Below are 72,089 nucleotides of genomic sequence, written 5' to 3' on the forward strand. Positions count from 1 at the left end.
GCAAACAGGTCACAGGTGAGAATATTACCTTTATTAGCCCTTCAAACCCATTTGTGTTAACTTTTGTGCATGTTATCAGGCCAAAATCAGCAGGGTACGTTAACTTTTGATCAGGGTCATTTGGATGTTTTTGGTTGTCATTATGATTTAAAAAGAGAAAACAAAATAGTTAGACAATAAATGGCTTCACCCAACCACTACCCATGAGGGGAAAAAAATATTTTGTGTTATCATTCATATTCTCTGAAAAAAAGGCCAAGAAAGCAAAAAAATCTACCAGGGTATGTAAACTTTTGAACATAACTGTATATACTAGGATATGGCCCAGCCAGGGGGACATACCAGTATAGGGCCTAGGCTGGTGGACATATATATACACCAGGCTGGGGACATATATTTATCAGGATACGGTCTAGGCTGGGGGTCATATATACACCAGGATGGGGGACATTACTACATAATAAAGGGGAAGCAACACATATGTCTTTATAGGATTTAGAAAGCTGCAAGGGCCCATGCATCTGGCATCAACATGCAGGGGTTGGAAATGGTGGGGCAGATCAAAATCTTGCACCAGGGTCCACTGGACTATAGTTATGCCACTGGTTGGGGAGGCACTTATACAGTGTGAGGGGCCTTTATACAGTGAGGGAGCTAGTGGGCAGCCTTTATACAGTATAGGAGCTAATGTAGGGGGCTGTCATATGCTGTGGGGACTACTTTGGGCGTTCTCATACAGTGAAAGGGCTACTATTGAAGCCATTATACAATGTGGGGACTACTGTGGGGATAATTAATCAGTGTGTCGGGCTACTGTGGTGGCCATTATACAGTGTGGACTATTATTTTGGGGGAGCTGTGGGTCCATCATACTGTGTATAGGGGAGGTGTACATGATGAGACTTAGGAGACACTAGTAGATGTTAATAAGGCACTTAAGAACCATTACTGTTATAAGGGCACTCAGGGTATTGTGACCGTGAAAGGAGCACATGTGGCATTATTACTTTCTAGGAGCAAATTGTTAACACTTTTCTAGGGCACTTGCACAGGGCATTAATACTTTCTACCATTAATATTTTTAACATCTAAAGGTCCCAAGGGAGGAACTTTATCATGTAAGAGGCACAGTGGTGGCATTATTATGTGGGACAGTAAGAGGACCAAAGTTTTTATGCCACACAGCAGGTACAATAATAGGGACACATATGGCAGCAGTGGCTCAGAACTGGGGTATCAGGAGGATAAGGAGTTTTTGCTGGCTGAGAATAGATGGGATGGTGTCGGAAATGTGGGAAGTCAAATGTGTCTTTTTTGTAATCTCTGCAGATGAGTCATGGCTTGAAGAAGTTGTCATGTCAGTCTGGACCAGATGGAAAAGTCGAGAAAAGTGAACGACTCCATCCGAAGGAACGTCAGCTGTAAGTCACCATCTATAACTGTACTGTAATCTCTTGTATGTCTGGATACCAGGATGGGGGACATATACTGTATACCAGGAGGGGAGTCATATGTACCAGCATTAAGGACATTACTGCATAATGAAGGGGAGGAAATTCATATGTTTCTATATGATTTAGAATGCTATAGCTGCCCACACATCTGACCAACGTCCAGAGGGGTCCAAATTTTGCACTGGGCTCATTGCTCTCTAGTTATGCCACTGTTTGAAAGCAAAAGAAAAGTGATGGTTGACCATTGGAGTCCTGCAGAATCAAAAAGGTGAAACAGTCAAAAAGGTGGAACAGCAGGTAGAGATACTAAATTTATATTTTGTATCTGTCTTCTCCCAAAAAGCTAATTCAGGCATTAACGATAATGATGATAGAAATGATGGTCAAGAGGAGTTCAAGTTGACAATAAGCAAAGGATTGATATTAGAAAACTTAGCCAACCTAAAGAAAACCAAGTCTCCAGGTCCAGATGATTTACACCCTAGAGTCTTGAAAGAGATAGCTGAGGAAATAATAGTATTGCTTGCCATAATCTTCAATAAGTCATGGGAAACAGGAGTGGTCCCTCTAGATTGGGAAAGGGCAAATGTGGTTCCGGTCTACAAAAAGTGGATCCAGGGTATTACAGGCCAGTAAGCCTGACTTCCATAGCAGGAAAAATATTTCAGAAAATTGTCAAGGAACAATTACTAAGGTATCTGGAAGGGAAGGCATTAATTAACCAGAGCCCCGAAGGCTTTATGACCAATAAATAGTGTCAGACCAACCTGATTTCCTTCTATAACAAAGTCACTGAATATTTGAACCAAGGGAATGTCATGGATATAGGATACCTTGAATTCAGTAAAGTATTCAATAAACCATCACATAACATTCTCATTGAACAAAATCGACAAAAAAATCAGTTAGATGTATTCAAAACGGCCTTAATAAGTATAATGAGTAATAACTACACATCAAACTGGAGGATAGTCAAAAGCAGGGTGCCGCAAGGCTCTGTCCTGGACCCAGTGCTGTTTAATATCTTTAGAAATGATCTGGATAACGGAATTCTTTGGGAACTCATTAAATTCACAGACGATACTAAGATAGGAGGAGTAGCCAATGCTAGAGAGGAAAAACATCGCATTCAAAAGAATCTAGACACACTCGAACAATGGGCTGAGGAGAACAGAATGGTGTTTAACAGGGACAAATGCAAAGTCCTACATCTGGGTAAAACAATTGTAAAAAGTATATATAGTATGTGAGGACTAGAACTAAGCGATAGCACTGGAGAAAAGAACTTGGGCATAATGGTATATCCCAGTTTCAACATGAGATAACAGTGAGGTGCTGCAGCTAAAAAGGCCAACAAAATTATGGGATGTGTCAAAACAAACAATGAATCTCGATCAGTGTTTCCCAAACTCCAGTCCTCATGGCCCCCAACAAGTCATTTTTTCAGGATTTCCTTACTATTGAACAGGTGATGGAATCTATGGAACAGATGATGCTATATTAAGGAAATCCTGAAAACATGACCTGTTGGGGGCCATGAGGACTGGAGTTTGGGAACCACTGACCTAGATGAAGAGAGGTCATTATTCCCCTATACTCTGCCCTGGTCAGATCCTACCTGGAATACTGTGCACAGTTCTGGGTGCCCCAATTCAAGAAAGATATATTGGAACAAGTCCAGAGAAAAGCAACCAAGATGGTAGAAGGTCTGCAGACAATGTCATATGAAGAATGGCTAAAAGAACTAGGAATGTTTTTAGTTTGCAAAAGAGAAGGATCAGAGGACACTTGATAGTGGTCTACATGACCACTGAGGAAGGATTCTCCGGTCGTGATGGTTTACCATATCCCCCCAACTTAACCTAATAAATAACACACCGACTGCATGCGACTTTGGTTAAACAAATTGGCCACAGAAGCCTTCATTACCTATTATTAACATTCTAACACCAGGGGGCGCCGTCCAACGGGCGACCCCAAACAAATAATAATAGGTAACACATAAATAATACACTGTACAAGTACCCTATGTAGGCCCGGTCCAGAAACCCTTTCCTACACCAAATCCCTGGCCGCAACACTCCGACCCAGAGATGAGGTATTAATCACCCCACGGATTAATACCCCCCAAACTTTGCAGAACCCCGTGCCTGCAATTTACCGGAACCCGGAGACACCATACCAAGACAGTGCCTCTCGGTCCAGGCACCAATCCCTTACAACCGCCTCTGGACCAGACCTACCCCCGCTGCTGCGACAGAACATATGACCCCACCAACTTAGTCTTCCTTTTGTTTTCTGTTTTTCTTTTTTTTTTTTTAACTTTCTTAAAACAGTTTATCCATTGAATTAATGTTTTATTGTTAAAACGACATAGCCGGGAAACACACACAAAACACAAGGGAGGGTGGGTGGGAATCCTTCGCCGTCCGGAATCACAAGGGAAGGTAAGACCCCTCCCCTATAGCTTATATACCCCCCCCTCCCCTATAGGGACCCTTTTCCACCAATCCCCTACGATGTCCCATAATCCCCTTATTTCACTTTATTAACCCCCTCACTCCCTCCCTTCCCTTTGGTCATGTCGCCCCTCCCCCTATGGGGTCCATGGCACGCCGATCCACTTGACCGACGCCACCGATCTGTCCAGGCCCAGCTGCCGACCATTCGGGCGAGCGTCGGCCCAACGAGCCCCCCAGAACACGAAAGAGTGCCCTAGAATCCATATCAGGCGACTTCCTACAATAAAGGAAACAATTTTAATAAACAAAATATCACCACTCCCCAATACACGCAAAGGAATAATCAACCTACGGCAAACCAACCGACTCAAACACGTCCCTCAACGAGACAACAACTGTGGGCGCACATAACCCTTAAAACGAGAGGACTCCCAACGACCAATCCGTCTCACTATGTCATCTCCCAGGCCCCAACGCGAAGCCTCCGTAGCCGCCCCGATCCTGAAGGAATGGGACCCAAAATCCTCCAGGCACTCCCCCCAGCGCAAACAACTTCGCAACACTGCCACAAACTGGTAACGAGACAACCACCTACCATCCTCGTGCCGTAACAGCGGGCCCGGAAGACCGCCCCGCAAACTGCAAAACTTGCTCACCACCTGCACCGGGCACAACTCCTCCCCCGGCACCGCATACAGCACAACCAACATGCCTCGACCAATCTGGTCCGTTTTTGACCGCCGAAGCCGACACTCCACTCTCCGTCCCACTACTGCCACTTCCTCAGACAGCAAACCACCCCCTTTTACCCTGGACAGGCTTACCAATTCCCCGATTCTAAAAGCCCCAAAAAAGGCTAACACAAAAGTAGTTCCAAAAAGCACCCTCTCATACCCTGAGACACAGATTACCCTCAAACCATCCACCAACCGCTGTAACAACTCAAATGAAATGGGCCGCCTAGTGTCCCGTTCCTTCACCCCTTTTCGAAAACCTTTCAAGGCCTGCCACACCCGAAAATCCCGCGACACGTCTCGCTCGCCCCTGACCTTCAACCAAAAGGCAACAGCCGCCACCCTAAGGGCTACCGCCAGTGCCGATCTCCCGGCCCTAAAATCCTCACTCACCAACGCCAGTAGTGCCAATAAATAATCCGCTCGCCCATTACCAAACATCTCACCTAACACTACCTGCCACTCAACACACACTTTAGCATAACGGCACCAAGTCACCTCAGTCACCGAATTCCGAATCAAACCCATAATCACTGCCTCACCAGGCTCCACAAGTCCTCTGAACACACCGCTCCGATCTCGTCCGCCCCCGGCATCAACTCCCGAAACCTGCGAAACTGAAAACGAGATAAAGCGTCAGCCACCCCGTTGTCAACCCCTGGTACATGTTTTGCCACCACATGAATGTTCCACAGTAAGCATTTGAGCACCAAATGCCGCAGATACGCCACCACAGGCCCAGACTTTGCTGACAAGCTGTTAATTGCATGCACGACCGCCTGATTGTCGCAGTGAAAACACACTTTCCGTCCAGAAAATTGTGACCCCCATAACTCCACCGCCACCACGATTGGGAACAACTCCAGCAGAGCCAGATTTTTAACCAGGCCACCCTGCAGCTATTCCTCAGGCCACCTCCCAACACACCAGTGCCCTTGAAAAAGTGCGCCGAAACCCGCCGACCCGGCCGCATCAGTATACAGTTCCAGTGCACCGTTGGGCACCACCTTCTTCAACCACAAAGCTCGGCCGTTAAAACGCCGCAAGAAGACATCCCAAACCACCAAATCTTCCTTGATCTCCCGCGTGACCCGCACAAAGTGCCCTGGGGAACGTACACCTGCTGTAGCAGTAGCCAACCTCCTGGCGAACACACGCCCCATCGGCATAATCCTGCACGCAAAATTCAGCTTCCCAAGCAACGACTGCACCACCTTAAGCCGCACTTTCTTTGCCGCCAGCATTGCTGCTACTGCGCTCTGCAAATCCGCAATTTTTTCTTCCGGCAACCTACACTCCATCGCCAAAGAGTCAATTTCAATCCCCAGGAATCGCATAACCGGCGCCGGCCCCTCAGTTTTTTCCCGCGCCAAAGGTATCCCAAAACGATCCGCCACCTTCTGCAAGGTAAACAACAAACCAGCGCAAACCATGGAACCCGCCGGCCCAACACAAAGAAAGTCATCCAAGTAATGGATAATAGAGGACAAGCCGGACTCGTCCCGCACCACCCACTCGACAAAGGAACTAAACGCCTCAAAATACGAACAAGAAATTGAACAACCCATAGGCAAACAACGATCAACATAAAACTTCCCACCCCACCAGCAACCCAGAAGATGCTGGCTCTCCGGATGCACCGGCAACAAACGAAACGCCGATTCCACATCCGCCTTTGCCATCAACGCACCACGCCCCGCCGCCCGCACCAAGTCTAGCGCCTTGTCAAACCAGACGTAATACACTGCCGACAATGCCGGCTCAATGCCGTCATTCACAGACGACCCTTCCGGAAATGAAAGATGGTGAATGAGCCGAAATTTGTTCGGCTCCTTCTTCGGCACCACCCCCAATGGAGATACCACCAGATTACTGCACGGCGGGCTCACAAATGGACCCCCCATCCTACCCAGCTCAACCTCTTTCCCCAATTTCTCACCCACCACCTCAGGGTGCTCCCTCGCCGACCGCAAATTACGACACACCGGAGGCAGTGCCTCAACCGCTGACGGAATCTGAAAACCATACAAAAAACCACCACGCAAAAGTGACACCGCTGCCCCGTCCGGATACCTATTTAAAAACGGCGCCATCGCCTCTATTTTCACTGGCGTCCTCCCTTTTACCAGATCCGTCCCCGGCCTTGCCCCTCCCTTTTTTAAAACACTTGAACAAACTATGTCCACCCCCGCAGCCGGAGCACTCATGCTTAAACCTACACGCTGCACCAAATTTGCACTGGCCTTCATTAAATTGCCAGCACAATCCCTTTTTCTGTGTACCCGAGGGCCCGGTTCCCGTTCCCCCGACAGCGCCACGAAAGGGCTGACTCGGGGCCGCCATTAGACGCATCCACAAGGAAATATCCTTGTGGTCCCACCGCATATTGGGCCGCAACGCCTTCCTCTGCCTAAACTGCTCGTCATACCGCAGCCACGCCAAACCCCCGTACGTGCGATACGCCTCCCCAATAGCATCCATATAGCTGAAAAGGACCGAGCAGTGCTCCGACTCCTTTTCCCCTATCACGCTAGCCAAAATTGCAAATGCCTGCAACCAATTAGAAAAGGAACGAGGAATGAGCCTATAACGGCGCTTTTCTTCCTCCTCCTTTTCTTTCTTGGAATCGCTCGGCCTGACCTTGTCCAGGTTAAATTTTTCCAGGAGTAGCAGGGAAAATATCTCCACATACTCCCCTTTCCAAATTTTGTCCCTCACTTCTTTTTTGAGGTGCGCCCCCAGCGGCCCCTCAAAGCACACATACACCTCGCTCTTAGCCCTGTCATCCAGCCGCACCACCTCATCCTCCTTTTCCTTCTCTACCACTTTCTCACCTACAGACTCAACTACTCCGCTAACCGCCGCTACCCCCACCGGCGCCGCCTCGCTGCCGACCGCCGACGCGCTATCCGCCGCCGACCCCGTCCAGGCCGCTGCAGCCGCCGGTGCTCGCGCTAATCCCTGCAGCAGCCCCAACAACTGACTAAGCAAAGCTGACCCCTCCGGCGCTGCCGTGCCCGCAGTCGCCTCCCCAACACCAGCGCCCCGTGCTGCAATCAATGCCGCATCCACGGCCAGCTCACCCGACCGTGACGTAGAGATGGAAAATGGTTCCGCGACGTCAGCCGCCAGCTGCTCCTCTGATTCGTCACTCGACCGGATGGCTCCCTCTTCCTCCTCACTGTAGTCGTCCCCTACCGGTCCCGCTCCAGAGGACACAGCCGATGCGTCCCCTCCACCACGGCCACCCTCCTGGGCCGCCGCGTGGGCACTGGTGGTCGACATCCGTCGCTTGCTGTGCGGCGACAGCCCACGAGACAGTCCTGTCCCCTGGACCGCCGCTGACCGAGGCCTCTTCCTGGAGGAGCCGCTCCCCGGACTCAGGGGGCTCCCCACCGTCGTTCCTCGCCCTCCAGGGCCTCCGACTGGAACCTCCCGCTGGGTCCTCCCCCGCCCAGGGGAGACCGCGGCCGCCGGGCGCAGTGCAGCTGATCTGAGGGACCTGGCAGTCACCGCCGGACTCCCGCCATCCCCCCTACTCTCCCCAGCCTCGAAGGTATCCGGGTGGCGCCTGCCCACACCGGTCCCCCTGCTGGCTGCCTGCGCCCGGCTCCCCCACGGTTCTTGGGGGGTACTGCCGGCCTCATTCCTCTGCCGGGCACGCTCCTGTGTGGTTGCTGCCACCGGGACGTGCCCCACCGCCGGGGGCCTGGTGTCCAGAGCGGGCCCCAGGCTGGACACGCCCCCTCCCCGGGCCTCCGTCCCACGCTGGGCACGCCCCCGATCCCGGGCTGCTGCCGGCCTGGAAAATTGAGCCCGAGGCCTGAGACCGGAAGTAGGCCCCAGGCCGGGCCCGCCTCCATCCAGGCCGCCGCTGGCCTCACATCGTCGCCGGGCTCGCTCCCGGCCAGGAGACGCCGCAGGGGTTCGGACTCCAGCCCGAGGCCGGAGATCGGAAGAAGGCCCCGGGCTGGCCACGCCCCCTTCTCGGCCGCCGCGGCCTCGCCGGAGATTCCTCCCGGCGGCCGGGGCAGACGCAGGGAGCTGCCGCTGCCCGCCCCGCCGCGGAGGGTCCCGAGGGGGGCTCTCGCTGTGCCTCCTTGCCCCCCCTGCACCTGGGGAATATCGGATGGGGGGCCTGGAACGCTGCCCGCGTCTAGGGGGGGAGCAAGGGGCAGGTGCCGACGGGGAAGCCCAGGCAGCCCTGACGTGGGACTGCACTGCCTGAGCCCCGTGCACCGCCATCGCCGCTCTGAGGAGCCTATCGAGCTCCTGGAGGTCCGCCATTCTGGGTGCTGGGTCTGAATCCTTCGCCGTCCGGAATCACAAGGGAAAGTAAGACCCCTCCCCTATAGCTTATATACTCCCCCCCTCCCCTATAGGGACCCTTTTCCACCAATCCCCTACGATGTCCCATAATCCCCTTATTTCACTTTATTAACCCCCTCACTCCCTCCCTTCCCTTTGGTCATGTCGCCCCTCCCCCCTATGGGGTCCATGGCTTTTTAATATCTGAAAGGTAGTCACAGTGCAGAGCTAACTACCCTATTCTCATTAGCACAAGGAAATACAAGAAGCAATGGGATGAACCTAAAAGGGAGGAGATTCAGATTAGACATTAGGTAAAACTTTCTGACAGTGAGGGCAGTAAGAGACTGGAAGAGGCGACCACGGGAGGTAGTGAGCTTTGCATCAATGGAAATCTTCAAGTGGAAGGTGGATCAACATATAGCTGGGATGATTTAGGATAACCTACACTCGTTGAGGGTTGGACCTATGATTCTATGTCTATTGATGCTGTGATTTTCATAATACTTCGACTTTTCCATCTTGGTGTTGCAATTTCAATTTTGAGGAATATACAGTATGCTAGCATGGCAGGGACATTTTGGCCTTAATATCTTTACATCTAATTAGCTCCTTGATGTAAGCATTGGCCATGGCTAAGCTCTCCTTACACCTCCTGCAGTCTGCTGGTGTTTCCAGTGGTACTTACTCTCTTTCATACTTTGTTACTCTGCTCCTTTTCAGTCTTTTTGATTCCCGCTACAGATCTGGACATCCTCTTGAACTCATTCTTCTTCACTTCAGGTTTTCGTCTCTGACTTTGACATCCTTGATGAGACATGACTTGAAGACTCTTTTTTTTTAATGCAAGACCTGTCCCGATTGTTCCATGATTTTGGAGAGTGTGTTTAGCGTTGTAAAATCTCCCAGGTTAAGCCATTATAGCATTTCCATTGACCATTCCTAAACCCAATTTGAATCAATCTGATAGTTTTTCCAGTAAGCAAAAAAAAACCCATTTTTTCATCTTTTAGGGAAAATGGTTGCCTGTACTCCGTGTTCCACCAACATTTCATCTCGTTCTGACAGCTTGTATGTGGAACTCCTAATTTCCCTGCGGCTGGGTGACCCTGAGCCTTGGGTTTAGTCCCCACTTTCTGATGTTCCAAAGCTCTCCTCAATTGACTTTTTGAGGCCATTGGACTCCTGTATGATAATTCTGACATGTAACTTTATCAAATAGCAAAATAACATGTGGCCATGAGGGACGCATTATTGAAGAGTACTATGCTGAGTTTTGACAATGGGCCATAGGCTTTCAATGGAATAATAAAGTCCTTTACCACCATTTTCATAGTATACTTTATGACCAAACCAAAAAAATGTTGGTACAGTTTCCTACTCCACTCTCTCTTGTTTCATCCATGTATTTGGCCATTATCTTGATTGGCGGCTGTGTTAACGTAGACAGTAATGCAGTGCTGACTCATGCAATAAGACTTGTGTACCTTTTAAATTTACTGAGGAGTCCATGCAGATAAGGGTTCATTCAGTCCCATCAACAGGGGGTAAAGTGACAAAAGTGGGATTTATTTGGCAACTATGAACAGCCTGGTCATCAGATACATGCCTGCTCTAAACAGGCTTAGCCAGTAAAGCTTCACCCCAAAAATAGGATATCCAGACAGGTATTTCCTTTAGATTCTGCTAAATAATTGCTCCCCATTTTGTTAACTTATCTAGAAAAATCTGTGTGGCTTATGGTCTTTATTGTATACGGTTCCACAGATAAGTTTGTTGATAAGGTTTTGGATCCCCCTTGCTAAAATTGTTTTCTTATGAAATTTACTGCTATTAATGACACACCTCTTGCCCTGGGTATGGTGGGTATATGACTTGGGTGGTGTCCGTGCATATTAGTACCTTACATTTTGAAGCTATTTAGGTTTTTGTTTTTAAAAAATCTGTTCCTGGCTCTAGGCTTGCGCATGCACCAATTACATCAGTGTGCCGCCCCTGCAGCATATTGAACCACTCAGATCCGGGGGTGATGATTGCTCGTGGCTCGAGGGTCTCCGGACTTACAGGGGATATGATATATTTTGTGACGCCACCCATGGTTTACGGTAATTGGGAGTACCGCCGCTGTCGTTGGGAGTACCCGGGGTGATGGAGTGGGACAGCTAGGTGACGTTGCCCTCCACGGGTAGGGGAAGGCTCCAGGACTCTGTGCAAGGGTCAGTGAGGTACTCACTCAGCAATGAAGCAGACTCTGACAACACGGTAAACCAAGTCTCTGAAGGCCGTTTCCTCTCGAGGGGAGCTCGTCCGGGTCCTGTTCCCTGCAGCACTGCCGATGGTCCGTAACCTGCCTCCTGGCACAAAGTTTTAGATTGTCCATTGTGGCCCGGTAGCTTGGAGCTTTCCGGGCCCCGCTCCCCACTGTGGCTACGTGAGGGAGCCTGCTCTCAGGAGCTCACGCTTGGGATTTCAGTGGGCCACTTGTTTGGAAAGCCCTATCCCCCTTGTTGCACTGGTGCCCCCGATCTCTTAGCTTCGTGGGAACAGTCCATAATGGCCCTGTCCTCAGCAGGTTAATTGCCGGGTCTTCTGAAGCCTCTCCCCGACCTAGGGTCCGGGTACCCCGTTGTGCCTTCAGACCTGGACCGGTGATAGGACCAGGTTGCTGACCATCCTCCTTGATGGGTCCAAGGCACCTAGCCTCAATCCCCTGCGACCGAGGGTCCGACTCCTCTAGGTCCAGACCACCATCTGCGACCTAGTTTACTTCTCCCCTGGGAGCTCCAACTCCCAGCTTCCTCAGAGCTCCTCACAGCTCGAAGGCTACCACTGAACTAACCTTAACATCTCCTACCTCCCTGCCTGACCCCTAGGTGGGCGGCCCTATTCCTGCTTAAGCAGCCCACTGGTGTGCCTGACCGGTGTTGTGCAAAGTGTATCTAGGATTTGTGAATGCTGGTGGAGGCAGCACTGCAGGATAGAGACCCAGAACCATGGGGGGTTGAATCCTGCACTAAGAAAAAGAGCGTGCAGAACCCTGTGACAACCTGAATAGTCCAGGGCGTCACATGAGCATAACCCTGTTATTGACTGACACCAGGGGGATATTACGCTGGAGCAACGACAGCCAAAACAATGTACAAATATGTCTTTAGCTGTGAGTTTATCAAAACCTTTACTAAGTGGTTTACCTGCAATATTTCAAAATGTTGTTTTCTGTGAATCTAAAAAATAACGCCCACACAAAATTTGTGATTGTCCTATTGGTCTGTTACCATACAACCTCCTCCCCAAGGATAAATTATATAATCTTTTGGGTCCAGAACATCAGGCTGTGAAACATATATATCACACAGTCTGCAAAATGGGTTCATGAGGCCATCCATTTCACCAATTGGGGTAGATTTTTTTTTTGTTAGGAAAAAGGTGGAAGTCTAAAACAATCTATTTATTGTCAAAGACGTAGCAAAATTACTGTAAAGAACCCAAATCCATTGCCACTCATTCCTGATGTCCATAACCAGCTGTTGGGAGCCCACTGGATGACCAAGCTTGATCTGATGAGGTATATAATGTGTCTTGAAACCCCTTTCCTGGGAGAGCTAATTTAGGATGAGATGCAAGGGGATCTCCAGATCTGCCAATGTTGGTCCAATTAATAGCAATGCATCGGAGACAAACACGAGAGCACACAGCCAATGTCCGTGTACCAGGTTTTGTCTGAATCTCAGATGTCCAAACACTAGTTTATTAAAACCAGAAAAGAAAAGGGAATGGCTTAGTACATAACCAAAAATGGAATTAAAGTTGTGAATAACAAAATCGTAAATTAGGATTCCTGTTGAATTCCTTAACCCCTTCACGACCGGCCGATTTTTCGCTTTCCTTTTTTTTATTTTTCGCCATTCTTCTTCCGAGACACGTAACTTTTGTATTTTTCAGTCAATATAGTCATGTGAGGGCTCAGTTTTTGCGTAAAGAGCTGTACTTTTAAATGAAACCATACATTTTACCATATAGTGTACTGGAAAACAGCAAAAATATTCCAAATGTGGAAAAATTGCAAAAAAGTGTGATAGCACTATTGTTTTTGAGATATTTTATTCACTGTGTTCACTATATGGTAAAACTGATGTGTGGGTGTGATGCCAAAAGTCAGTGCGAGTTCGTAGACAACAAACATGTATACGTTTTACTTTTATCTAAGGGGTTAAAAAAAATCAAAAGTTTGTCTGAAAAAAGTTTTACACCATATTCCGTGACCCATAGCGGTCTCATTTTTCAAGATCTATGGCTCAGTGATGGCTTATTTTTTGCATCTCAGGCTGCCGTTTTTAAAGGTACCATTTTTGCATAGATGCTACGTTTTAATCGCCTATTATTGCATTTTGCAAAAAATTTGTGGCGACCAAAAAAATTAAATTTTGCCATTTGGATTTTTATTGCCGCTACGCCGTTTACCGATCAGATTAATTGATTTTATAATTTTGATAGATCAGGCATTTCTGAATGCGGTGATACCAAATATGTGTATATTTTTATTTTTTTTAACCCTTTACTTTTCAATGGGGCGAAAGGGGGGTGATTTGAACTTTTAGGTTTTTTATTTTTTTTTTTAATTTTTTAAAAAAAAATAACTTTTTTTTTTTTTACTACCCTGTTTCCCCGAAAATAAGACAGCCCCTGAAAATAAGACCTAGTAGAGGCTTTGCTGAATTGCTAAATATATGGCCTCCCCCAAGACCTTGCAAAGCTTTTGTTTGGAAACATGCTCACCCAACAAAACACCAGGGCATGTTGTACATGGAAATAATAGTAGTAACAAGAAATTTTTGATAGGATTCACAGTTTGTCTGTTTATGGTGTGATGACCACTACTGTACAATATATAATAAATGTTCATTTTTTTTATTCAACAATAAATGTGAATTCTTCTTCATGGAAAAATAGCACATCCCCTGAAAATAAGACCTAGTGCATCTTTGGGAGCAAAAATTAATATAAGACACTGTCTTATATTTGGGGAAACAGGGTAGTCCCCCTAGGGGACTATATGGATCAGAAATCTGATGCTCTGATATCTGCTGATCACAGCTACAGAGCTGTGAATAGCAGATATACTCATTTCATGTCTCACCCAGCTCTCGGCCAGGTGAAACAGAAAGTGAGTCATGTGAGCTACAGGAGCCATCACATCACCCCTTGCTACCATGACAACCACTGGAAGTCACGTGATCACGTCACATGACTTCCAGTATAGGCCGGTGAGTAAACGTTTACCGCCGATGCCATTATAATGGTGCTGTCACATATTGACAGCGCCATTTAAGGTATTAAACGGCACGGGCAAATAACGATTCTGCTCGTGCCTGGCAGGCACACATCTCAGCTGTAAAAATCAGCTGAGATGTGTGCCGATCGCTGCAAGCTGCCGGCAGCAGACCTCGGGCAGTAACGCTATGACAGCTAGGATGTAATATTACTGCAGTCGTTAAGGGGTTAAAACCAGATGTCCAGTTTTCCGGACCTTCAGTAACAAAGAAACTTTAGACAAAGACCTCTTAAAGAGACTACACCCAGTGTTATTGCTTTTATGAATAACACTTTTAAAACTAATACAAAAATATCTAAATTATTTATATATTTAGATATATAAATTGCTTAAATTATAAAATAACGCAAGATATACAATTTTTACCATAAGAAACGTGATCCAGGTCAGGAAAGAAGGTGAGTAGAAGACACCATTTATTAAAACGGAGGATCTTGTGATACCTTTTGACTTAAGTGATATGCACGCTGTTTTTAACATTTTTATTAATGACTTATTCAGAGCTATGAGTGGTCAATATATGTTTGTTTATCTAAAGGACATCCTGGTTTTTTTCACCAGATTATGAGTCATCCAACATATATGCAATGGATTTTATTTCTTGAACTAGGAAAACACATTTTTCAAGTTTAGCAAATAAATAATTGAGTTCTTAAACTTCCTGGGGTACATATAGTCAACTAAAGGTTTCCAAACCGATCCCTCTAAGTTACAAGATATAAAGGATTGGGTACACGCTAAATCTCTTGAGGCTTTGCAGTGCCTTGTTGGGTTCACTAATTATTATTGTAAATTTATTGTTTCCAAGATTGCCACACCATTGACTGATTTAACTTAGAAGGATGTGCTTAACTGGAAACTTGACCGAGGTCCGTGCCTTCTTTGAGTTAAAGGAATGTTTCTCATCTAACTTTGTATTGGTCAATTCTGACTTTGGATTCGTGCCCACGATCAGGATTAGTAGAATTTTGGACGCAGCATATTTTTCCTGTGTTCAAAACTGTGTAGTAGTAAAAATAATAATATTTATTAATTTACCGTATATAGCACCATTAATTCCACAGCGCTTTACATACATTAGCAACACTGTCCCCATTGGGGCTCACAATCTAGAGTCACTATCTGTATGTCTTTGGAGTGTAGTATAGCACAAGCACAGTGGATGGGATTAATAGACATCCCATAACCACTGTGCTTCTTTTTAACACTGCATAAACTAACCTGACATGTGGGTTTCTTATTCGCAGCATGTCAATTTCTCATGCAGAGACGCTTGAGTTTCCTGTACGGTAGATTGCAGCAGACACAGCGAAAATACTTTTTTTGTGCTTTTTTTTTTGTCTAGAGGCTACTCTATAGGTTCTAAAAGAACACGAGTAAAAAAACTGTCCTTACTTTAATTGCAAAGTCAAGGCTTTTCTGGACTATAAAAAGCACATTAAAAACTCATCTGCACCAAAAATACATTAATTAAGAGGGAAAAGGCATGAAAAAAATCAGCAAAAATGCAATTGTACCACCCCGGTGTTAGTCGGGCTGCTCAGAACTGGGATCGTGGCTCGAGGGGGTCGTCCGGACCTGGCTTGGCGGACAGTTTAATCCGTAAAAGGGGGTATTTACAGGGGAGAGGTTCGTGACGCCACCTGTGGGTTGCGGTAATGGTAGTACCGCCGCTATTGTAAGGAAAACCGGTGCAGATGGAGTTAGGCAGCCTGACGTTAGTCCCTCCACAGGTAGGGAAGGCCCGGGGCTCAGGGGATGTTGGTGGTTATTTGGGAGCGCAGGATGCAGGGATCAGGGTACTCACTGTGGTAGTCATGGTGCTGGATGAGGATTATAAAGTAGATACACACACTGCAAGTAAACCAAAATCTCTGTGCACTGCTGTCACTGCGGGGAGCCCGTCCAGGTATCCGCTCCCACAGGTGTCACTTGGTAATCCGGAGCCTGCCTCCGTGCACAATTTAGTTGACTATTTGTGGCCCCGTGGCTTGAAGCTGTTAGGGCCCCGCTCACTATGTGTAGTATAGCTGTGCTCTTGAGGGCTGGCACTTGGGACTTCAGTGGGCTGCTTTTTGAATGGAAAACCCTGTCCCCCACGTTGTGCTGATGCCCTCAATCTCTGAGCTCTGTGGGAAGGTCTCTGAAGGTCCCCTTTCTCTGCAGGCTAATTGCCAGGAAGTTGAATCAGCTCCTGACATAGGGTCCTGTACCCCGTCGTGCTCGGTACCGGTTAGTTCTTTTGGGCTTGCTGGTGCTGACAGTCCTCCTAGACTATGTCCGTCGCACCCTTTTCCAATGTCACTGCCACCGGTCCCCGACTCCTGGTCCTGGACCACCATCTGCAATCCAACCTTGGTCTAGCTCCCCGGGAGCTAACACTCCAGCTCCTCACTCTTTGATGGCTCTCACTCAACTGCTCTTCCTCCCTCCCACCAGTCTGCCTGACCCCTAGGTGGGTGACCCTTTTCCAGCTACACCAACCCACTGGTGTGTCTGACAGGTCATGATGTGAGGTGTTGATTGGGATTTGTGGTACTGATGGAGGTGACACCGGTTTCTGGGAACCTGAAACCATGGGGGGTAGGCCCTGCACCCTGGGTGAGGATGCAGGTCCCTGTGGCACCCTGATATATTCAGGGGCGCCACATAATCAGACAAGATAGTTATGTAGTTTGGTAAGGACACCAACAGAAAATAAAAATACTGTAATTTCGCTACATGTGAACATGGTCTTACAAACACAAAATAAGCCAAATGTCATATAGTAAAGCTACAGTATATCACTAAAGTAAAAACACCCCTCACATTTTTGTAAATATATTCTTATAGCTTTTTATGAGACAACATTGAAGATATGACACTTGTAAAGTACTCAGTGTGCAGTTTGTATAACAGTGTAAATTTGGTGCCCTCTAAATAACTCCACACACAGGCATTAATGTCTAAACCACTGGCAACAAAAGTCACCCCTAAGTGAAAATGGTTAAATTGTACCCCATTAGACATTTTCCCTCCCCAGTGTTATGTGACTCATTAGTGCTACAAGGTGTCAGGTGTGAATGGGGAGGAGGTGGGTTAAATTTGGTGTTATCACTCACACACTCTCTGATACTGGTCACTGGAAGTGCAACATGGCTCCTCATGGAAAATAATTATCTGAGGATCTGAAAAAAATAATTGTTGCTCTACTTAAAGATCATAAAGATGGCTGAGGCTATAAGACGATTGCCAACACCCTGAAACTCAGCTACAGCATGGTGGCCAAGGCCACACAGTGGTTTAACGGGACTCTGTCAGCAGGTTTCTGCAATGTAATCTGAAGACCACATGCTGCAAAAGTTAAAACAGAGAATTCAGCCCTACGTGTCTTATCTCAGTCTTTACAATGTTAGGGGTACTTCTCACATAGCGAGATCGCTAGCGAGATCGCTGCTTAGTCACGGTTTTTGTGATGAACCAGTGACCTCATTAGCGATCTCGCTGTGTGTGACACTGAGCAGCGATCTGGCCTCTGCTGTGAAATCGCTGCTTGTTACACACAGTGCTGGTTAATTATTTGCACATTGCTCTCCCGCTGTGAAGCACACATCGCTTTGTTTGACAGCGAGAGAGCAACGATCTGAATGTGCAGGGAGCAGGGAGCCGGCGTCTGGCAGCCTGCGGTAAGCTGTAACCAAGGTAAATATCGGGTAAGCAAGGGAAGCCCTTTGCTTGGTTACCCGATATTTACCTTGGTTACTAGCGTCCGCCGCTCTCAGGCTGTCAGTGTGGGCTCCCTGCACACGTAGCCGGAGTACACATCGGGTAAATAAGCAAAGCGGTTTGCTTATTAACCCGATGTGTACTCTGGCTAGGAGTGCAGGGAGCCAGCGCTAAGCGGTGTGCGCTAGTAACCAAGATAAATATCGGGTAACCAAGTGAAGGGCTTTGCTTGGTAACCGGATATTTACCTTAGTTACCAAGCGCAGCATCGCTTCCACGCGTCGCTGCTGGCTAGGGGCTGGTCACTGGTCGCTGGTGAGATCTGCTTGATTGACAGCTCACCAGCGACCATGTAGCGATGCACCAGCGATCCTGACCAGGTCAGATCTCTGGTGGGATCCCTGGAGCGTCGATAAAGTGTGATGGTACCCTTAAGGCCACTTCACACATAACGAGATCGTAAAACGAGATCGTTACTACGTCACAGTTTCTGTGACGCAAGAACGACTTCAATTGCGATCTCGTCATGTTTGACACGTACCAACGATTCACCCCCTGCTGCGAAATCGCTGATCGATGCCGAACAGCTTTGGCCATTTTTGGCTCGTTGGAGTCCTGCTGGGCTGCATGAATCTGTATGTTTGACACCCTATTTACGATTTCGTTGACGACCTAGATGAGATGCACGAAGGCGTGTTGTTGCGTCCCCATTTCCACGCCCCTTCTGCACCCATTGGTTGGCGCTGAGAACAATAGTGTGTAGTTACATCGCCATTTCCGCGCCCCCTCTCTGCAACGATTGGTTAGCAATGAGAATACTATTGCGTTCTGATTGGGTATCGCTTCATGCTTTGTTCCCTTTTGAGTCTTCTAGGAGCAAACCTGTGACTACACCCAGATTCATTCGTGCTTTGTTCCCGCTTGCTTGGTTTTCGGATCAAAGCTGCATCTTCCCTCATTCGTTCCCGAGCATGTCACTGTATTACAGATTCATTCGTGCCCGCTTGCTTGGTTTTCGGATCAAAGCCGCATCTGCACTTGTATATCCCTCATTCGTTCCCGAGCGTGTCGCTGTGAGGATCGAAACTGCGATTATTAATAGATAGCATAGACGGCTGCATTTTCTGGACGCGGTAAGTCATTTTCGAAAAGTCTTTGTTACTTGTTCCATGTTTTTGTTATAGTATGGAAAGTATTTGTGTTTATAGATAGTAATTATTTTTGCGGATCATGAAAGTGGTTGGTTGTTATCTGTATACATATTGCCTTTTGTGCGTCCATCGTCCTTTTATGTGTCCCTATCTAGTATTGCTGGTTATTTTGTCTCTCTGCTACAGCCGCCATTTTGTTTCTCTGACACAGTTACAGCCGCCATTTTGTTTCTCTGACACAGTTACAGCCGCCATTTTGTTTCTCTGACACAGTTACAGCCGCCATTTTGTTTCTCTGACACAGTTACAGCCGCCATTTTGTTTCTCTGACACAGTTACAGCCGCCATTTTGTTTCTCTGACACAGTTACAGCCGCCATTTTGTTTCTCTGACACAGTTAGAACTGGTGCACTTCTATGGGGGTGGCCATTTTAGTGTCTCTTTTACACCCCCCCAAAAAATGTGATTGGTTTATAGCAACTTTTCTCATCTTTACATGTTTTTTTGCAGTGTGGACAACATGAACGACATTCAGCGTGTTGTGCTGGGTGCTGCATTGATGTTTGAGGCCGGTCGGCTACGTGAAGTGGAACAGAGGCGTTCCAAACGAAAGCGCCGCATGTGGACCAGAGAGTGGCTGCAGAAGAGGTACAAATACTCCCACATGCAACTGCTAAGAGAGCTGCAGGAAAATAATCCTCAGGATTTCCGCAATTTTCTGCGGATGTCAGAAGAATCATTTAGCCTTTTACTCGAAAGAGTTACGCCAATTATTCAGCGCAAGAATACAGCGATGCGTGCTGCCATCCCGGCAGATGAAAGATTGGCAGTCACGCTGCGTTTCCTGGCCACCGGACGCTCCCTGCAAGACTTACATTTTTCTTCTGCAATTTCAAGGTCCCTGCTCAGCGTTCTTATTCCGGAGACATGTAGAGCAATTTTCCACAGTCTGCGTAACTACATTGAGTTCCCCAAAACTGTGGAGGAATGGCAGAAGATTGCCTCCGATTTTGAACACCTTTGGCAGTTCCCAAACTGTGGTGGTGCTTTGGACGGGAAACATGTGCGGATCACTCAACCACTGAACAGCGGCTCCTATTTTTATAACTATAAGGGCTATTTCAGCATCATCCTAATGGCCCTTGTGAATGCCAATTACGAATTTATTGCTGTTGATGTTGGCATGAATGGCAGGGTTTCTGACGGTGGGGTTTTAGAACACACAGGCTTTGGTGAACGTTTGCAAAATGGTGAACTGCACTTGCCCCCCAACTCTGACACTACCGCAAACCTTAACTTTGTATTTGTGGGCGATGAAGCCTTCCCACTTCATCCCAATCTCATGAAACCATTCCCCCAGAAAAGTCTAACGGTGGAAAGACAAAGGTTCAATTACAGATTATCAAGGGCACGCAGGGCTGTGGAAAATGCCTTTGGGATAATGGCAAATCGCTTCCGCGTTTTCCACACACCAATTAACCTGAGTCTACCATCAATAGACGCAGTTGTTTTGGCCTGTTGCGCCCTTCACAACTTTCTTCGACGGTGAGATGCTATTACGTACTGTCCAACAGGCTTTGTAGACTCTGTTGACTTAAATGGCGAAGTGGTGCTTGGCGAATGGCATTCTGAAGATCCCGCAATCGCAGGACTTCAACCATTGGCGCCCGGCAGAAATACCGATGATGCGAAGGCCTGTCGAGAAAAGTACTGCCAATATTTTAATGGTCCTGGTGCAATTACGTGGCAGCATTAGATAAACTTGTATTGAGCCCATTTATTATGCTGAGTTTTATTTTCTTGTATTGATTTGTTTAAGAAACTTCCCTTCTTAATTTTAAAATATATGGTTACTTGTATTATGTTCATCACATTTATACTAATTTTAAACTATATGGGTACTTGTATTGTTATGTTCATCACATTTATACTAAAATCTAATTTTTGCAAAATGATTACTTTAATAAACAGTTGTTTTTACTTTCCACAAGATTTGTTTGTCATTCATTCACTATTAAGGGCTACTGTGGGGAGCAGTACCACCATTGCTGCCGTTCCATCACCCCCGGAGGCCCCATACAGCAGCGGCGGATTAAGGTGGCGTCACGAATATAAACTACAATCACCCCCACTGAAGCCATGACTCCGGCAACCACTTACGACCCCCAGACTAGACCGGCCCGGCACCGGGTGTCATCACCGCTATCATTGGGCCTCCTGCTCCGGATCGCACATTGAGAGTGAGCGTAGCGAACAACAGCGTGCCAAAATATGTGCCAAACCAGTTGATTTCAACCACATATTACATATGGGTGCACTAAGAAGAAATTGCACAATATATTTTATGGTGAATTTTATCTTGATACCCTAGTATAAATGCTCAATGGTATGACTAAAATTTGTTTTTTGGGTTTAAAAATAAAATGTTCACTTTTAACTTCAACATTGCTTTTCTTTAGGTAAAACCCTGCAAAGGTTTATTTACTTCCTCAATTTGGCGTCCAGCTGTATGATGAATACATCATTTAGGGCTCTTGTACAATTTTGATTTCCATGTGCCAATGCAATAAAAAAAAAAACACACAAATTATGAATATGAAGCCGTATATATTTTCATTTGGGGTTTTTAAACGGGGACGTTTGTGCGTCCCCGAAACCTTCATCAAACGACATCTCTTTTTCGATTTTTTATAATTGTATGTGCGCTCGCAGTGTGTGCTACCACGACCCCCTTGACACAGCATTTGCGTCATGGCGCGATCTCATTTCTGCAGCAAAGATCATTCTGATTTCTTAAAAGTGCGTCGCACTTTCACCTTCAATCATAGCAATTGTAATATTTCACAAATCAACAATCCAGCCATGGCCGAAGATGTAATATCGGCGGCCATTGGCTGGAGCAGGATCAACAACGTCCACCCCAATATGATTGGAGCTAGCGTTCACGTGACGCTATCCGTCGAATCAGATGTGAAGAGGCGTTACAGCGGGTGACGTAACTGCGTTTGCTACGCAGACACACCAGCGAACAATGGCGGCACGCAGGAGGGCGACAGCTTGGGGAGAGGCGGAGGTCCGTTACCTAATCAGAGAAGTGGATGCTCGCGATTATGATTGCCGTGAGGCGCAAGAGCATCCACTTCTCCATAAAAAAGCTGTCTTGCGCAGGATCCAACGTGGGCTGAGGAGGAGGTTTCATTTGGAGCGCACCTGCGCCCAGATCCGCAAAAAATTAGCGGATCTGCGGTACCGCTCCAGTGCCCGGATCTCTGCCATACAAGCAGAGTTACAAAACCAAGGTAGGCGCAGATGAGTGTGCCTTGGCAACTTATAATGGTGTTCTTAAATATATATCTATTTATATATAATTATATATATATCTATATATATCTATATATATATATATATATATATATATCTCTATCTATATATATATATATATTTATTATAAAAATAAATATATAAATATATATATAATACATATATAAATAATATATATATCTATATATATATATATTTTTAAATTAAATATATATATAATTCATATTAATTATATATATATATATAAATATAAGAAAATATACATATATAATAAATAATAAATATATAGATTTAAATGTATATATTTATGATATATATATCCTTTTTTAATTACAATTATATATATATAATGTATTATATAGATCGATAGATTATATATATATAATATATATATAAATATATATATATAGATAAAATTCAAAAAATATATTTAGATATATATAATAATAAAAATAAATATATACATATAATATATATATAAATAATATATATCTATATATAATTATAAAAATATATAATATATTAATTATATATATATAATTATAAAAATAAATATATACATATAATATTAAAATAATAAATATATATATTTTAATGTATATATATTTATTATATATATATATATATATATATATTTTCTTTTAATTCATTAAAAGTATTTATATAATCTATCGATCTATGTAATAGATCGATAGATAGATTATATATATATAATATGTAATAGATATATATATAGAGATCTATTGCATTGAACGATAGATAGATTATATATATATATATATAATATATATATATATAGATTATATATATATAATATGTAACAGATCTATATATAGAGATCTATTGCATAGATCGATAGATACACCGACACTTGTGGTACGGGCTAATTACACTGACACTCGGGACACAGGGAAATTACGCAGACAGTAGGCTCTCTACACCAAGATTTCCCATGAACTGACAACCCTCTATCAGCACACAGTTTTCATATGTTCTGATATACCTCTTGTCCTTGGCACCCAACTTCGCCATGCTTGGCAAAACATCATTCCCTCACCACCCAGCTTTTCCCATATCAGAGAGAGCATGGCAAAGCTGGGTGCTGTGGGTAGTGGGTCTTTTTCCCTCAGCATAAAAAAATTCCATCTCCTGCTTGTATTTTTGTCCCCCCTCATATCTAGTTCTCCAAATACAATATTGGCCCCCACATAGCCTTCCATATAGTATAAAGGGTTCCACATAACCCTTCATATATTAGAATGCACCCCATAGTCCTCCATGAACTGTAATGAATTTCCTAGAGTTCTCCATGAAGTTTCATTCACCCCAGAGTTCTCCATATATTATACTGCACCACATAGTCCACAATGTGTTCAAATTCACCCCCATAGTCCTTGTATAAGGTAGGCTACGTAGTCCGCCATATATTTCAATGTACCCCCCACAGTCCTATATGTATCATAAGCAACCACATTAAACTTTATATTTTCTTAAGAACCCCCAGAGGAGCAAGGGGCCGCAGAGGAGGGAGAGCATGTGCCCCATGATCAGCCAGAGCCCCCGGTGGAGCTACAGCCACCAGAGGAGGAGGAGGAGGAGGAGGAGGAACACCCACAGGGGCCACCGGCCAGATCGGCCCCCGGTAATTTTTTAATATAACATTAACGCCATATAAAGTGCAAAACAAAAAGCTGTTGAGTACTATAAAGTGTTTTTTTTTTCATAGATGCTAGTCCAGGGTCCATAAGTGAGTCTTTATCGGACGAGGGGGATAACCGTAAGTCATGAATCTCCTACTTTGTAATAATAAGCAGAAATAAAAATTATGATTTATTAATTTTACCATTCCCTCCATAGGCATACCCACTTTGGCCGAACTCATGTCCTCCCAAAGAAGGATGATGTCAGCCCACAGGAGGCTGATGGCCAAAGTGGAGCGGCATGCGGCGCTGCTGGCACGTTATGTGGCTGGACAAGGGGAGGGCAGCAGCAACTAACGTTTTTTTTTTTTTTTGTTATTGTGTACATATACATGTGTTATAAAAAATTTGAAATTGATATCTGCTGTTTGGTATGTCTCATTGCATAAAGCAAGTTAACAGCTATCACCACTCACAAACTCACCACTCACAAACATCATATTACATGTAGGCATCTGTATAGATGCACCAATCCCATTATCCACGAGGGGGTGACTAGGCTTTACTGGTTGTTTGCTGTACATGAGTGTGGGGGTTGTGTGGTGGTATGCCAATGAGGGTGGAGTATGGTACAATCTCTGTAACTACCGTGTTTTGCCAGGGCATCACAACCATATGCTGAATTAAGTAACGCAGGCAGCAAGATTGAACCAACATAAATTTATTATTACAATGAAAATATAACAATCAATTAAAATTAATCTCAAATAACAAAACAACAACAATAACAAAATTTAGTTGCCCTCTTCATATTGGTTGACATATTCAGGCCGGGTGGGAGATGACAGTTGGCTTAAAAATGAATCATTTGAATACCTGGGATAATGTGGGGGGGGAAACTGTGGGGGGGGGATACTGTGGGGGGGGATACTGTGGGGGGTGGTCAAGCTGCAAGCGTGGTGGATGCATCCTCTTTGGTGTACTTTGCAGGGGCTGGCGAGGAATCCATGTAGTAGAATGATGGGGCTGGTTCAACTTGCATATCGTGTCATTGTCATCAAGTTCTCCTCGGCCTGCCTTTCTTAGGACTTCCAACATTAGTCTCTCGGCTTGCTCCCTCTGTGTGGAATCCAATTTGCAGAGTCTGTCCGATGCAAATGCGGCAAAGCTATCCACTGGAGTGCTTTTTGGCTGTGATAGCAGTTGGGTTGCCAAAGAATAAAATTCAGCGGATGTCACAGGGGTGTTGGCCTTCTTTTTGCGTAAATGTGTTCGCCGCATTTCACCAGAGGGTGCAGGTGCCTCATTATCCTCCACAATAGGCTCGCTCGATGTGGTGGGGTTCTCATTCAATTGGGGCCTCACCATATCTGTCTGAGGGTTCTGCGGGAACAGAAAAATAAATGTTAATTAAAAGTCATACATTAATAGTTAGTAAATTTAATTAAAGTGTGACAAAATTGTATTGGAGTGTACTTATCTGAACTGGAAGGGATAACTTTTCCAAACTGCACAATAAATCATGGTAACAATAAGTTACTATTTTGTGTTCCTCAATGGCATGTACATAAAAAGTTTGAATACTATGTACCGTGAAGCAAATAAGGTACTTACATCTACAACAGCGGAGGTGTTGTCATCGATCGGGATGTCATCGATTGGAAAGTCTGCTTCCAGGTCTACGTTTCTTTGGTAGGAGCTTTCCATCATTCGTGGTAGCTCCTGGTCCCTTGTGAATTCCAGGAGATTGAAATACCACAAGGGAGAAACATATACCTGGTCAGTGCCGGCCCCTGACTTTTTTGATTTGTCCACCTTATTTGCTTCTTTCTTATATACAGTCCTCAAGCCTTGTATCTTCTTTTTTATTACTTTGACATCCACCGCCTCGCCTCCACTGTGTTTTTTAAAAAGCTCCACCAGTTGGGCATAGGCGGCTTGTTTTTGGGTTCTGTCTGAATATTCTGCGGATTTGATTCTCCACAAGCAGGGCAGTGATTTATACAAATCCAGCAGCTCATGCACAAAGTCTTCTTTGTTATAATAAGCCATCTGAAATAAAGAATGAAAAATTTATATGTAAACATAAAAGAAGTTGCAATAAACCGATCACAATTTTTGGTTATGGTGTGGCAGAGACTATAATGGCCGCCCCTATGTGTGGCAGAAACACAAAATGGCGGCTGTAGCTGAGAGACAAAAGATGAAAAAAATCCAGCACTCAAAGCATTCAACTGAAATTGTTTTATATTTTATTCATGGATCTGTGTAATTATTAAAGACGTTTCGGTCATCCGACCTTCATCAGTTTACACAGAAAAGGTTCTGTAGACAGTATGTGACATTGACTGCAGACCGGGACGGGCAGCTTTTTCCTCTGGTCCAGCTTTTTCATATATTTCTACAGAACCTTTTCTGTGTAAACTGATGAAGGTCGGATGACCGAAACGTCTTTAATAATTACACAGATCCATGAATAAAATATAAAACAATTTCAGTTAAATGCTTTGAGTGCTGGATTTTTTTCATTTTTTGATCTGGGGTGGGACCCTATCCAAGCACCATCGACTATAGAAGGAGTGCCACATTTCTATATTTTATTTAATGAGAGACAAAAGAGCCAGCAATGCTAGGATAGGACACATTACAAACAGCACTATGGAGAGACCCCTCTTTAAAAGGCATTATACACACACAGATACAAGCCAGCAACTTTAATTAACTCCCATAATAAATATTAACATATATCTAACAGCAATCAACTCACATAATAAATATTAACATATATCTAACAGCAAGAACATTATTAAAAAAAAAGACCACCCCCCCAACAAAAAAAAGACCTACCTTTTCAAAGAAGTGTATATCAATGTAGAATCCAAGCGGAATCGCAAATACGATCTCACCGACACTCGAGAGCACTGCAAGGATACTCCAGGTGCAACTGCGGCTTCGATCCGAAAAACACACCAACAAAGCGACCGGGTACAATGGACGAAGGAATCAGGGTGGAGACGCAGGTTCTATCTCAAAGCAAAGCGCAAAAGAAGTGACAAAGGGTGACGCGATCCAAAATTTAACCGCTAGATACGCCCCCTGCATGCCCAATCAGAACGCAGTATTGGCCGCCAATGAAAGCGGAGGGGGATATGGAAAAGGCGACGCAAATGCACGCCTACGTGACTCACTGCATAATGGGATTGGAATCGTTAACATAGTAGCTGTGTGACAGGGTCCTTATCAATCAGAGCGGAGGGTGTGGAAAAGGCGACGCCCGCCCGGCCGCCCAATCAGAACGCAGTATTGGCCGCCAAAGAAAGCGGAGGGGGGTATGGAAAAGGCGACGCAAATGCACGCCTACGTGACTCACTGCATAATGGGATTGGAATCGTTAACATAGTAGCTGTGTGACAGGGTCCTTATCAATCAGAGCGGAGGGTGTGGAAAAGGCGACGCCCGCCCGGCCGCCAAATCAGAACGCAGTATTGGCCGCCAATGAAAGCGGAAAAGGCGATGCAAATGCACGCCTACGTGACTCACTGCATTTTACTACGCCCCTAATGGGATTGGAATCGTTAACATAGTAGCTGTGTGACAGGGTCCCAGCGATTTGAAAGATCGTTATACGGGACGCATGCTCGTTCATAAACTCGTTATGTGTGACACCCAACATGCGATTTCAACAACGACTCATATACGATCCAGAAAATGTGACGTAGTAGCGATCTCGTTCACAAACTCGTTATGTGTGACTGGACCTTTAGTTTTAGCTTCTTATCTTTATTATTAATGGGTCTCAGCAGCATGGAGTTGTAATGTGACTCCACCCACTTCTGTCTATGGAAATGTACACTAAAAGCATGGTGTAGGCGTGTGCAGCTCTCCCAGCACTGCTACATTTAAAATATCAAATCTTTCACTGTGTCAGAATGGCTGCACCCAGTAATCTAAGTGATACATCATTGAACTCAGTCTCTTTGCCTACATCATGCTGCTCTCAGATGAGGTAGCAAAAACCTGCTGACAGATTCCCTTTAAAAAGATAGGTTCCATTTAGAAAAGGCCTTGCCATGGTCGACCAAAGAAGTTGAGTGCACATGCTCAGCTTCAAATCCAAAGGTCGTCTTTTCAAAATAGATGTATGAGTGCTGCCAGCATTGCTGCAGAGGTTAAAGGGGTGTGGGGTTTGCCCTCCAGGGCTCAGACCATATGCTAAACACTGCATTGCATTGGTCTGTTGGCTGTTGTCCCAGAAGAAAGCCTCTTCTAAAAATGATGCACAAGAAAGCCCACAAACTGATTGCTGAAGACAAGCAGAATAAGGACATGGATTACTGGAACCATGTCCTGTGATCTGATGAGACCAAGAAAGTTCAGATGGTGTTAAGCGTGTCTTGTGGCAACCAGGTGAGGAGTACAAAGGCAAGTGTGTCTTGCCTACAGTCAAGCATGGTGGTGGAGGTGTCATGGTTTGGGGCTGCAAGACTGCTGCTGGCTGTGGGGAGCTGCAGTTCATTGAAGAAACCATGAATGCCAAGATGCACTGTGACATACTGAAGTAGAGTATAATCCCCTCTGTTTGGAAACTGGGCCACAGGGCATTATTCCAACATAATGACTCCAAACACACCTCCATGATGACCACTGCCTTCCTAAAGAAACTGAGGGTAGAGGTGCTGGACCGAAACCCTATTGATTATCTGTGGGGCATCTTCAAATGGAAAGGGGAGGAGTGTAAGGTCTCTAACATCCACCAGCTCTGTGATTTCATCATGGAGGATGGAGGAGGATTTCAGTGGCTCTTGTGAAGCTCTAGTGGACTTTATGTCCAAGAGATTTAAGGCAGTGCTAGGAAATATTGGTGGCCATACAAAATATTGACACTTTGGGCATAATTTGACCATTTTGCACTTCGGGGTGTACTCACTTTTGTTGCCAGTGATTTAGACATAGCTGTGTTGAGTTATGTAGAGGAGACACCAAATTTACACTGTTATACGAGCTTTACATTGCCTATTTTACATTTTAACAAAGTGTCATATCCTCAGTATTGTTCCATGCAAAGATATCATAAAATATTTCCAAAGCTGTGAGGGGTGTACTCACTTTTGTGATTTACTGTACATAATAATGAGAAACCTTTGGCTGCTATGTCTATGACTCAATGAAAAAAAAAATAAATCCATAGTTTCAAACTAGAGATGAGCATGACACATAGATGACATCTCACCAACTCTGGATAATCAAAAGTCGCGCCTGGGACACCAAAAGGTAAGGGATTCATGGCCTCCCAACCAACTATCAGATATTACTAGCCTGGATGCTGGACCAGAGTCTCATTAATCAATCCACTAATCTCTAGTACCAGCCATCCTGGATACAGCTGGACAGTCCAGGATTTCAGTCTACCCCCTGCAGTCTTGGGCGTCTGCTAAACGTCTCTCACTGCCACCACCCATCTGACATCTCCTCCTGCTAGTTTAGAAAGAAATGGGAAAATGGGTGTGGCTTGGGGTGTGGCTAGGGGTGCGGTCAAACTTTGCTACAGCGCATGTAGTGCACCGTATGATTTATCCCTCTTTCTGTAAATCAAAAGTTGAAAGGTATAGGTAAGGGGTTAATGAATATCTATTTTTTTGTTAAAAGTTATGTGATGGCCACTGACATGCTCAAAACGTTTGTGCAAAGTGGAGCTCGTCCCTGAGAATGCACAGAGTGGTAGATAGGCTCAATACAAAGTATATGAGCCCATACTTCACTCTGCATACAAAGTAATAGACTTTTTACTGAACCTATACTCCGCTCTATGGTGCGCTCAGGCAGGACCTTTAAATAGGTACTCTGTAAATGAATTAAATTTAGGTCATCTCAAAATAATAGTCATTTATAATGAACTATCAGAATGATTTTTCCCTATACTCCATCCATATGCCCAGTTAGTAGAGCACAAGTTAAAAGAAACAAATCTCTGACGCCCTTAGGCAAAGACCATGGGGCTGCCAATTTCAGAGCCATCCATTATAGAAGTGTTACAAGTCACATCCCAGTGATGACTGATTTCAAGACTTATCCATGAAATCAAATTATTTTCCAATTCTGATAAAAATAAAAATGAAGGTCTCATTAATCTGCATGTTGGAGATGGAAGTCTTCTTTCCGGTTCAGATCTCCAATGGTTATCTGGCTTCATTCACAAACATCTATTGATAAATTGTAACAATTGAAATGTGACACTGAAAATAGCATTGACTTCATTGGTGTGAGGAAAGATAACTAATTTGGCTATCATTTTGTCAATAGAAACCTTATCTAAGTCATTGATAATGTTTTAATATGATTTAAAGGATCTATTGTAAGTATATTGCTCCATTAATGCAGCTCTGGGTCTCTTTCATTGTCTCCTCAAGTGTTGTAGTAGGCGGCCCCTTTTCACACTTTAGCCAGTGAGCTTCTCATATAAGCTTGTGCTATTGGCCAGTAGTAAAAAGAAGGGTCCTTACAACCTCAGAGATGCCTTATAACTATTACAGGTCTTACAACTGCTCATTTGCTGGATATACCACCTCCTTGTGAACATCAATTTGGACTATACAACAAAAGGAAAATTACCCATGGAATTCCAAACACTTTGCACCCTCAGCACTGTTCTTGTGTTTTGCCCCGTCTTTACTGCATCGGCATGGTGAGTATAAACCCAGATTAATATGCAAAATCCCCAATATTCTTTAATGCAACAAAAATTGTTCATTTTTTTTCTTCTTGTCTCTGTTTCAGGTCAGTCAACAACTTTCTGATGACAGGGCCAAAGGTAGTTTGTGCTTATTTGTTTTATCTGTTGAGTTTACGTGAGTTTCGTATATCTGCACAGATAAATGATCACCGTCAAACCATAGTGTCTCGCTTATTGCAGGCCTACCTGACATATTCTACCAGTGTGGCAGTGGGAGCAAAGAGTGGCATTGAAGAATGCAAGTTTCAATTTGCATGGGAGCGGTGGAATTGTCCTGAGAGCACGCTGCAACTAGCAACACACAACGGGATAAGAAGTGGTAAGTACATTCCGGTGACAAAAATGGGGGGCGGAAATGTTTATCCAATGAAAAATATTTATAATTATATATTGTATAATGTGGTGTGTGTGTGTGTGTGTATACATGTGTGTATACAGTATTCAATATATAGATAATACCTTTTGATAAATACATCAACTTGTTTTGAAGTCTGTACGTATGTATATATATATATATATATATATATATATATATATATATATATATATATATATATGTGTGTGTGTGTGTGTATGTGTGTGTGTATGTATATATATATATTCTGGCACATTAATTTAACTGGATGTCCCGCCGATGTTTTCTATGAATTTATACTAATAAAGCTGAATGTTTAAAGAAAATTACAGGACTGCACTGGATTTACAAATTCTATTTATAATATTATATAGTGTGTGTGTGTGTGTGTGTGTATGTGTGTGTAAGAGGCCTGGCTCTGTGTACATATGAGGCCTGGCTCTGTGTGTGTGTGTGTGTGTGTGTGTGTGTGTGTAAGAGGCCTGGCTCTGTGTACATATGAGGCCTGGCTCTGTGTGTGTGTGTGTGTGTGTGTGTGTGTGTGTGTGTAAGAGGCCTGGCTCTGTGTACATATGAGGCCTGGCTCTGTGTGTGTGTGTGTGTGTGTGTGTGTGTGTGTGTAAGAGGCCTGGCTCTGTGTACATATGAGGCCTGGCTCTGTGTGTGTGTGTGTGTGTGTGTGTGTGTAAGAGGCCTGGCTCTGTGTGCACATGAGGCCTGGCTCTGTATGTGTGTGTGTGTGTGTGTGTGTGTGTATATATATATATATATATATATATATATACACACGCACATTATATAATATTGGTTTCCAAATGTGAAAAGCTAGAACATATATTATCAGAAATTTTGAATTGAAGTAGCTGTAGTTCCCAGCGGTGCCCGGGATAGTAACTAAGTGTCTCTCTGTCGCTCTCTCTAGCCGTCCCTCTCTCTATCCATCTCTCTATCTATCTCTCTATCCATCTCTATCCGCCTCTCTATCTCTCTCTGTCTATCTTTTTATCTCTCTCTGTCTGTCTCTGTATGTCTCTCTGTCTGTCTCTTTCCCTGTTTGCATCTCACTCTCTGTCTGTTTCTCTCTGTCGGTCTCTGTCTGTGTCTGCCTCTGTCTGTCTCTTTGTCTGCCTGTGTCTGTCTATCTTTGTCTCTCTGTCTGTCTCTCTGTCTGTCTGTGTCTGTTTCTGTCTGCCTGTGTCTTTCTCTGTCTCTCTCTCTATCTGTCTCTCCACCGATATCATATTACTTCACACATAAGCTTCTTATACTAAGAATGTGCTTCGTTGCCTATAGCAACCAATCACAGTTTCTATTAATGACCTGTAGTTCCCAGCTCCATTGACTTTAATGTAAGCAGGTTTTTTTGGTGAATAACTAAAGCACAGAGTTAAATTTCCCCCTTAAAACATAGTCTATGACGCTCCCTTAGTCACATGGGGTGTCTGTGCAAAATGTAATGATTTTAAATGCGACGGTGCAGATTCCTTTAGTGGACATACAAACACAGACACATACACACACACATACACACACACCCACATTCACACATACATACATACACTCAGCTTTATATATTGGATTTCTGTAGTAAAAAGGGTTGAGGAATTGGAGGACTTAAGTCTTTCTATTAGTAATGAGTGAGAACTACCATGCTCGATACTTGTAATGAGCAGTTGGAAGCTCAGACAGGCTTGACTCATGTACCGAGTGTAACGGAAGTCAAAGGGGAAGTCAAGCATTTTTTCTGGAAGTCTGTCTGGAAAAATGCTTTTTCCAGACAGACTTTCCCCATACACACAGAATTCATAGAAGTTGCATTAAGTCCCGCCTTTTAGGGTTTGCGCATATTTGAGAGCAAAGTCTACAGTCACTAAATAGGACTGCAGACTTTTGAATCGTGACAGTGTGTAGTGCGCACACTGTCACAATTCCCAGGTGTTCTTGGTGCAGGTGAGCAGTCACATAACCGAATATATGCGATTTGCATGCAGTCATATGCCAACTGGACGGATTTAGCTTCTCTCAATACACTTTTATTGAATGAAGGTGGGTGAGACTAGTAGACATGTGACTGCAGAAGTGCAAATGACATATAAGCTGTCAGGTGAGTGCTGACTTAGGCCTGTTTCACACATCAGTGAAAAACACTGACGTTCTTCACTGACGTGTAAAACACGCACATGTCCCTCCATGTTCTGTGATTCATGGCACACGTGGGTTGTCCATGTGCAATCCGTGATCCATGATCCGTGATTGCACATGGACATTACTCACCTGCCTTCACTGCTGCTGTCCATGGTGCTGAAGTCCTCAGCTCTGCAGCGTCTGTCTACCGCTCTCAGCACCTACTTCTTGGTCGGCAGTTCCTGCTCTCATGAATATTCATGAGCCAGGCAGGAGCTGCCGAGAGCGGAGCAGGCACAGCGAATCGCAGGCAAGGTAAGTTGAAAATATTTAATATTTAATATGTCTGTGATTTTATGGTACGTGTTTCACTGATCACACACGGATCACACCATAGTGTGATCCGTGGGTCATCAGTGATACCATAAAAAAACTGACTTGTCTCCGTGCAGAATCACGGCCACTCGTGCACGCTGCACGGAGACAAGTTCAGTGAAAAATCACTGATGTGTGCGCAGACCCATTGATTATAATGAGTCTGCGTAAGTCAGTGATTCTGGTACGTTCAAAAAAAAGGCACAAACGTACCAGAATCACTGACGTGTGAAGGGGGCCTTACCATAAGGCCCGTTTCACATGTCAGTGAAAAACAGTGACGTTTTTCACTGGCGTGTAAAACACGCACATGTCCCTGCGTGTGCCGTGATTCACGGCACACGTGGGTTGTCTAAGTGCAATCCGGGCTCCGTTCTCCGTGGCCCGTGATTGCACTTAGAAATCAACTCACCTGCGCCCGCTCCCGCTCTCCATGGTGCTGAATCCTCCCGCGATGCAGCATCCGGCCGGCGCTGACCCCTGCAGCACCTGCTTCCGGGTCGGCTCTGTCGTGCATCATTAAGATGCGCGACAGTAATCAGCCGGCTTAGAAGCAGCAGGGAGGACGGGCTGCAGAGAGCGCGGCTGAAGCCGGGTGAGTTAAAATGTTTATTATTTTAAATGCACGTTTTTTTCTGGCACGTGTTTCACGGACCACACCACTGCGTGGTCCGTGGAACATCAGTGATGCCAGAAAAAATGGACATGTCTCCGTGCAGCAATCACGCACACGCGGGTACGCTGCACGGAGACACGTGCAGTGAAAAATCACTGACGTGTGAGCAGACCCATTCATTATAATGGGTCTGCGTATGTCAGTGATTCTGGTACGTTTAAAAAAAAGCACAAACGTACCTGAATCACTGACGTGTGAAAGGGGCCTAAGGTTGTGGAAATAGCATACACCTCACATGCTGTCACAATTCACGAGTGTGCAGTCACATAAGGTGACTGCAGACTTTGCTCTTAATCCTGGACAACCCCTTTATCTTCTTTACATTGCAATATTTGTTTTTTTTTGCATTTTCATTAAGAGCAATAACTTTTTAATTTTCCATTGACACTCTTGTAACAGCTTTTTTTTGTAGTTGTGAATGACCCCATTCATTTTCACATATCACCTTCACGACCGGCTGATTTTGCGCTTTCCATTTTTTCTCACTATTCTTCTTCCAAGAGCCGTAAATTTAGAATGTGAGGGCTCGTTTTTTGCGGATCGAGTTCTACTTTTAAATGAAACAATTAGTTTTACCATATAGTGTACTGAAAAATGGCAAAGAAATTCCAAATGCGGAAAAATTGCAAAAAAAGTGTGATTGTTTTTGAGATATTTTATTCACTGAGTTCACTATATGGTAAAACCGATGTGTCCATAAGATGCCTCAGGTTGTTGCGAGTTCATGGACACCAAACATGTATAGGTTTACTTTTATCTAAAGAGTTAAAAAGAAAGAGACGTTTGTCCAAAAAATGGCGCACATTTTGTGCCATTTTCCATGACTCGTCGCGTTCATTTTTTGGAATCTGGGGCTCAGTGATGACTTATTTTTTGTGTTTGACATTTTTAACAATACCATTTTTGCACAGATGCTACGTCTTAATCGCCTGCTATTGCATTTTGAGCAAAATTTTCCGCGACCAAAAAACTTAATTTTGGCTTTTGGAAATTTTTGCCGCTATGCCGCTTACTTTTATATTTTGATAGATCGGGCATTTCTGAACGCAGTGATACCAAATGTGTATATATGTTTTTTTTTTAACCCTTTAATTTTCAATGAAAGATAAGATCCAGTGCAGAAAGGAAGGCACTCGTCAATATAAATTTCCATATGGTTTATTCCATATGCACACATGTGAAAGGTAGATACAGACAGCCAGGGGAAAAAATGACTAGCGACGCGTTTCGACCGTATTACATGGTCTTAATCATGTCTACATGACTGTACCTACCTTTCAAATGTGTGCACATGGAATAAACCATATGGAAATTTATAGTGAAGAATGCCTTCCGTTCTGCGCTGGATCTCTTCTTACATGCTTGCAGCTGCCCGGCCGATTGTCCGTGCTGCAGAGAGAGGGCCTGGAGACTTGGAGTGGGTGAGCTGAATTCCTTTGTCATTCATTACCACCTTTAATTTTCAATGGGTCGAAAGTGGGGTGATTTGAACTTTTAGATTTTTTCTTACTAGTCACCCTAGTGGACTATAAGGATCAGCAGTCTGATCGCTCTTCCATATCTGCTGATCACAGCTACACAGCCTTGAACACCAGATATGCTCATCTTCTATCTCACACAGCTCTTGGCCAGGTGAAACAGGAAGTGAGTCATGTGAGCTACAGGAGTCATTACATGACTCTATGCTGACATGACAACCGTCAGATTCACGTGATCACGTCATGTGACTTCTGGCGTTGGGTGGTGAGTAAACTTCTACCATGACTGCTATTATAATGGCGCTGTCATTTTTTGACAGCCCCAGAGGTACGGGCAGATCACGGATCTGCTCTTGCCTGCTAAGCACACACGTCAGCTTTACAAATCAGCTGACATGTGCGTGGATCCCCCCGGCTGCCCGCAGCAGCCGGGTGGGATTAACACTATGATCGCTGGGACGTAATTTTACTGCCCGCGGTCATTAAGGGGATATAATGAGCTGGAAAACATGAAAAAAATTTCAAGGAAGGTCACATTGTGAACAAAATACAATTACACCATTGTTTATTTTGGGTTGTGTTTTGCAGTACTCATCGTGTTGTAAATATAACCTGGCAATAGTATGTTTGCATAGTTATTAGTTTGTTTGATTTTTAAGCTATGATTTATTTATTTTTTTTAATTTTGTAAAAATAAAAAAAAAATTGCCTTGTGTTACTATTTTGAAACCTGTAACATTTTGATTTCTCCATTAATAGAGATGTGGGAAGGCATGATTTTTGCTTGGAAAACTGATATTATTATACTACTCTACTTTTTTATGCAATTTTTGAGGGAGGCTTGGTGATTAAAAACAGCAAATATAGTGTTTTGGGATTTGTTTTTGTTTTTTTTTCCTGTGTTCACAGGAAATGTTAAGTAATCTGATGGTTTGTATATTTTTAATTGTTTAAAAGGTTATCTTTTCCATATTCTATTCATTTTGTATTTTAAAAATGAGTGCTTTTACTAATCTTTTATGTGTCTAAAAGCATTTTTTCACTTAATTTTTTGAGCCCCCTTGGAATTTAAAACTGCGATCCTTTGATCTTTTTTTATATAATGCAATATCACAGTATACAGATAAAATCATGGTATCCACTGTCTATAGCTGCACTTTATTGGTCCTGTGGGAGACTATTGGCACCTCGCAAATTTTTGTTGCTGGATGTAGCAATGGGCGCAAAAATGGCACATTGACTGCGGCATTTAAAGAGAGCCTGTCACCAGATTTGGTGACTAAGCTGCAGCCACCATCAGTGAGCTCTTATATTCAGCATTCTAGTGTATATAAGAGCCCAGGCCGCTGTGTAGAAGGTAAAAATAACTTTATAATACTCACCTAAGGGGCGGTGCGGTGCAGACTGGTCGGATGGGTGTCTCCGTTCTCCGGTAATGGTGCCTCCTCTTTCAGCCATCTTTGCCCTCCTTCTTCTGAAGCCTGAGTGTATGACGTGTCCTACGTTGTCAGAGGGAATTTTTGTGTCTAAACGAGGACTGAAACCACCTCAATACTCAATGTATCAAAAACATGTCCGCAAATATTAAAAAACTATTTTTATTAAGTGAAAAAGTTTAAAAACCTTAAAAAACATAACACAAAAAAGGCGGTGCACTCCTGAGGAAGCCTAGCATTTGGTTGGCGTAACACGTGGGGATAGCAGCCGACTCATGAAAGCTCCCTCTTTTTTAACAGAGATCTAGGGTTATTTATCTCTTTATATATCCTTATAGACGTATTATATTGATAATAATGAATACTATTTAAGCATGCTCTAGGTGTCTTGTACATATGTTATCTGTGACAATTTATGCTGATTCAGCTATATGATCTGTGCCACTCTGAGTATCCCCCTTTGTACCCTGGTTATTCTTTACAGATTGTTCCCTGTGTGCATATTATGCTCTGTATTAGGGAGACCATAGAGATGTCTGGACTGCCTTTTTTGTGTTATGTTTTTTAAGATTTTTAAACTTTTTCACTTAAAAATTGTTTTTTAATAAATGGAGACATGTTTTTGATATATTGAGTATTGACGTGGTTCCACTGCCCGTTTAGACAAAAAAATTCCCTTTGTGTTTTTCTATGTATGCCCTTTGTGTGGTGCATGCAACTGTCTATTTTCCTTCTACTATTATATTGCAGTAGTGCAGACCCATTTTCTTTGTTTTTTCTAAGCGCCCTACGTCATCCACACTAGCCGGCATTGAGGTCCTGCGCAGGCGAACGACAATACTTTGATCTGCCCTACTATGGGCAGATCAAAGTGCGCCTGCGCAGGACCTCAATACCAGCTAGTGTGGATGACGTAGGATGCGTTAGTATGCTGTATATAAGAGCCCACTGGTGGTGGCCGCAGCTCATAGTCGCGTTACCTGGTGACAGGTTCCCTTTAATGGGTTTACAGTAGGGACCAGGGAAAGCTCTGGTTGCTGCTGTTAGAGGCTCATGCCAGGTGTGTAACACATGTAATTTGCGGTGTGTGGAGTAGGATTAGCTCCAGAGCCATCCCCAAACACTGAAATCCGATATGCACTGTATATGTATGGCAGATGTTGGAAAGTGCTTAAAGGGGTTTTCTATTGCTGGATAACCCCTTCTTAATAAACGATGTCACAAGGCCCCTGCAGGACTTCTGCTCTGATGGAGTAGTGAAGGCTGCAGTCAGTCAGTGACATTGCTAATGACACATGACTACCAAAAGGCACAGCACAGAGATTGCAGGAATGGCGCAAGTCCAGGAGATAAGTATTCAGGCGTTTTTTTATTATTATTTTCAGCTGGAAGGTACATGTTAAGCAGGGGTTCTCCCATCAGAATTGTCTGTCAGCAGCTCTACCTAGTATGATAATAATAAGATATTTATGTCTATCCTTTACTCCTTCAGCCACAAGAGAAACCTCCTTTGTACATGCCGTCAGTTCAGCCGGAGTAATGTACACATTGACCAGGAACTGTAGTATGGGAGATTTTGATAATTGTGGATGTGATGATTCTAGAAATGGACGTATTGGTGAGTCTCATCATCTGGAACCATTTTCTCTCTATTCAAATTCTACAGGTAATATTACAAGTAGTCAATTTGATTACATACTTTCCACCGTAAATGCTTACATGGTTGGCACTTGTGTATATAAATACTGTATAGATAGTGCAATATATAATAATCTATATATAGCCTTTTTTATATACATACATATATAAAATATATCTCGTTGTGTACTTTGCTATGCCTTTGGGTTGCCTAGATTAATGCTCTGCTATTTATTTTACTTCTGTCACCGGCAGGGACAGGGATGTTCATGCTAATATATACTCCAGCATTTTCCTAGGTATACCGGTGAGCGTCCAGCAGTGACATTTCATGGATTGTACTGCTCAGCAGGGGGAGGCACAGAAAGGTCATTAGGATACAAGTGCCAAGTAAAATTGCTTTTGCTATTTAGAAATGAAACCTACATTAATGTTGTTAAATGCCAAATGTTATTTTTGATGGTTAATCTTGATACTGTACATTTAGCAACATTTTGAGTTCTTTCTTATACAGGTGGCAGAGGCTGGGTATGGGGTGGATGCAGTGATAATGTTGAATTTGGAGAAAGGATCTCAAAGCTTTTTGTTGATGGCCTGGAGACAGGACACGATGCTCGAGCCTTGATGAATCTGCATAACAACGAAGTAGGAAGACTTGTAAGTTCATCAACATTCTTTCTTTCTTTACATGTTTCTTTCATTTGACAACATGAAAATAAAATGGTGGTAGAGATATGTTGTCTTATTAGAGGTCACTGCAAGTTAGGGCCCCCATACATATTAATATTTGACCAAACACCAATTCCAGCAGGATCAACCGTAATGTTTATGGCGGCCTCCTGACTCTCCCTACAGATTTTGGAAAGAGAAGATTCTACACTGATGGATTTTATTAGTCAGTTTTTTTGTTCAGGGCAGAGAAGTCACTCCTGGAGGAGTTTGGCACTGGCAGTGTAGCACCCACGGGGCAAGGGGTACAACTGTTACTCATCACCAGGCCGGTGATGTCGGGTCAGGAGGATGTCACGAGTGGCCCTTTGCCTGGTTTCGGGGCCCCGAGGTGTACAATAAAGAAGGGGGGATGATGAAGGATGTTTGTCTCGTGACACCACCTGTGGTACGCGGCCAGGGAATAACCGCCGCTGCTATCCTCCAGGGCTGATGGTTGTACAGCTAAGATATTTCTGCTCCCCACAGGTGGAGCGGGCCCTGGGGAGGATGATGAGGGGAGTAGTAATGGCTGGCGCCGAAGCGCGGGGCGGCGCCGCCGGCAAGGACAGGCGGACATAGTCTTTGCGGGTTCAAGGTTTCTTTACTCACAATCCTGGTTTACCCAAGAGATACCGGTCACCGCCGTGATAGGCTCTAGTCGATTCTGAACAATTTGAGGTCACTGCTGGTGTTCCCACTGTGAGTCCTTTCTGGTCGGGGTCCCTCCAATCCCGGTGTATGTGGAATGTGAAACGGGCTGCAGGTGTTCCCTGCACTCTTCGCAGAACCTGGAATCTTGTTTAGCTGTGAGAACCTGGGCTGAACAGTCTGCTCTAAGCCACGGGTCTTGCAGTGCTCCCAGAAGTGTGAAGGTAGAGAGAATGTGCCTGAACCGAAGTCCCGACTGTGCTCCTCACCGCAAGCTGTGCCCGGGACTAACTGACTAAATGTGAAGATGATCCTTCCCTTTTCCCCAAGTGGTGCCCACCGGCCCAGGTGGTTGTCCTAGTGACCTGTAAAATCCCATGCTTCGTGATGGCCACCCCCTTATCTACCCAAGGCCAACCCCTGGTGGGATAGCACCTAAAGGCCCCGTCACACTAAGCAACATCGCTAGCAACATCGCTGCTAACGAACAACTTTTGTGACGTTGCTAGCGATGTTGCTGTGTGTGACATCCAGCAACAACCCGGCCCCTGCTGTGAGGTCGTTGGTTGTTGCTGAATGTCCTGGGCCATTTTTTAGTTGTTGCTGTCCCGCTGTGAAGCACAGATCGCTGTGTGTGACAGCGAGACAGCAACAACTAAATGTGCAGACAGCAGGAGCCGGCTTCTGCGGAGGCTGGTAACCAATGTAAACATCGGGTAACCAAGAAGCCCTGTCCTTGGTTACCCGATATTTACTTTCGATACCAGCCTCCGCTGCTCTCACTGTCAGTGCCGGCTCCTGCTCTGTGCACATGTAGCTAGCTGCAGGACACATTGGGTTAATTAACCCGATGTGTGCTGTAGCTAGGAGAGCAGGGAGCCAGCGCTAAGCAGTGTGCGCTGCTCCCTGCTCTGTGCACATTTAGCTGCAGCACACATCGGGTAATTAACCCGATGTGTGCTGTAACTAGGAGAGCAGGGAGCCAGCGCTAAGCATTGTGCGCTGCTCCCTGCTCTGTGCACATGTAGCTGCAGCACACATCGGGTAATTAACCCGATGTGTGCTGTAGCTAGGAGAGCAGGGAGCCAGCGCTCAGTGTGCACTGCTCCCTGCTCTCTGCACGTGTAGCTCCGTGCGGTGGTAACCAAGGTAAATATCGGGTTGGTTACCGATATTTACCTTAGTTACCAAGCGCAGCATCTTCCACGCGGCGCTGCTGGCTGGGGGCTGGTCACTGGTTGCTGGTGAGCTCACCAGCAACTCGTGTAGCGACGCTCCAGCGATCCCTGCCAGGTCAGGTTGCTGGTGGGATCGCTGGAGCGTCGAAGTGTGACATCTCACCAGCAACCTCCTAGCAACTTACCAGCGATCCCTATCGTTGTTGGGATCGCTGGTAAGTTGCTTAGTGTGACGGTACCTTAACTGTGTTTGTTGTGTGAATGTGAGAAACACCAGCGATTAACCTCTCTTTACCCAAGATGAGTACTACATCTTAAGGGAAATACAGTACCCTGTGGCGACTGAAGCCTCAGGGGCGCCACAGCAGCAGCTCTTGTAAAGCTCTCATCAGAACGTTCCTACAGATATGGGAGTAAGGAGATTACTGTCACATGACGGCTTTCTTGTGTGTATGGCCAGCCTTACACTTACTGGAACACTTGACCAGAAAATTCACATCTCTAATTAACCTGTGCAACCCCTGTCCAGTATTCTTGGAGGTGTTGGAGTGTATTCTTAAGTAGTTTTAAGTAGTGTTTGAGCCTTGGTATAATGTCACATTAGCTTTGGGTTTTTAGTTATAGAATACAAAATGATCAACTCTTCTTTGTATATACATTATGTCTGGCTATCTGTCTAAAAATGTACCGTATTTTTCAGACTATAAGACACACATTTTTCCCCCTAAATGTTGGGGGAAAGTGAGTGGTGCATGTAGGGCATGGCTGCAGGGAATGAGGGTGCTGCAGTGGAGGGGTCATTGGGGGGCATGAGCAGGCTGCAACAGCGCCTGCCATGACTAAGTGGGCCCGCTCATTTAATATGCACGCCCATCCTCCCGCCCATCTCTCAGCGCTGAAGCCGGCGCTGACAAGTGGGCGGGATGATGGGCGGGGGATGCGCGCATAATTAACAGCCGGCCGTGATCACCCCTGGCAACTACAGCCTGGAGTGATCACTGCCCCCCACGCATCATCATCAGCGCGGGGGGGCAGTGAATCAGTCCACTCACTGACAACAATCCCTGCAGCACCACGATGTCCTCCTGTCTGTGCAGGCCACGGCTGTGTGGAGACTAGCGGTGCTCACAACGATGACGTCATCGCTGTGCGCACGTGTCCACACAGCTGCGGCCAACACAGACAGGAGGACGAGCGATGCTGCAGGGATCGGGGCCAGCTCCATACACTCCAGTAGCGCTGCTGCTGCTACAGACGGGAGGAGGAGTGATGCTGCAGGGAGCGAGGAAAGATGAGTATGAACGTTTATTTTTTTTGTGTGCCACATGATGGGGCCATATAGCAGGGTGGGGTCATATAGCAGGATGGGGGTATATAGCAGGATGTATGGGGGTATATAGCAGCATGGATCGGGATATATAGCAGGATTGATGGGGGTATATAGCAGGATGAATGGGGGTATATAGCAGGATGGGGGTATATAGCAGGATGCGGCCATACGCCAGGATGGGATATATAGCAGGACGCGGCCATATGCCAGGATGGGGTATATAGCATGATGCGGCCATATGCCAGGATGGGGTATATAGAAGGATGCGGCCATAAATATATATATATATATATATATATATATACAAGGCAGGAGGATCATTACCAGGAGGGGGTACCTTATTAGAGAATTTGGGGACATTACCCCCATAACAGTGTCAGCAGCAGATCCTTGCCCCATAATAGTGTGTCATGACCACATTTTTTGCTTAAAATGTTGTTTTCCTATTTTCCTGCTCTAAAACCGGGGTGCGTCTTATGGTCCGATGCATCTTATAGTCCGAAAAATACGGTAATATTTTTTAATTTATTGTAAGATGATATTATTCCTTTATAGTTTTACATCTCAAGTTTCAGTTTGATATTTTATTCATAAATACTGCAGTTTATTATGTTCTTTTATATGGCACCATCTTATTCCATAGTGCTTTAGAGACATTATCATCCCTGTTCCCAAAAAGGTTCACAATCTAAAGACAATATTATTATGGGGGGGAAAGTCTCACAAGGAGAACATACAAAGTCCTTGCAGATATTGTTTGGGATTTGAACCCAGGATTCCAGCACTGTAAGGCTACAGAGCTATAATGGACCCCTATTCTAATTACTGAACCACAATACTATACCATTGAACACAGTAACTCATAGATCATGTGCACAAGACATCTTTTACACCGTGTGCAGAATTATTAGGCAAGTTGTATTTTAGAGGATTTTTTTTATTATTGATCAACAACTATGTTCTCAATCAACCCAAAAGACTCATAAATATCAAAGCTTAATATTTTTGGAAGTTGGAGTGTTTTTTTTAGATTTGGCTATCTTAGGAGGATATCTGTTTGTGCAGGTAACTATTACTGTGCAGAATTAATAGGCAACTTAATAAAAAACAAATATATTCCCATCTCACTTGTTTATTTTCACCAGGTAAACCATTATAACTGCACATAATTTAGAAATAAACATTTCTGACATGCAAAAACAAAACCCCCCAAAAATTAGTGACCAATAAACACTCAACAGCCTACCATCCATAAATTCTGTCAGTTGCTTGACTTGTTTACGATCAACATTGCATGCAGCAGCCACCACAGCCTCCCAGACACTGTTTCGAGAGGTGTACTGTTTTCCCTCCCTGTAGATCTTACATTTTATGAAGGACCACAGGTTCTCTATGGGGTTCAGATCAGGTGAACAAGGGGGCCATGTCATTATTTTTTTATCTTTTAGACCTTTACTGGCCACCCACGCTGTGGAGTAGTTGGATGCATGTGAAGGAGCATTGCCTGCATGAAAATCATGTTTTTCTTGAACGATACCGACTTCTTCCTGTACCACTGCTTGAAGAAGTTGTCTTCCAGAAACTGGCAGTAGGACTGGGAGATGAGCTTCACTCCATCCTCAACCTGAAAAGGTCCCACAAGTTCATCTTTGATGATACCAGCCCATACAAGTACCCCACCTCCACCTTGCTGGCATCTGAGTCGGAGTAGAGCTCTCTGCCCTTTACTGATCCAGCCTCTGGCCCATCGATCTGGCCCATCAAGAGTCACTCTCATTTTATCAGTCCATAAAACCTTTGAAAAATCAGCCTTAAGATATGTCTTGGCCCAGTCTTGATGTTTTATCTTATGTTTCTTGTTCAAAGGTGGTCGTTTTTCAGCCTTCCTTACCTTGGCCATGTCCCTGAGTATGGCACATCTTGTGCTTTTTGATACTCCAGTAACATTGCAGCTCTGAAATATGGCCAAACTGGTGGCAAATGGCATCTTGGTAGCTTCACGCTTGACTTTCCTCAATTCATGGACAGTTATTTTGTGCCTTTTTTGCCCAACACGCTTTATGCAACTCTTTTGACTATTTGCCATGAAACGCTTGATTGTTCGGTGATCACGCTTCAAAAGTTTGGCAATTTCAAGACTGCTGCATCCCTCTGCAAGACATCTCATAATTTTGGACTTTTCAGAGCCCGTCAAATCTCTCTTCTGACCCATTTTGCCAAAGGAAAGGAAGTAATAATTAAGCACACCTTATATAGGGTGTTGATGTCATTACACCACACCCCTGCTCATTACAGAGATGCACATGACCTGATTTACTTAAAGGGGTGGTTCACCCATATTTTTTATTGTCTAGATCGATATTATATTGAGAAACAAGGTTTCTCTCAAATACCTTTTGTTGGCAATAGTGCCTGTGAGAGGCGCTATTGCAGACCGCTGCTCCCCGTCCAGTGACGTACCCGTCCAATGCTGCCACATCACATCCGTGCGGCCAGCTACAGTCTTCCAGACTCTGAGCTGTGAGCGGTGCTTCACTGCTGTCACAGCCCATTTGCTCCCCCCTCCTCCTCCCTCCTCGCACAGCACAGCACGGCACGTCTCCTGCTCTTCCTCCCTCCTCCCTCCTCGCAGAACGCTGCAAGCAAGAGACGCGCTGTGAGGGAGGAGGCAGGAGGAGCAGGGAGCAGATGGGCTTAGAATGCAGCCGGCCGCACGGATGTGACGTGGCAGCATTGGACGGGTACGTCACTGGACGGGGAGCAGCGGTCTGCAATAGCGCCTCTCACAGGCACTATTGACAACATAAGGTATTTGAGAGAAACATTGTTCCTCAATATAATATCGATCTAGACAATAAAAAATATGGGTGAACCACCCCTTTAATTGGTAGTTGGCTCTCAAGCCTATACAGCTTGGAGTAGGACAACATGTATACAAATTATTGTGTGATCAATACTCATTTGCCTATTAATTCTGCACACAGTGTAGACACCACTGCAGCCGCAGAGTTCACATTTTGCTGGTGGTCTAGCCATCATTCATGCAGGATCGCTGCCGCAAGTGTCTTTTACTTGATAAGAGTGAACGCCTTCTGAACAAAAGTCAATCGAAGAATGAGCATGTCACTTCTTTTAACCAATTTAGAGTTTCTGAACCTTGTAGCAGTTAAAATAAGTGGCATAATATTGAACATGTGCACAACAATTTTGTTGTGCTGTGCACTATGTTTGTTCCTATTATGGGGTACTTGTGAGGTTCTTCTTCTTTCAGATTCCATACGGAATCCACCTGAAAGAGAAATCATGAAACAAAGTCATAAGGAGTTTTTTGTCTCAGTAATTTTTTTTGTAGAAAATACACTTTCTGGTTAGTTTCTGTCCAAAAAAAGCATGTAGCAGTTTATGGATTGACCCCATTCACTAACAAAACATGATCACAGTTTTCTGATGTATATTTACTACATCTGAACATACCGTTACTATAGTTACAGCATCTGTAGGAGCTGTACGTATGACATTGATATACATTGTAGGAGCTACATATATAGACATTGTAGGAGCTGTATGTGTAAGACTTGTAGAGAGACGTCATTGCAGCTGTATTTATAAGACATGTAGAGAGACGTCATAGGAGCTGTATGTAAAAGACATGTAGAGAGACATCATAGGAGCTGTATGTAAAAGACATGTAGAGAGATGTCGTAGGAGCTGTATGTATAATGCCTGCTTTACACACTTCAATAAATCTTTCAATCCGTCGTCGGGGTCAAGTTGTAAGTGACGCACATCCTGCATCGTTCGTGACGTATTTGCATGTGACACCTACGTGCAATCAAGATTGAACGAAAATACGGTGATCGCATACACGTCGTTTATTCCTCATACATTGGACGTTTTGTTGTATGAACCTAGTCAATTGAAACGTGTGACATCCCTCATACGATTGTGATGTCTGAGGCTATGTGCGCAGGTGTGCGCTCTGCACCGCAGCTTAAAAAAGGTCTGCTTCAGAGCGCAGCTGAAAAGCTGCATTCTGAAGCGCCTCACAATGTCTGTAATTCACTAATCTCTGTCAGTCGGTCACTATCTCTGTCCCTCTCTCTCTGTCCATGTCAGTCTATCCCCCTCTCTCATATACTCACCGATCCCCGATGCTGCACGGCATTCACACTGCTCCGGCGGCTTTTACTGTTTTGAAAAAGCCGGCCGCCCATTAAACAATCTCGTATTCCCTGCTTTCCCCGCCCACCGGCGCCTATGATTGGTTACAGTGAGACACGCCCCCACGCTGAGTGACAGGTGTCACACTGCACCCAATCACAGCAGCCGGTGGGCGTGTCTATACTGTGCAGTGAAATAAATAATTAAATAATTAAAACAAACGGCGTGCGGTCCCCCCCAATTTTAAAACCAGCCAGATAAAGCCATACGGCTGAAGGCTGGTATTCTCAGGATGGGGAGCTCCACGTTATGGGGAGCCCCCCAGCCTAACAATATCAGCCAACAGCCGCCCAGAATTGCCGCATACATTAGATGCGACAGTTCTGGGACTGTACCCGGCTCTTCCCGATTTGCCCTGGTGCGTTGGCAAATCGGGGTAATAAGGAGTTATTGGCAGCCCATAGCTGCCAAGAAGTCCTAGATTAATCATGTCAGGCGTCTATGAGACACCTTCCATGATTAATCTGTAAATTACAGTAAATAAACACACACACGCCCGAAAAAATCCTTTATTATAAATAAAAAACACAAACATATACCCTGGTTAACCACTTTAATCAGCCCCAAAAAGCCCTCCATGTCCGGCGTAATCCAGGATGGTCCAGCGTCGCATCCAGCGCTGCTGCATGGAGGTGACCGGAGCTGCAGCAGACACAGCCGCTCCTGTCACCTCCACACAGCTAATGAAGACAGCCGCACGATCAGCTGAGCTGTCACTGAGGTTACCCGCTGTCACTGGATCCAGCGGTGGATGCAGCGGTGGCCGCGGGTAACCTCAGTGACAGCTCAGCTGATCGCGCTACTCACCTCAGTTGCTGCGTGGAGGTGAGAGGAGCAGCGGTGAGTAGCGCGATCAGCTGAGCTGTCACTGAGGTTACCCGTGGCCACCGCTGCATCCACCGCTGGATCCAGTGACAGCGGGTAACCTCAGTGACAGCTCAGCTGATCGCTCGGCTGTGTTCATTAGCTGTGTGGAGGTGACCGGAGCGGCGGTGTGTTCTGCAGCTCCGGTCACCTCCATGCAGCAGCGCTGGAAGCGACGCTGGACCATCCTGGATTACGCCGGACAAGGAGGGCTTTTTGGGGCTGATTAAAGTGGTGAACCAGGGTATATGTTTGTGTTTTTTATTTATAATAAAGGATTTTTTCGGGCGTGTGTGTGTTTATTTACTGTAATTTACAGATTAATCATGGAAGGTGTCTCATAGACGCCTGACATGATTAATCTAGGACTTATTGGCAGCTATGGGCTGCCAATAACTCCTTATTAGCCCGATTTGCCAACGCACCAGGGCAAATCGGGAAGAGCCGGGTACAGTCCCAGAACTGTCGCATCTAATGTATGCGGCAATTCTGGGCGGCTGTTGGCTGATATTGTTAGGCTGGGGGGCTCCCCATAACGTGGAGCTCCCCATCCTGAGAATACCAGCCTTCAGCCGTATGGCTTTATCTGGCTGTTTTTAAAATTTGGGGGGACCGCACGCCGTTTGTTTTAATTATTTAATTATTTATTTCACTGCACAGTATAGACACGCCCACCGGCTGCTGTGATTGGGTGCAGTGTGACACCTGTCACTCAGCGTGGGGGCGTGTCTCACTGTAACCAATCATAGGCGCCGGTGGGCGGGGAAAGCAGGGAATACGAGATTGTTTAATGGGCGGCCGGCTTTTTCAAAACAGTAAAAGCCGCCGGAGCAGTGTGAACGCCGTGCAGAGCCGGGGATCGGGGATCGGTGAGTATATGAGAGAGGGCTGTTCAATTCACTTACTCAGGAGTTTAGCGGTCACCGGTGAGTCCTTCACAGGTGACCGCTAATCAGGACGCAACACAGACAGAGCCGCAGCATGACAATGAAGTCGGGTGAAGTTCACCCGAGTTCATTCTGACAGTGCGGCTCTTTCTGTGTCTGCTGTCATCTGCCATTCAGCTCTGCTACATGGCTGTCTGTGGCTGCTGTCAGCGGCCATGTAGCAGAGCTGAATGGCAGTGACATAGTAAAAACGCATCCCTACACATTTTACACACGCTTGGCAAGTCAATAAATAAAAAAAAAAAAAAAAGGGTGTCCAATGCATACGTCACAGAACACATGATCTAAAGGATCGCACACAAAATTGATCAATTTAACATAGACTACTAACGCACGTGTGACAGCAAATGAACGACCTACGTGCAATCTCATTCAATCGCATATGCGACCTGGGCGTGTCACATCGCATACGAGATCGCACACCTAATTGTAAGGTGTAAAGCTGGCTTAAGACATGTAGAGAGACATCATCGGAGCTGTATGTATAAGACATGTTGAGAGACGTCGTTGGAGCAGTATGTATAAGACATGTAGAGAGACGTCATTGGAGCTGTATGTATAAGACATGTAGAGAGACGTCATAGGAGCTGTATGTATAAGACATGTAGAGAGACGTCCTTGGAGCTGTAAGTATCAGACATGTAGAGAGACGTCGTTGGAGCTGTATGTATAAGACATGTAGAGAGACATCATAGGAGCTGTATCTATAAGACATGTAGAGAGGTCATTGAGCTGAATGTATAAGACATGTAGAGAGACGTTGATGGAGCTGTATGTACAGTATAAGACTTGTAGAGAGATGTCACTGGAGCTGTAAGTATCAGACATGTAGAGAGACGTCGGAGCTGTATGTATAAGACATGTAGAGAGACGTCGTTGGAGCTGTATGTATAAGACATGTAGAGAGACATCATCGGAGCTGTATCTATAAGACATGTAGAGAGACATTGTAAGAGCTGTATGTATAACACATGTATAGATGTTGCATGAGCTGTATGTATAAGACATGTAGAGAGACATCATCGGAGCTGTATGAATAAGACATGTAGAGAGACGTCATTGGAGCTGTATGTATAAGACGTAGAGAGATGTCATTGGAGCTGTATCTATAAGACATGTAGAGAGGTCATTGAGCTGTATGTATAAGAAATGTGGAGAGACGTCATTGGAGCTGTATGTATAAGACATGTAGAGAGACGTCATTGGAGCTGTATGTATAAGAAATGTGGAGAGACGTCATTGGAGCTGTATGTATAAGACATGTAGAGAGACATTGTAAGAGCTGTATGTATAACACATGTATAGATGTTGCATGAGCTGTATGTATAAGACATGTAGAGAGACATCATCTGAGCTGTATGTATAAGACATGTAGAGAGACGTCATTGGAGCTATATGTATAAGACATGTAGAGAGACATCATAGGAGCTGTATGTATAAGACATGTAGAGAGACGTCATTAGAGCTGTATCTATAGGACATGTAGAGAGGTCATTGAGCTGTATGTATAAGAAATATAGAGAGATGTCATTGGAGCTGTATGTATAAGATATGTAGAGAGACATCATAGGAGCTGTATGTATAAGACATGTAGAGAGATGTCATTGGAGCTGTATCTATAGGACATGTAGAGAGGTCATTGAGCTGTATGTATAAGAAATATAGAGAGATGTCATTGGAGCTGTATGTATAAGATATGTAGAGAGACATCATAGGAGCTGTATGTATAAGACATGTAGAGAGATGTCATTGGAGCTGTATCTATAAGATATGTAGAGAGGTCATTGAGCTGTATGTATAAGAAATGTGGAGAGACATTGTAAGAGCTGTATGTATAACACATGTATAGATTTTGTATGAGCTGTATGAATAAGACATGTAGAGAGACATCATAGGAGCTGTATGTATAAGACATGTAGAGTGACGTCATTGGAGCTGTATGTATAAGACATGTAGAGAGACGTCGTTGGAGCTGTATGTATAAGACATGTAGAGAGACGTCATTGGAGCCGTATGTATAAGACATGTGGTGAGACGTCGTTGGAGCTGTATGTATAAGACATGTAGAGAGACGTCGTTGGAGCTGTATGTATAAGACATGTAGAGAGACGTTGGAGCTGTATGTATAAGACATGTAGAGAGACGTTGGAGCTGTATGTATAAGACTTGTAGAGAGATGTCACTGGAGCTGTAAATATCAGACATGTAGAGAGACGTCGGAGCTGTATGTATAAGACATGTAGAGAGACGTCATTGGAGCTGTATCTATAAGACGTGTAGAGAGGTCATTGAGCTTTATGTATAAGAAATATAGAGAGACGTCACTGGAGCTGTATGTATAAGATATGTAGAGAGACATCATAGGAGCTGTATGTATAAGACATGTAGAGAGACGTCATTGCAGCTGTATTTATTAGACATGTAGAGAGACATCGTAAGAGCTGTATCTATAAGACATGTAGAGAGACGTCGAAGCTGTATGTATAAGACATGTAGAGAGACGTCGGAGCTGTATGTATAAGATATGTAGAGAGACATCATAAGAGCTGTATGTATAAGACATGTAGAGAGACGTCATTGCAGCTGTATTTATTAGACATGTAGAGAGACATCGTAAGAGCTGTATGTATAACACATGTATAGATGTTGTATGAGCTGTATGTATAAGACATGTAGAGAGACATCATCGGAGCTGTATGTATAAGACATGTAGAGAGACGCCATTGGAGCTATATGTGACATGTAGAGATTGTCGTAGGATCTGTATGTATGAGACATGTAGAGTGACGTTGTTGGAGCTGTATCTATGTCGCTGTTATGATTGCTGCTTAGCTGTCAAACACAGCGACGCAGCAGCGATCATAACGTCGCTACATGTGCAGAGAGCAGGGAGCTGCGCACACTGCTTAGCGCTGGCTCCCTGCTCTCCTAGCAGGGAGCCGGCACTGGCAGCGTGAGAGCGGCGGAGGCTGGTAACGAAGGTAAATATCGGGTAACCACCTTGGTTACCCGATGTTTACCCTGGTTACAGCTTACCGCAGCTGCCAGATGCCGGCTCCTGCTCCCTGCTCTCTTCATTTCGTCGCTCTCTCGCTGTCACACACAGCGATCTGTGCGTCACAGCGGAAGAGCAACAATAAAAAAATGAACCAGGGCTGTGTGTAACGAACAGCGATCTCACAGCAGGGGCCAGATCGCTGCTCAGTGTCACACACAGCGAGATCGCTAATGAGGTCACTGCTGCGTCACAAAAACCTTGACTCAGCAGCGATCTCAGCAGCGATCTCGCTATGTGTGAAGCACCCCTAAACTGAAAAGAAGTTAATAAATAGCAAGCTTTCCAGACTACTTAGATCTCTTCATCAGGTATTGTATAAGACAAAATCTGAAGAGTCACATATTTATACACAACAGGACAAGTATAGACGTTGTAGGAGCTTTATATATAAAGGTAGGCTGAATCAGAATGAAATCTCCCTGCAACAATTGCCCTGCACCTAAATGCTTTATAATAGAGGAACAGGTAATCAGGGACAGATGATGATAATGTGTCATATTATTTGCTGACTAGCTACATTACTATATTTATGTTTAAAAGATGAGGGCAGCTGGTAGGCACAGATACTGGTAGGCACACCTAAGCATAGTACTGCTGACCTGAGGTGGTTGGGTTGGGCAGGCACAACACTAGTGAAAGCTGTATTGGAACCACCAAGACTGCACTGACTGCCAGTTGCTAAGGCACAAAACTGAAAATGGAAGCCAAGGACAGAACGATATTGTATAGTCAGGACACCTACGTGGATTTTTTTTTTGCCATTTTGCCAATAACAAGGTTTTATTTATTGCTCATGAAGTTTATGCTACAGCTAAATATGAGAAATGGAACAAAACATTGTAAACTTTTAATAAGCAGTATAAAAACCAAAGGGCAGGAAAATAAGTGTAAAGGCCCCATTACACGCTATGATATATCGGGCGATATGTCGTTGGGGTCACGGATTCCGTGACGCACATCCGGCATTGTTTGACATATCGTAGCGTGTGACAGCTACGAGCGACTGTTAACGAGCAAAAATACTCACCTTATCGTTGCTCATTGACATGTCATTCATTTTCAAAATATCGGTCACATTCCTGGATGCAGGTTGTTCGTCGTTCCTGAGGCAGCACACATCGCTCCGTTTGACACCTCGGGAACGACGAACACAGCTTACCTGCGTCCCGCCGGCAATAAGGAAGGAAGGAGGTGGGCGGGATGTTACGTCCCGCTCATCGCCGCCCCTCCGCTTCTATTGGACGTCCGCTGTGTGACGTCGCTGTGATGCCGAACGTCCCTCCCCTCCAGGAAGTTGTGCACCGCCCACAGCGAGGTCGTTAGGGAGGTAAGTACGTGTGACAGGGGTGACCGACTTTGTGCGACACGGGCAACAAATTGCCCGTGACGCACAAACGATGGGGGTGGGTGCGATCGCGCACGATAAATCGACACGTGTAACGGGGCCTTAAGAATAATGGTGTGCAAGACGATAGCCCCGATTCATCAAGACCGACGATTTTCTCACCGGACTTGATAAGGGGGCATGTTGGAGTCAGAGGCGCACGTTTTATTAATGATCTCCTAATGAATCAGGAGAGTCTAAAGATTATATATAAGAAGGCAATGGATCATCTCTGAAACATGTAGTCCAATAAAGTCCATAAACCTACTGTGATTCTGTGCCAATTTAGGCCACACAATATTTTTCTCTCCTTGGCTTTTATTTATGTTCAGGAATTAAAGAAGATGCATAAATCGAGTGTCAGCTGTCTTCCAAAAAAACTCAGCACCACTGTTGTCCATAGGCTGTGTCTGGTAATGAAGTTATTTAAGGGGTTCATTCAGGGGTTTGGTTTTTTTATTGGTTTTTTTTTCTTCATTTTCCCTAGAAGACTGAGCAGTTGCTAACTAAATGCCTGTGCTGCCCTGTGGCAAACTCTGCCAACTCCAAGTGGTAATGTAGTGCTCCTATTCACGATTCTCCTACCTACTGTGACATCACATCAACAGAGCAGTTCCTTTTCTACTGGTCTGCTTTGTCGGTGGGGAATCACTGTCATCATCATGTTGATTGACAGCTGACTCCCTGCTGTGTTAAGCTGAGATGGCTGTCAATCAACATGACATTCGTAGTAGTGCCCCATCGATAGAGCAGAGTTGAAGAGAAGGAACTTCCTTGTTGACAAGATCTTGTAGGAAGCAGAAGAATTGCCGCCTGGCAGCGAGAGAATGTCACAAGGCAGCACAAGCAGCTAGTTAGTAGCTACCTGATGATAAATGTCACAAATACTTGCAAATGGGGCTGAGACAGGGTCTATAGAGAATAGTAGGCCAGGACAGAGTGAAATTATCGCCACAGACATCACCAAGGGTGCGGATTTTGGAAAAAAAATGGGCTTTTATAAAATTGTCATACAATTCCTTTACTATGATATCATCATCATTTCTATGATATGTTAACAAACTGTAAAATATATTTAATATTAGGTCACTTAGTAAACATCCTTTATAGAGACCTATACAGTGGTGTGAAAAAGTGTCTGCCCCCTTTCTGGTTTGTTATTATTTTGCATGTTTGCCACACTTAAATGCTTCAGATCATCAAACAAATTTAAAAATTAGACAAAGATAACACAAGTAAACACAAAATGTAGTTTATATATAAAGGTATTTATTATTAAGGCAAAAAAGAAATCCAAACCTACAGAGCCATGTGTAAAAGTGATTGCCCCCCTAAAAACATAAATTAACAAAAAATCACTTAAATAGGACCTGCCTGACAAAGTGAAGTAGACCAAAAGATCCTCAAAAGCTAGACATCATGCTGCGATCCAAAGAAATTCAGGAACAAATGAGAAACAAAGTAATTTATATCTATCTGAGTGGAAAGGTTATAAGGCCATTTCTAAGGATTTGGGACTCCAGCGATCCACAGTGAGAGCCGTTATCCACAAATGGCGAAAACATGGAATATGGGTGAACCTTCCTAGGACTGGTCAGTCAACCAAAGTTACCCCAGAGTGCAGTAAAGACTCATCAAAGAAGTCATAAAATACCCCACAACAATATCCAAAGAACTGAAGTTCTCACTTGCCTCAGTTAAGGTCAATGTTCATGACTCTACCATAAGAAAGAAATTGGGCAAAAATGCCCTGCATGGAAGAGGTCTAAGACAAAAACTACTGTAGAGAAAAAATAACATAAAGGCTTGTCTCAGTTTTGCCAAAAAAACCTCTTGATGATCCCCAAGACTTTAGGGAGACTACTTTTTGGACTGACAAGGCAAAAGTTGAACTTTTGTGATGGTCTGGGGCTGTTTTGTTGCTTCAGGACCTGAAAGACTTGATGTGGTAAACGTAGCAATAAATTCTGCTGTCTACCAAATATTCAGAAGGAGAATGTCCGGTCATCGAACCGTGACCTCGTACTTGGATTATGCAGCAGGATAAAGATCCAAAACACACCAGCAAGTCCACCTCTCAATGGCTTAAGAAAATCAAAATTAAGACTTTGGAGCAGCAAAGTCAAATTCCTGACCTTAATTCGATTGAGATACTGTAGTATGACCTTAAACGGGTAGTTCATGCTCAGAAACCCTCCAATGTGGCTGAATTACAATTCTGCAAAGAAGAGAGGGCCAAAATTCCTCAACAGCATTGTAAAAGACTCATTGCTAGTTATCAAACGCTTGATTGCAGTTGTTGCAGAACCAGTTATTACGATAGGGGGAATCACTTTTTCACACAGGGCCCTGTTGGTTTGGATTTCTCTTTCCCTTAATATTAAAGAACTTCATTTATAAACAGCATTTGGTGTTTACTTGGATTATCTTTTTCTAATATTTAAATTTGTTTGGTGATCTGAAACATTTAAGTGTGACAAATATGCAAAACAATAAAGCAGGAAGGGGACAAACACATTTTTCACCACTGTATGCTCGATAGCAGCTCCCTTGGCACTGTGTGCTATTACTTTCAATGCACAGTGACAGTGTGCTCCCTCGCCGGTGATCGCACTGTCAGTGCACATTGTTAGAAGAAAATTCAGTGAGCAGTAAAAACAGAGGCCAGCCCTGCCCCCGACAGTCATGCAACATTTAAAGAATTTCCCAGAAGTTTCCAGCCAACCAAAATTACCCCAATTGTGTAGTGACAACTCATCAAAGAGGTCACAAAAGACCCCACAGCAACATCCAAAGAACTGAAGGTCTCACTTGCCTCAGTTTTACCAGTAAACCTCTTGATGATTCCCAAGACTTTAGGAAGAGTACTCTGTGATCTGACAAGACAAAAGTATAACTTTTTGGAAGGTATATGTCCCATTATATCTGACATAGAAGTAATACATCATTTCAGAAAAGGAACATAATACCAACTGTAAAATATGGTGGCGGTGGTCTGATGGTTTAGGGCTGTTTTGCTGCTTCAGGACCTGGAAATCCTGCTGAAGTAAATGTAACCATAAATTTTGCTGCCTACCACAAAATCCTAAAGGAGAATGTTTGTGACCTCAAGCTTAAGCGCAATTTGGTTATGCAGCAGGACAATGATCCAAAACACACCAACTCTGAATGGCTTAAGAAAAAAAAATTAAAACTTTGCAGTGGCCTAGTCAAAGTCCTGACCTTAATCCGATTGAGATGCTGTGACATGCCCTTAAAAAGGCTGTTCATGCGCAGAAATCCTGCAATGAGGCTGAATTACAACAATTCTGCAAGGATGAGTGGACCAAAATTCCTCAAGAACGTTTTAAAAGTCTCATTGCCAGTTATTGCAAACATTTGATTGCAGTTGTTGCTGTGAAGGGTGGCCCAACCAGTTATTAGGTTTAGGAGCAACAGCTTTTTCCCATAAGACCCTGTAGGTCTGAATTTCTTTTTCCCTTAATAATAAATTAATTTAATTTAAAACCTGCATTTTGTGATTACTTACAGTATGTTATCTATGTCTAATATTTAAATTTACAAGGTGATCTGAAACATTTAAGTGTGACAAACATGCAAAAGAATAAGAAATCATGAAGGGGCAAACACTTTCAGACCACTTTAGATACAGTACAATTCAAGCAAACAATACAACTACACTGCAATATGGTTACACAGACCTACATCAGTATTTTGTTCAGTCTACAGTATTTCTAATTAAATCATTTATCTCTTTATTTTAACAGGCTGTAAAAGCAACAATGAAGAGAACATGCAAGTGCCATGGAGTTTCGGGAAGCTGCAGTGTACAGACATGTTGGTTACAACTGGCAGAGTTTCGGGATATTGGCAACCATTTAAAGGTCAAACATGACCAGGCCTTAAAACTCGAGTGGGACAAGAGAAAGATTAGGTCAGGTAACAGTGCAGATAATAGAGGAGCTATAGCAGATGCTTTTGGATCAGTGGCCAAAAGTGAGCTCATCTTTTTGGAAGACTCCCCCGATTATTGCTTAAAGAATGCCAGCCTGGGTCTCCAAGGTACAGAAGGAAGAGAATGCCTCCAGAGCGGAAAGAATTTGACTCAGTGGGAAAGGAGAAGTTGCAGGAGGCTTTGTACAGAATGTGGTCTCAGAATAGAAGAGAAGAAGACTGAGATTATTAGCAGCTGTAACTGCAAGTTCCATTGGTGCTGCACGGTGAAATGCGAACAGTGCAAACAAATAGTGATCAAGCATTATTGCTCCAAGCGAGAACGAAATTCTGACATGTCCATAAAAAGGAAAAGCAGGGGACATCAGAGATAGCAAAACAGATATGTGGTCAATCCAAATATACCATTGGTGCCTCCACCAGATCAAAAAAATACAAGCAAAAAACATAAAAAAGGAGAACATATGGTACCGAATTCAATACAATGATCTTTAACTATATCTTGCCATCATGAATTAATAAAGGGTTATTAAACCCCCTCCCCACCCAAAGAAACAAAAAAAAGAAAAACAATTTATCCCCTACCTATTAATAGGGAATAATTTGCTGATTGCTAGAGATCTGTCAGCTGGGACAACAATCCCAAGATGGGGCTTTATAAACTCAAGAAGCCCTGTCCAAAATGGAGCAGAGATGCACTCGCACAGCCGACCCCAAGCAATCACCAAGTCATCTCCTAACCAGCACATAGGGATAAATAAATAAATATATATATATATATATTTTTTTTTTTTTCCACATAAACCCTTTAAAAACACATTTTAAATATTCAACGTGTGACTCAAGTAAGTCATGAAAAAACTGACTAGCAGTAGACCAGTAGTAACCAGAACACCGGGGAAAGTCAATGTCCCAGCACATGTTTTGTGCTAGCTTCATTAGGGGGTCCCTTTTCATGGTCATTACAATTAAATATTAATATCTCAGGTATATTTCAGCTATTTCTGTACTTTATAATTCTAATTTATCAATTTCACAAAATGAAAATCTATATTTTAAGTAGTGTGTGCTTTATATATCTGTTGTAAATAATGTTTTATATAAACATATGCACTTTCATCATTTTCCAAAATTATGAATTAGACCTTTTAGTATGCCATTTATCTTAGAGATATTTGTGTTCTGCAATGTGAAGTTTCAGCAGAGGACATCTAGACTAAGAGGTGCTTCACACACAGCGAGATCGCTGCTGAGATCGCTGCTGAGTCACGCTTTTTGTGACGCAGCAGTGACCTCATTAGCGATCTCGCTGTGTGTGACACTGAGCAGCGATCTGGCCCCTGCTGTGAGATCGCTGCTCGTTACACACAGCCCTGGTTCGTTTTTTTATTGTTGCTCTCCCGCTGTAACGCACAGATCGCTGTGTGTGACAGCGAGAGAGTTACGAAATGAAGCGAGCAGGGAGCAGGAGCCGGCATCTGGCAGCTGAGGTAATCTGTAACCAGGGTAAACATCGGGTAACCAAGGTGGTTACCCAATATTTACCTTCGTTACCAGCCTCCGCCGCTCTCAGGCTGCCAGTGCCGGCTCCCTGCTCTCTGCACATGTAGCTGCAGTACACATCGGATTAATTAACCCGATGTGTACTGTAGCTAGGAGTGCATGGAGCCAGCGCTAAGCAGTGTGCGCGGCTCCCTGCTCTCTGCACATGTAGCTGCAGTACACATCAGGTAATTAACCCGATGTGTACTGTAGCTAGGAGAGCAGGGAGCCAGCGCTAAGCAGTGTGCGCGGCTCCCTGCTCTCTGCACATGTAGCTGCAGTACACATTGGGTAATTAACCCGATGTGTACTGTAGCTAGGAGTGCAGGGAGCCAGCGCTAAGCGTGGCTCCCTGCTCTCTGCACATGTAGCACAGCGTTGTTATGATCGCTGCTGCTTCTGCTGTGTTTGACAGCTAAGCAGCGATCATAACAGCGACTTACAAGGTCGCTGTTACATCACAGAAAATGGTGACGTAACAGCGATGTCGTTGTCGCTGTCGCTATCTGTGAACCCAGCTTAATATGTCCCAAAAAAATTGTTTACATGTCTGCTTAAGTGTCTGTAGAATGAATAGTGATGTGACAAGTAGAGATGAGCGAACCCGAGATTTGGTGTTCCTACCAAATACAGACTTTCCAAAAAAAAAAGTCAGAGTTCGGGTGCTTTACGTATGCAAACCACAGGCGTGAGCATAGCTGTGCTCGTACATGCAGTGTTGGTCCAGTGTGAGCTGCTTGCAGTGTTATGAATCGCTCATACTGGGGGTAACAACATCATAATTGGATGTAGTGTGCTTCAAATGAAAAAAGGAAAAGCCTCGCTCACCCGCCACTGGAAGTCATCTGTTTATGGAAGGCTGCATCAGACCTGAACTGCCCAATTAGTAACTTTAATTGGGGTTCAGGTCAAGTTCGGGTCCTAAACTGAACTTTGTTTAAAGTCCAGCTGAACCAGCCGAACCGAACTTCCAAGGGTCCGTTCATCTCTAGTGACAAGTCATCTGCTGTATCTATAAAAGAAGAATAAATTGTATGCGTATTCTCTAGGGTATATAAGACTAGGATTTAATTTGTAAAACATTAGTTGTCTCTAGAGCCATTTATAAATGTTTGCATATTTCTCTATCTAAGGGCGTGTTCAGATGTTCCTTTTGTTTCACATATGAGAAAAACAGACTAACCTTTTGGATAAGAGTTTGATTAAAGTTCAGTCCGATTGTTATCAGTTTTTCTTATATGTGGAGATTAAAAATGTCTCCACCTCCTTTCTGACACCTTAAAAATTGGTTTGCGCTCGGATGTCATCCAATTGTGGTCCATTTTTTTCACTGACCCATTGACTTGAATTGCTGATTTTGATCCAACCCTCAGATCAAAACCAGACATATCTTCATGATTTTCCCCAGACCGCTTCATGAAAAATCAGACATGTCTATTGCCCCATAGACTCACAGGTACAAACATCGGATAGCATTTGTTTGCAAAAATGGGACATTAGAATAAGCCCTAACTCTGTATTGGCACAATGTAGTTTTTTTTATAAATAACATTTCCTAAACTGGTGAATTAAACTTCAATTTGGCTCTATTTACAACTCGATGTCTTATTTCCACATTTGCATGCAGAAATGTTCTGTTATTGGGACATAAAAATTGCACAAGAACACCACCACGACAACCAAGGGCCAACCACCAAACCACCATAATCAATGATGGTGACTATTTTAATAGAAAAAGCCAAAATCATAATGATGAGGCTCGAGTAGTGATTATCTTTATAAGCCAAGCTGTTTAGTTAGATTGTACTCTTTGAATCCAGCGTAAAACATTACTAAAGCCGGGATGAAACTTTCACAGTTTCAAAGTTTTTAAGGTTAAAGGTAGACTTAAGTCCATCGACTTCAACCTATAGCCTACCATGTTGATCCAGAGGAAGGGAAAAACCCGGTGGGGCAGACACTAAGCTCCACATTAGGGGAAAAATTCCTTCCCAACTCCACCTATGGCAATCAGACTAGTTTCCTGGATCAACGTCCAATCACAGAATCTAGTGCACATACAGTAGGCATCCAGGCATCTCTTGAATTTAGTAGTAAATCTACCATTAAAACATCATATGGCAGAGAGTTCCATAGTCTCACTGCTCATACAGTAAATAATCTGCATCAGTGATTATGATTAAACCTTCTTTCCTCTAGATGTAGAGCAGGGGTCTCAAAATCAGCTGGGTTTATAGGCCACATATAAAAAAATTGATAGGGGTTGCAATTTTTGCAGGACAAAGTGACCTTTTTAATGAATCCATGTTTTTTTCTATACATCTTTGGATCACTTTTTTGAAAATGTTTTGCTTGTTTAGTGGAACAAACCTGAACTTTTTTATTTAGTTATATATATATATATATATATATATATATATATAAAGCATTTTTAATGGCGCAAAAAAAAATAATCATGCTTTATTTTGAATTTTATCACCTTCTTGTAATATTGTTTTAAAATTAGCAGCATCATATAGTAATCTTAGCTAGCATATTGTGGTAATGTCCCCATTTGTGTGCCCTGTAGTAATGTCCCGATCCTTGTGGTATTGTGCCCAGTATTATTGTGTCCATCCTTTTAGTATTGTGCCCATTCTTGTGGTATTGTGCCCTGTAGCATTGTGCCCATCCTTGTGCCCAGTAGTATTGTGCTCATCCTTGTGATATTGTGCCCAGTAGTATTGTGCTCATCCTTGTGGTATTGTGCCCATCCTTGTAATATTGTATCCAGTAGTATTGTGCTCATCCTTGTAGTATTGTGCCCAGTAGTATTGTGGTCATCCTTGTAGTATTGTGCCCAGTAGTATTGTGCTCATCCTTGTGCCCTGCAGTTTTGTCCTGCAGTATTGTGTCCTGCAATACTGTGCTCATCCTTTAGTAATACGCAAAAACAAAAATTCTCATCACCTTTCCTCTATTCCCTGTTTGCAGCGTTTTGAATGCAGCATGTTTTAGCTGCTTCCAAAACACTGCGATGTACAGTACAAGCAGAGAGGATGGGATTTCTAAAAATCCCATGCCCACTGTCCTTGTGCAGTCAGCAGTGAAAACTGACCTGTGGTGCGGCTTGCAGAGGCCACAGCATGTGAATTTATGCTGCGGAGTCCCATGCCCTTCCTAGACAGCTGCGGTCTTCTAAGGAGGAGACTTGCGGCCCCGCAGGTCAAGACCCGTCGCATCAGGACACAGCAGGTCCTGATTGTGAGCACGTACTTGCTTGTTGCGACCCGTGACGATTGCAGCTCTATGCCCGGGGACCGGCGCCGGCAGGACTTTACTAGTACAATTAAATCATTTGCGGTGCTGCACAGAGGAGCTGTCTGCATTATACCAATAGTAGAAGAAAAGGTGTGCACACTGAATTAAGGGTGAGGTGCTAGTGATTGGGAAAGTCCCACTAGTATATGTATAGAAGTAACACTGCACACAAAGGTACAAAAAATAAAATAAAGGTTACATACAAACTTTGTAACCTTTATTTTATTTTTTGTTCTGTACTCCATTTTTTCATAGTTAACTCTGTGAATAAGGCCGTGGGCCGAAACGTCAGAGAATCCATATCTGTCTATATGAGTTAATTTCCTTTGCTTGTCTTTTTTGAATAAATCTCTAAAAAATGTTTTACCTATATGCTACCTTGAGTGTGCAGTGTTACTTCTATACATGCATTATACCAATGTCTGCTGCTGGCCAATCAGATGCAAGGAGGTGACGTCATAAAGTGAAGTCACTTGCTTGCATCTGATTGGCAGGCAGTAACCATTGATATAGTGCAGACAGCTCCTCTGCGCGGCACCGCAAATTATTCAATTGTAGTAAAGTCCTGCCAGCGCCGGTCTCCGGGCATTGAGCTGCGATTGTCATGGGGTCTGCGGTCTGCAACAAGCAGCCTCGGGGGCCACATGCGGCCCGCGGGCCGCGTGTTTGAGACCTCTGATGTAGAGGATGCTCCCTTGTTCCCATCACAGGCCTAGATGTAAAATGATAATTAGAAAGGTCTCTGTACTGTCCTCTCATATTTGTACATTGCAATAAGATCGCTCTTAAGCCTTCATTTTTCCAAACTGAATTACCACAAGTTTAATAACCTATCTTGGGATTTTCTTGTGTAAATGCTGTAGAGAAAAAGGCGTTTAGCAGATTGACCTTTCCCTCATCCTCTTCCACCATGTCACATAGATTTTATTGTTGAGGGGGCCAACACGATCATTTTTAAGTTTCTTACTGTTTATGTAGTTGATGAATATTTTTGATTCTTTACTTTTTCTGGCAATGAGTCTCTCTGTCTCAATCTATGCTACTTTGATTTGTTTTTTTTTACAGAGTTTATTTAATTTTCTATAAGTGTGTCGCCCGGGGACCAGGGGCACTCAGATCCGGGCCACGAGGTCACTTCTGTGGATATCACGGTAGCGTGACCCGGTCTGTGATCCCAGGCTCCACAGTAAAAGGGGATTTGGTAAGGGAGATTTATTGTCCGTGACGCCACCCACGGTTGTGGTGATTGTGTGGACACCACCACTGCTCTGTATGGGGATCCCGGGAGCGGTGACAGGGAGCAGCTAGATGTTAGTCCTCCCCTCCGTGTGTAGGGGGTTGGTTGTCCCGGGGCCCGGTGATGGGGAAGCTGGGGATGATGGCAGGCGGGTTGCGGGGCCTGGTGAGGTGCAGGGTCGCAGGGGCAGCGCTGTGCCGCACGGCACGGTGGTACTCAATCAGCCAGAAATCAGGACACAGTTCATAGTAAAACACTCGGCTGGATGGACGGGTCCCACAGACGCTGCGGTGTTTTCCCCTGACCCAGTTTGGTGGTGTAAGTCCTCTCCTGCACCTTCCGTACACTCCTCCTGCGCTCCGGCTTCCAGCTGGCTCCCCGATTCAGTACCGGTGGGCCACCGCCCAGCCCCGGCTACCTACGGTTCCACCAACTGTCTCCCCGGCTCCCTGCAGACGGCCACTACCATCTGCCTGACTCTCTGCTCGGGGGCCTTAGGCTCCAACCTAAGCCCCAGTCTGCGTCTGCCTCACTGCAGACCTCCTCTCTCTTCCTCTCCTAGACTTGTCTGGGCTTGTTTCCTGCCTCAGGCCAGCTAACTCCTGGGTGGGCGTCTCCATCTACTGACTCCACCCACCTGGTGTGTCAGTCTGAGCCCGAGGAAAGGAATCAAGTTTCACTGGGGATGTCTGCTGTGAAACTGCTGGGGGTGGGGGTGTGTGTGTGTTGTTATCTGTGGCCCCTGGCTTGTCCAGGGCGCCACATAAGTATTAAATGCCTCATCACTACCTTCTTGCTTTAATTCTCTAAATGCTTTATTTTTATTTATTGCACCCCTTACAGCTCTTTATAGCCATATAATATATATTATATAATATAATATATATATATTTATATATATATATATATAATATAATATTTCCTCCTATTCTAACTTGTTTATTCCCATAGGGTATATATTGTACACAGGTCATATTCAGGATGCTTATATAGTGTCATATTTGCTTTGTGTACTTTTATTTCTCATTACATTGTCCCAGTTTACGACACTAAAGGCTACTTTACACACTGCGATATCGGTCCCGATATCGCTAGTGTGCGTACCCGCCCCCATCTGTTGCGCGACACGGGCATATCGCTGCCCGTGGCGCACAACATCGCCCAGAGCCGTCACACATACTTACCTGTCCGGCGACGTCGCTGTGACCGGCGAACCGCCTCCTTTCTAAGGGGGCGGTCCGTGCGGCGTCACAGCGACGTCACTGAACCGCCGCCCAATCGCAGCGGAGGGGCGGAGATGAGCGGGACGTAACATCCCGCCCACCTCCTTCCTTCCGCATAGCGGCCGGGAGGCAGGTAGGGAGACGTTCCTCGCTCCTGCGGCGTCACACGCAGCGATGTGTGATGCCGCAGGAACGAGGAACAACCTCGTTACTGCTGAAGTAACGATAATTGGGAATGGACCCCCGTGTCGCCGATTAGCGATTTTTCACTGTTTTGCAACGATGCAAAATCGCTAATCGATGTCACACGCAACGGCATCGCTAATGCGGCCGGATGTGCGTCACGAATTCCGTGACCCCAACGACTCCGCATTAGCGATGTCGTAGCGTGTAAAGCCCGCTTTAGTTCATCTCTTAGACGTTTGAAATTTGAATTCCTGAAATTTACTGTCCTTGTAGCTCCTCTACCATACATCTTATTAAAGGATACATGCAAACGTATTATTTTGTGATCACTATTGCCCAAGTGTCCCCTATCATGTGTATTTGATATGCGGCCAGGCCTATTGGTTAATATTAGGTCTGGCAGAGCCTCCCTCCTTGTTGGGTCCTGAACCAATTGTCAAAGGTAAATGTCTTAAGGTACCGTCACACTAAACAACTTACCAGCGATCCCAACAACAATACAACCTGATAGGGATCGCTGGTAAGTTGCTAGGAGGTTGCTGGTGAGAGGTCACACAGTCAGACGCTCCAGCAATCCCACCAGCAACCTGACCTGGCAGGGATCGCTGCAGCATCGCTACACGGGTTGCTGGTGAGCTGTCACCAGCAACCAGTGACCAGCCCCCAGCCAGCAGCGACGCACTGAAGCGATGCTGCACTTGGTAACTAAGGTAAATATCGGGTAACCAACCCGATATTTACCTTGGTTACCAGCGCACGCAGCTACACGTGTAGAGAGCAGGGAGCAGCGCACACCACTTAGTGCTGGCTCCCTGCTCTCCTAGTTACAGCACACATCGGGTTAATTACCCGATGTGTGCTGCAGCTACATGTGCACAGAGCATGGAGCAGCGCACACCGCTTAGCGCTGGCTCCCTGCTCTCCTAGTTACAGCACACATTGGGTTAATTACCTGATGTGTGCTGCAGCTACATGTGCACAGAGCAGGGAGCAGCGCACACTGCTTAGCGCTGGCTTCCTGGACTCCTAGCTACAGTACACATCGGGTTAATTACCCGATGTGTACTCTGCTACACGTGCAAGGAGCAGGAGCCGGCACTGACAGTGAGAGCGGCGGAGGCTAGTAACGAAGGTAAATATCGGGTAACCAAGGACAGGGCTTCTTGGTTACCCGATGTTTACCGTGGTTACCAGTGTCCGCAGAAGCCGGCTCCTGCTCCCTGCACATTTAGTTGTTGCTCTGTCGCTGTCACACACAGCGATCTGTGCTTCACAGCGGGACAGCAACAACTAAAAAATGGCCCAGGCCATTCAGCAACAACCAACGACCTCACAGCAGGGGCCAGGTTGTTGCTGGATGTCACACACAGCAACATCGCTAGCAACGTCACAAAAGTTGTTCGTTAGCAGCGATGTTGCTGGCGATGTTGCTTAGTGTGACGGGGCCTTTACATTGTTGTCTAAAACCTGTTTCCTTTGCTGGACCTGCAGGATTCTGCTTCCCAATTTATTTCAGGGTAGTAGATCAAGTTCCAAAATAATGACTTCTCCCTGATTCGCTTACTCATTTATTTCCTTTATGAGGATATTTTCTGCCGCTTTTAATATATTTGGAGACTTGTAATAAACCCCTATCCGTATTTTACTATTTTTTCTTCCTCCCATTATCTCCACCCATAAGGACTCTACATTTTCATTATCCTCACATATATTATCACATAGGATGGGTATTAGAAACAATTTTACATATAAACACACACCTCCCCTCACTTATTTGTATGGTCATTCCTGAACAGACTATAACCCTGTGAATTAACAGCCCAGTCGTAGCTTTCGGCCAGCCATGTCCGTTATCCCTACCATATCATAATTTTTTTTCAACAATATTAATTCTAACTTCTCCATCTTGTTGAGGCTTCTGGCATTAGTGTACATGCACTTTAAGTATTTCTCTGTACCTCTATTCTTGCTTAGTGTATTGACAGCCCTAATCCCTCCCCCATGCCACCCCAATTTCATGACTTATGCCCAGGTCACTTATCTGCACCATCTTCTTCCCCCTCTTGTACAGTAAATGCTCTCCCCCCCCCCCTTCTACCCAGTCCCTCGATTACACACTCATCCTCCCAATTGAAGTGCAGCCCATTCCTAGAGTAGAGCTTATAGCTAACAGAGAAGTTGCTTAGTTCTCCAGAAACCCAAAACCCTCCTTCCTAAACAATTCCTGAATCACTTATTTACCTTCTTAATCTCCCACTACCTCTCTGGCATGGCACGTAGTACAGACAATATTTCAGAACCTGCCACCACAGAGGTGCTATCTTTAAGGCCTACAGCCTAATTCCCTGAAATCATCTTTGATTATCTTCCACTTACCTCTAACTTTGCCATTAGTGCCTATGTGTTCACCATGACCATTGGGTTCTCACCAGCCCCTCCCAGTAATCTGTCAACCCAACCAACGAAGTGCTGAACTCAAGCACCAGAAAGACTACATACACACTGTTCAGTAATCACTGTGCTTGTGCCAGATTGCCCTAGCTATTCCCCTTAATAATGGAGTCTTCCACTATCAGCATCTGTCTAGCTTGCCCTGCCCTCCTGTCCTACTGCCCCACACTCACTAGAACAGACACTTCTTCAGCTTTCAGCAGTACTACTCCTGTACTGACGCCTCTCATCTGCCAACTTTGCAAACTTGTTGGGGTGTTCCAGATCAGGACTAGCCTCCCTGGCAATCTTCCCTGTACCCCGCCTTCTAACTGTGACTCTGACTCAGCTGCTTAACTGCCCTGCATACTATGATGCTTCCCCATATCTACTCCAGAAAGCAGCTGCTCAGTGAGCAGAAACCTCCTTTCCATATTGTCTATAGATCTCAGTGTTGGCAGCTGCTCATTTAGATTCAGTACCTGGGCTTCCAAATCCCCAATGTGCACACATCTTGCATGACTGCTCAAAGATTGCATGCATGTCACAAGATGTACACTGGATGGCATTGTCAATAATTGAGCACATTTTCCTAATACCACCTTACACCTTCCTTACACCAGACAGAAATATTAAATACATAATTAAACAAATAAATTAATACTAACAGTGATTCGGTACAATCTAATCCCTTGTAAGCTCCCTGAATAGAATGTCTCTAAATCACAATTCCCACACTTAATGCAAATCACACTTAGAAACAAATCGCACTCGCTCGCTCATTCACACTTGCAATGACAAAAATGTTTGCAATATATATTTAATGTAAATTTGTCCTAAATGTTTAGGCATTGTTGAATTTCTAATATTTTGTAAAAGTAATTACTATCATTACTATTTTTATTCCATAGTTTCCGGATAAGTATATAAAAAAGGATGCTTTGGCCAAAGTTTATTATTCATTTACAGTGTCCTCTGGGCAAGGAAAGGTTATCATAGGACTCAACAGCTCTGCAGGGAGAACTTAAACAATGACAGGAGGCCTCATAAACTTTGTCCCTTTGATATGCAAAATGTCATTTGCCTGTAGTGAGATTCATTATTCTAACATCAGCTTTTACCCTTTGAACCTGTGTATATAATGTACATCTCCTGCTGTTACTTATCCTAATCTGGTGTCAAGTGTGGAGAGACGCTTCCTCAACAATAGTGTCTAGGAAATGAACATTCCTGTATCTCCATGAAATATATCCTCTGCTATTACTGTAAGGAAAGACAGTAAATTATATACATATATACAGATCACATGCAGAAAATATACAGTCATTCCAAATATGGCAAACTGTTTTTCTGGAACATCATAATGTATTTGTTTCTCCATGCAAATAGCATCTTGTTAGCGAGTACATGATAATCTAACGAATACAACAGCCCAAAAGTGTTTAACACTAGTTAAAGCCTTTCAATTCTCTTCTACTGAGCAGACACAAAAGAAAACACAGGCTCTTAACTTTCCAAAGCTTTATCTGGAGCCAGCCCTATCTCAAAATTAGGCAAGGCAACAAGGTTGTCCATTTAAAAATAAAGCAGGCAACTAATAATCATTGAGTTTCTTGGCCAGAGGATTCTCCAAATAAAGTCAATTTAGATTACATAAATACTGTTAAAGGCATTATGTAGTGTCACCTCTTCTGTTAATTAGCCAAATCCAATTATTTGCATGGTTCTGTATTAGTTATTGCTTTATAAGTTTGACAACCCTATAAGATGCTGTACAGATAATTAACGCTTATTCTTGTTGTTGTTTTATACATTTTTTTTAATCAAAATATAAAAAAGTATGTAAACTGGGGTCCTACCACTGGGATCTCCACCAACCATAACAATTAGGGTCTTGCACCCAGTATTACTGCAGCAGTGGTCATGCATGCACTCTGTCTATGGGGATAATGGAAATTGTCATTTATAGTGCTATAAGCCACACAGACTTTGGATGGCGCTGTAGTGATTATGCATAACCACTGCTCGACTAAAACGTGATGCAGGAATCCCTAGTCTCATGTTTAATGGTGCTCAAAGTGGACATGCACTTATGATAAAGTGCGGCCCATGGGCCACATCCAGCCCCTGGCTGTCCCAGTCTGGCTGCACTACCACTCATTTACAGATATCCCCGCTATCTGCATCCTTAGGATTGGTGGAGAAGCGGCCGCTGACTCCATATTCCACTAATCAGCGTGAAGCACAGCAGATACGATGACGTCACATCATCGCATGTGCTGTGCAGAGAGTCAGTGCCCCAGAGACCAGTGCAAAGCACTCTGGGAAGGTGAGTATGTTTTATTTTTATGTGTATGGGATGTTTGTATGTGCGGAGACTATGTGGGGCTCATAATATTTATAGGAGGCTATGTGGGGCTCATCATGTATATAGGAGGCTATGTGGGGCTCATCATGTATATAGGAGGCTATGTGGCACTCACAATGTATATAGGAGGCTATGTGAGGCTACTTAAATATATGAGGCTATGTTTGGGCTCATAATATATTTATAGGAGGCTATGATGGGGCTCACACTGTATATAGAGGGGCTATGTGGAGGGTCACACTGTATATAGAAGGGCTATGTGGGGGCTCATAGTATGTGTATATAAGAGGAATTTCATGACACTTAATTCTGCTCAATAGTAAGTGTTACAATTAATATTAATAGACATATGAGTCCTGCCAGCATTGCGGCAGAGGTTAATGGGGTGGAAGTCAGTCTGTCAGTGCTCAGACTATACTCCACATCAAATTGTTCTTCATGGCTGTCATCCCAGAAGGAAGACTTTTCTAAAGATGATGCACAAGAAGTCCCACAAAATTTTCTATAAATAAAGACGAGGGACATGGATTACAGGAACCATGTCCTGTGGTTTGAGGAGACCAAAATAAACTTATTTGTTCAGATTGTGTCAAGCGTGTGTTGTGGCAACCAGGTGAGGAGTACAAAGACAAGTGTGTCTTTCCTACAGTCAAGCATGGTGGTGGGAGTGTCATAGTTTGGGACTGTATGAATGCTACTGGCTGTGGGGAGCTACAGTTCATGAGGGAACTATGAATGCCAACATGTACTTTGATACACTGGAGGAGAGCATGGTTCTCTCCCTTCATATTGCAACATAACGACCCCAAACACACCTCTAAGATGACCACTGCTTTGGTAAAGAAACTGAGATTAAAGGTGCTGGACTGGCCAAGCATGTTTCTAGACACTATTGAGCATCTGTGAGGCATCTTCAAACATAAGGTGCACGGGTGCAAGTCTTCAACATCCACCAGCTCCGTGATGTCTTAATGGAGGAGTGGAAGAGGATTCCTGTGAAGCTTTAGTGAGCACCATGCTCAAGAGAGTTAGAGCAGTGGTTGAAAATAATGGTGGCCACACAAAATATTGACACTTTGACTACTTTACATTGTATTAAGGTGACATATCTTCAGTGTTGTCCCATGAAAAGATGTAATAAAATATGTAAAAAAATGTATGGGGTGTACTCACTTTCGTTATATACTGTACCTTGGTTGAAAGCAAAATGGTCTGTATTAATTTCCTTGTATTAAACCTACATGCAACAATATTTTAGTATAAAAAAACACCAAGCACAGAGACTGTCCCTCTTATGTTACTGCTAAGGTCTGTGTCTTTGGTGTTGTGTATAAGAGTTGATTAATATTCACCAGACACAGCTTCACATCACTGGACGTGATATCAGTCACAGCTTACTGCCTTCATTGAGAGCCTGTAACCATTATGCTTTCTTGTCTCACATTCAGTAATCCAGTTTTAGGGCTTGCTTAAACCATGTATATTGTATATTGGATGAGTGCTATCCAATTTTTTTTTTTGGATAGCACCCAGACCTATTTTATTCAATGGGACACTGCTGATGTCCTATTTTTTTCACTGACATAATTTGTCAGTTAAAAAGTTTGCAGCATGCTGCGATTACACTCTGAAATCGGATGATACTCACCATACAACTCTATGGGTGCGTGGAAAACATCAGACTGCACTCCGTTGCCATCTGAGTGCAGTCCAATTTCTGAGAACTCACACCATGGAGACGTTAGAGACATTTTGCTCTCCATCTTCTGCTCACAGTGTGCGCCAATTCTCTCATCTGAGAGAATCGAGTCACACTAAGCTGACGCAAGGATTAAACGCTGATCAGAGCCTCATAAGTAAATTTGACCAGATGACATTGAATGAGAGAATCTACATTTGTTTGACCATAGCCTTACTGTAATTTTGTCTCAGTGTCTATCACTGCACCATCTGCATGCCATGAGTTATCTCTGGGGTCAAAATTCAAGCATAAAAACTGACCCTCTTAGGTCACGTGCACACACTGAGTATTTTGGTGAGTTTGTTTAGATCTCAGTATTTGTAAGCCAAAAGCAGCAGAGGGCAAAAATATTACAGAAGTGGTGGCCGTTTTTCTATTATAATTTTTTGTCTGATTGTTCCTATCTTGGTTTTGCCTTACGAATGCTGAGATAAAAACCTCACCAAATACTCAAATTGTGCATGTGGCCTTAAATGTAAAAGAGGTGTTGTCACCAATATTAGTGACCACGGGTGTAATCTAATATATAAAGCTGAGTGTATGTATGTGTGTATGTATATATGTATGTGTGTGTGTGTCCGCTAAAGGAATCCGCACCGTCACATTTACAATCACGAAATTTTGCACAGATGCCTCATGTGACCCAGGGAGCGTCGTAGACTATGTTTTGACAGAAAAATGTAACACCGTGCTTTACAGTTAGTCTCTAAAATCCTGCAGCCATTAAACTGAATGGAGGTGGGAGCTATAGGTTATTAATAGCAACTGTCAGTGGTTGCTACAGGAACAAAATAAACTGTTAGTTGAAGCTTATGCCAGAAGTTATATGATGTCGGTGGAGAGATGGA

The 72,089-nt window shown here is 44.2% G+C and overlaps 1 protein-coding gene across 1 annotated transcript; it reads left to right on the plus strand.

Annotated features, from left to right (window-relative positions):
* Window positions 1-30,718: 30,718 nt before the first annotated feature.
* On the plus strand, window positions 30,719-57,615 carry WNT8A (Wnt family member 8A). Its single transcript, XM_075320944.1, has 6 exons — window positions 30,719-30,789; window positions 30,882-30,915; window positions 31,018-31,156; window positions 38,774-38,899; window positions 39,434-39,576; window positions 57,028-57,615. The coding sequence occupies exons 1-6, from the start codon at window positions 30,719-30,721 to the stop codon at window positions 57,586-57,588; spliced, it is 1,074 nt and encodes a 357-aa protein (XP_075177059.1). The 3' UTR covers window positions 57,589-57,615.
* Window positions 57,616-72,089: the final 14,474 nt, after the last annotated feature.

This window comes from Anomaloglossus baeobatrachus, chromosome 8, assembly GCF_048569485.1.
Source record: "Anomaloglossus baeobatrachus isolate aAnoBae1 chromosome 8, aAnoBae1.hap1, whole genome shotgun sequence".
Lineage (NCBI taxonomy): Eukaryota > Metazoa > Chordata > Amphibia > Anura > Aromobatidae > Anomaloglossus > Anomaloglossus baeobatrachus.

Excerpts from the sequence above, each read along its gene's own strand:
- WNT8A (XM_075320944.1), top strand. The coding sequence starts at position 30,719 with ATGGAATTCCAAACACTTTGCACCCTCAGCACTGTTCTTGTGTTTTGC. Across the intron at positions 30,916-31,017 it reads TTCTGATGACAGGGCCAAAG|GCCTACCTGACATATTCTAC; the intron begins GTAGTTTGTGCT and ends CGCTTATTGCAG. Across the intron at positions 39,577-57,027 it reads ACAACGAAGTAGGAAGACTT|GCTGTAAAAGCAACAATGAA; the intron begins GTAAGTTCATCA and ends TTATTTTAACAG.